The following is a 59,918-nucleotide window of genomic DNA, read 5'->3' on the forward strand; positions in this document are numbered from 1 at the left end:
ATTTGTGAAAACATGCATTCTGTTTGCAGTAAGGCACTAAAATAAAACTGAAATCAACTCTATGTCCTCTATACAAAGCCTTTCATTTGGGGAAAATCCAACATCACTGAGTACCATTTTCATATTTTCAAGCATGGTGGTGGCTGCATCATGTTATAGGTATGCTTGTCATCAGCAAGGACTGAGGAGTTTTTTGGGGGTGAGGGGGGATAAATGGAAACGGAATAGAGCTAAGCACAGGCAAAATCCTAGAGGAAAATCTGGTTAAATGATCAACAACCAACTTAACAGAGCTTGAAGAATTGTTAAAAGAATAATGTGCAAATATTGTACAATCCGGAGGTACAAATCTCTTAGAGACTTACCCAGAAAGACTCACAGCTGTAATCTCTGCCAAAGGTGAAATTTACATGCATTGCCTCAGGGGTGTGAATACTTCTGTAAATTAAACATTTTTGTATTTCATTTTCAATACATTTACAAAAAGTTCTAAAAACATGTTTTCACTTTGTCAATACGGGGTATTGAGTATAGATGGGTGATAAATCAAATCCATTTAATGCATCACTTTGTCAATACGGGGTATTGAGTATAGATGGGTGATAAATCAAATCCATTTAATGCATCACTTTGTCAATACGGGGTATTGAGTATAGATGGGTGATAAATCAAATCCATTTAATCCATTTTGAATTCAGGCTGTATCACGACAAAATGTGAAATAAGTCAAGTGGTATGAATACTTTCTGAAGGCTCTGTACATGGGGATGCTTATTCTACCTCTGGGTCATTACTGTACCTTTTCAAAGATATCTCTTTTCTCACCGTGTCCGTTCATGTACTCAGCCAGTGGGTGGGAGGTGGAAAGTAGTGGGATCTTTTCTAGAGAAGGGAAATGTAGTTACATCTGAGTTACCCGAGGACCAGGCTGGCGGAGTGATAAAAGACACAGGCAATACATTTACCAATTAGCCGATATGTTGCATCAGAGCAATAGTGGGCCAACCTTCTTTTCCTCAGCAGTAAGGATCTGTCATTAGATGTTCCATTTAGGGGTCATACTGGACATTGATATTCTCTCTCTCTCAGGCCTCCCGGGTGGCGCAGTGGTTAAGGGCGCTGTACTGCAGCGCCAGCTGTGCCACCAGAGTCCCTGGGTTCGCGCCCAGGCTCTGTCGTAACCGGCCGCGACCGGGAGGTCCGTGGGGCGACGCACAATTGGCCTAGCGTCGTCCGGGTTAGGGAGGGTTTGGCCGGGGGAAATCCTTGTCTCATCGCGCACCAGCGACTCACAGTGCGCGCTAACCAGGTCACCAGGTGCACGGTGTTTCCTCCGACACATTGGCTGGCTTCCGGGTTGGATGCAGTGCGGCTTGGTTGGGTTGTGTATCGGAGGACGCATGACCTTCAACCTTCGTTTCTCCTGAGCCCGTACGGGAGTTGTAGCGATGAGAGAAGATGGTAGCTACTAACAATTGGATACCACGAAATTAAAAATAAATAAATTCTCTCTCAATTCAATTCAAGAGGCTTTATGGGCATGGGAAACATATGGGCAATGGAAAAATAAAAGTGAAATAATCAATAAAAAGTGAACAGTAAAAATTACATTCACACAAGTTCCAAAAGAATAAAGACATTTAAAATGTCATATTATGTCTATATACAGTGTTGTAACATGTGCACATCTCTCTCTCGTTAGAAGTCGGAGGGGTCGCAGGGTCAGCCGGGTATTACAGCTGGTTAATGAACCAGTAAAACAGGCTTCATGTATCATTATGAAATCATCTTCTCTGCCTCAATGACTCCAAGTTCAGCCTGTCTGAGCTCAGGTTTAGATGTCAAGTGTAGAGAGGAGGACACTATCTTTAGCGCACATGTCTGAATAAATGTCGACGCTGAACCTGATTGGATAGGAAAATGATAGGAAGGTTCATAATATCACAGCTTTTCTCTCCTTCACCAGGTCGACCCTCCAACCTCTGTCCTCTCTCTCCCACCCTCTCTTTCTCTTCCTAACTCACTGATGGGATCATCACAATCAATATGCATACTCCCTCTTCTCCCTCTGTTGATCTTTCTCTCACTTTCTCCAAGCAGCTCACTCATTTACCCAGCATTCTCTCTCTCTGACAACCTCACAATAGCTGTCTTCTACACTTTCCCCTCTCACTGTTTCTCTCTTTTATCTCTCTCCCCTCATCATAACCTTCATCAATCTCTCCAATCCCTCTTTCATCATCATGCTTATTTTTCATCACCTCGCTCATCAACGCAGCAATATTTCTCTCACAGGGCCAATCTTACTCTAACTTTTCAATGTGCATCTGTGTCTCTATCTCCCCTCTCTCTCTCTCTCTCTCTCCTTTTCTTTCTTTCTACCTCTCTACCTCTCTCCCCCCCCCCCTCTCTCTCTCTCTCTCTCTCTCTCTCTCACACACACACACACACACACATACACACTCTCTTTCTGTCTTTCTCTTCTCTCTCTCTTTCTCTGCTCCCAGTCTGTCAGTCAGTGAAAGAGCTGTCACTGAGATATCCCCCGTCTCCCCTCTCCCCAGGAACAGACAGACAGACAGGCAGGCAGGGACAGCGGTGTCACGCTGAGATAAAGAATCGCCCTGACGTGAGCAGACTCCAAAACGTCCCCCTCAGCCGCCAAACTTTCTCCCCTCTCCCCTATCTCCTTTCCCCTCTCTTCAATCCCCTCGCTCCTCTCCCCTCTCTCATGTCTCCTCTCTCCTCTCTCCCCTCTCTCCTTTCTCCTCTCTCCTCTCTCCCTCTCTCCTCTCCCCTCTCCCCTCTCTCCTCTCTCCTTTCTGTCTCTATCATCTACAACCAAAGAGACAAAGACTAAAGAAAAGGAGAGAGAGATGAGATGAAGAAAGTGGGAGAGATGGAGCTTAGGTCTTACAGTAGATACAGTGTGAGTGATTGTTTTCTAGGTTTAACCTCCTCACATCCTGTCATGATTCCATAACATACCAGACAAGGAGAGAGAGTCACTGGAGGGACAGTGGCATTACAATGCGGAATTTAAATTACACGCTGTCTGCATATTAATGTCATTCAGATTGATTTCTGTAGAGAGCGAGCCCTAGCACTCCAAAAATCTTTGCTTCTAATAAAGACCAATAAGTCGAAAAGTCAATGCCTTTAACCTAGATAAATACTTTTTTTACAACTTGAAATGAGAGCTTTGCCCCCCCCCCCCCCCCCAGTCAGTCGACACTGGCCAGAAATGTACACGTCCTTCAGGTGGTTCATTACAGGAAAGATATCTCTCCCAGACCTCCTCCTGAGAATTGTCCAGTTAAAAGCCTCTAGACGTTTAACTTTCCCTGTCTTTCCACTTCGTACCGGTGGGGGAGGCTGCCTACAGGGCTCCACAGGGCTGAGGCTGATAGACGGGGGGGTGTTACACTTCTTCAGTTGCCTGTGGGCCTGCGGACAGTCATGTTCCACTGCTGAGAACAAGCAGATTGGATATATTATATCTCACAGTTGGAAGACTGGAGGACACGGCACCTCACCATCTCCTGCTGCTCAACTAGAAAGATATAAAAAGGAGAGGAGAGGAGAGGCAGAGAGGAGAGGAGAGGAGAAGGGAGGGGCAGAGAGGAGAGGAGAGGAGAGGAGAGGAGAGGAGAGGAGAAGGGAGGGGCAGAGAGGAGAGGGAAAGGAAGGGAGGAGCAGAGAGGAGAGGGAAAGGAAAGGAGGGGCAGAGAGGAGAGTAGAGGAGAGGAGAGTGGTTGTCGAGAGTGGTTGTCAAGAAGTGGTTGTAGAGACAGTTCCTGTAGAGAGAGTGGTTGTAGAGAGTGGTTGTAGAGAGAATAGCTATAGAGAGATTAGCTGTAGAGAGAATGGTTATAAAGAGAGTGGTTGTAGAGAGTGGTTTTAGAGAGTGGTTGTAGAGAGAGGTTGTAGAGTGGTTGTAGAGAGTGGTTGTAGAGAGGTTGTAGAAAGTGGTTATAGAGAGTTGTTGTATAGAGTGGTTGTAGAGAGTGGTTGTAGAGTGTGGTTGTAGAGTGTGGTTGTAGAGAGTGGTTGTAGAGCGGTTGTAGAGCGGTTGTAGGGAGTGGTTGTAGAGAGTTGTTGTAGAGAGTGGTTGTAGAGAGTGGATGTAGAGTGGTTGTAAAGTGGTTGGAGAGTGGTTGCAGAGGGTGGTTGTGGAGTGGTTGGAGAGTGGTTGTAGAGAGTACTTGTGGAGTGGTTGTAGTGTGGTTGTAGAGTGGTTGTAGAGTGGTTGTAGAGTGGTTGTACAGAGTGGTTGTACAGAGTGGTTGTACAGAGTGGTTGTAGAGCGGTTGTAGAGCGGTTATAGAGAGTGGTTGTAGAGTGGTTGTAGAGAGTGCTTGTAGAGTGGTTGTAGAGAGTTGTTGTAGAGTGGTTGTAGAAAGTCGTTGTAGAGTGGTTGTAGAGAGTGGTTGTAGAGAGGTTGTGGAGAGGTTGTAGAGAGTGGTTGTAGAGAGTTGTTGTAGAGAGGTTGTAGAGAGTGGTTGTAGAGTGGTTGTAGAGGGTGGTTGTAGAGTGGTTACAGAGTGGTTGTAGAGAGTGGTTGTAGAGAGTGGTTGTAGAGTGGTTGTAGAGAGTGGTTGTAGAGAGAGTGGTTGTAAAGTGGTTGTAGAGTGGTTGTAGAGAGTGGTTGTAGAGAGAGTGGTTGTAGAGAGTGGTTGTAAAGTGTGGTTGTAGAGAGTGGTTGTAGAGAGTGGTTGTAGAGAGTGGTTGTAGAGAGTGGTTGTAGAGAGTGGTTGTAGAGAGTGGTTGTAGAGAGTGTGGTTGTAGAGAGTGGTTGTAGAGAGTGGTTGTAGAGAGTGGTTGTAGAGTGGTTGTAGAGAGAGTGGTTGTAGAGAGAGGTTAAAGAAACAAACACAGCTAGAGTAAGATAATATAAAAAAGAGATTCAGATTTTCACACCGACTGTCTGTTGTCATGACGTTGGCCTGGGGGGTAGGTTTATGACAGTCATAAATACATCGTCCCCCCTTTTTCCTCTCTCTACCCTACTGAGGTTACATTTGCAAAACCCTTGTTTAACATAGAGATTCTGGGAACGTCAGAAGGTGGGGGGAAATTATCTATATTCTGGTAATCCGACCAATGGAACATATGCGGTGGTACTTAATGAATATGATGTCAGTTCGGTTGTCATCTGAGACATTCTCATCAATGATAGGATGACATAAACTCTACAGTGGAAAGTCTACACATCAGAGTTATCGGATTCACATGGAATATTGTTGTTCAATTGAAATGTTTGAATATGAAATTATTTGTGATGGGATGAAATGTGATTTTAGCTTCTAAAATGAGAGATTTGGGTTTTCATAAGACAGGGCTGCTTAATCAGAGGCCCACCCCTGTGAAGGGACATGGGCTATAAAACTTTTCAAACACACCCTCCTCTCCCTTCCTATATAAGCCCTTGACGACAATATAACCTCCTGTTCCAATAATGTGAGGACGACGGTCCAATGTCAGAATGGTTCAGATAATAACTACAGAACGAAGCCAACATCAGCATGAGCTTGGATGCGAATGGTATGAACTTTGAACTCTTATTCACTACAGAAGTGATACCTCCTAGCCGTTGAGTTAGCAACAGCAGATGCAACGAGGGTTAGGAAGGAACAGACAGAGTATCCCGTCTATCACTCAATGACGTTACTACAACGTATCCAATTGACAACCAGAGACATTCTTCAAAGGACTCGGTTTGGCAACACGGCCTTCCATCTACTACCAACCTACCGAAGCACAGCTCAGAGTAAATATTTATTGCATTTTCCTTTTCCAAATGGGCGGTAATTTAGAATGCATAAGATACTGTATTTACGATAGCACAGCTTCTCCCTGTGTCCCTCAGTCTTCCCTCTCTTTCACTCAAACCCAGCCCTTTTCCTTTGTGTAACAAGCTGTCATATCTGTTCCGCCCGCTAGGGACGTTTTCCTTTATGACGTAATTTGTAATCAAGTTATGATTTAATTATGTGTATGTGTAATTCTGTGTATGTGTAATTATGTGTGATTAGTTAGGTATTTAGTAAATAAATAAATAAACCCAATTTTGTATTGCAGATTCAAATTGTCAGCCAGGGTTCGTGCAGAAAACCAAGAATTTACAACTTTCAGATGAGACTGAATTAAGACGACGATTGATATTGACTGCTATTGATGTAAAATATTACTAGGTCTTTAAGAGTTTATTCAGAAGATAACAGCTCTATAAATATTATTTTGTGGTGCCCGACTCTCTAGTTAATTACATTTATGTAACGACCTTTGGTGGAAGAAGGTGAGGACCAAGATGTAGCGTGGTATGGGTTCATCATTATTTTAATAAACTGAACACTAAATACAACAAGGAACAAAAGAAACAACCGAAACAGCTCCGTCAGGTGCAAAACACACTAAACAGAAAATAACTACCCACAATCCATAGTGGGAAAACAGGCTGCCTAAGTATGGTTCTCAATCAGAGACAACGACAGACAGCTGTCCCTGATTGAGAACCATACCAGGCCAAAAACAAAGAAATACAAAATCATAGAAAAAAGAACATAGAACGCCCACCCTAGTAACACCCTGGCCTAACCAAAATAGCCAAAAAAATAACCAAAAGCCTCTCTATGGCCAGGGCGTGACAATTTACATGATTAGCTCAATCAGGTGATATTAATTACGGATAAATTATTTTATAAAAAAGCATGTCATATCACTTAATCCGGCATAGCCAAAGACACGACACTGTGATTTATGTGCCATCATCTCCCTGCAGACAACACAAGACTAATCACTCATTACTCATTTATATCTGGGGTTTCTTCATCCCACTTTCATATCTGTATTTAAAATATCCTCTCCTCCCTCTCTCCTGTCATCATCTCCTGTCATCATCTCCTGTGTGTCTGGTGCTTCCTATTCCTCTCTCAGCAGGAAAAGCCTGGCTCTCTCACACACACACACACACACACACACACACGCACGCACACACACACACACACACACACACACACACACACGCACACGCACACACGCACACACGCACACACGCACACACACACAGATACACACACACACATACACACACTCCCACACACACATGCACACACACACTCCCACACACGCGCATACACACTCCCACACACCACATGCACACACACACACACACACACATACACACACACACACACACACACGCAGATATACACAGATATACACAGATACACACACACACGCAGATATACACAGATACACACACACGCAGCACGTCACAGCATGGCACAGCAGGGATCCTGCCACTTAAGTGGCGTACTTGTCGTGTCTCTTCATTCCAAGGGTAAACAGCAGCATTTAGAACAAGTTAAAAGGTTTAGAGACCCTAATTTACAACAGGTGGGAAGAGAATTCATTATTTTTGTGGAATTTGTTATTGTAAAGGAAGGACAACTAGTTTATCTGACTCGGGGATACAGCTCGTTAGTTAGCTAGATGTTTTGTCAGTAAGACACAGATGATGAGATTAATTTACTTTATTGATAAGGCATACACACATCCCAAATGGCACCCTGTTCCTTATTTTAGTGCACTACTTTTGACCTGGGCACATGGGGCCCTATGTGGAGAATAGGGTGCTATTTGGGACACACCCTAGGCATCACTGTAGCACTAGGGGACAATCACCTGTCTGTCTCAACATTGAGTTGCTCACACAGCAGGCTGCTATGTCAAGCCTTACAACACTTGTCAAATGTTTTACTACTTACCATGATGACCTGACTTCTTCAAACGGAACTGAGCTGTGCGTGTGTGTGCATGCGTGTTTTGTGTGTGTGTGTGTCTGTGTGTGTGTGTGTGTGTGTGTGTGTGTTTGTGTGTAGTGTGTGTGTGTGTGTAGTGTGTGTGTGTGTGTAGTGTGTGTGTGTGTGTGTGCATGCGTGTTTTGTGTGTGTGTGTGTGTGTGTGTGTGTGTGTGTGTGTGTGTGTGTGTGTGTGTGTGTGTGTAGTGTGTGTGTGTGTGTAGTGTGTGTGTGTAGTGTTTATCAAAGTGATTTTCACAGCTTTGTTTGGAGCTAGTTCTTGGCATGTTCTCCCTCCTTTCTTCTCCCTCCATCTCTTCATCTCTTCATCCTCTCTATTCCTCCAGCCCCTCCCTCTGGCGTCAGTCACAAAGTCACCCCCAGCCGTAGTGTGGCAGCCAAACAGACCTGGCCATGTTAATTATCTGGCCATAGGACCATGTCCGTAAATCCTCACAATTGACTTACTTGCCTTTTGACAGGAACAGTTCCCTAAAACAATCCTTTTGGCAGGAACAGTTCCCTAAAACAATCATTTTGACAGGAACAGTTCCCTAAAACAATCATTTTGGCTGGAACAGTTCCCTAAAACAATGGGGTTCAGAGGGTAATGGTAGTGTACAGGGCTCAGTGGGTAATGGTAGTGTACAGGACTCAGAGGGTAATGGTAGTGTACAGGGCTCAGATGGTAATGGTAGTGTACAGGACTCAAAGGGTAATGGTAGTGTACAGGGCTCAGAGGGTAGTGGTAGTGTACAGGACTCAGAGGGTAATGGTAGTGTACAGGACTCAGAGGGTAGTGATAGTGTACAGGACTCAGAGGGTAATGGTAGTGTACAGGGCTCAGAGGGTAGTGGTAGTGTACAGGACTCAGAGGGTAATGGTAGTGTACAGGACTCAGAGGGTAATGGTCGTGTACAGGACTCAGAGGGTAATGGTAGTGTACAGGACTCAGAGGGTAATGGTCGTGTACAGGACTCAGAGGGTAATGGTAGTGTACAGGACTCAGAGGGTAGTGGTAGTGTACAGGACTCAGAGGGTAATGGTAGTGTACAGGGCTCAGAGGGTAGTGGTAGTGTACAGGACTCAGAGGGTAATGGTAGTGTACAGGACTCAGAGGGTAATGGTCGTGTACAGGACTCAGAGGGTAATGGTAGTGTACAGGGCTTAGAGGGCAATGTCATATGAGGCCTGCCCAGCTAGATCTGTCCTGGCTGAACTCTTCTGGACCATCAACGCTCCCCAGCCCTAAGCCTCAGCCTCCCTTTGTCATATTGGATCTTATTTACATGGCGACCATGACTGTTTAGTAGCAGGAGACAGAGGCCAGTGTATTCAGTCGTGGCCAAATGTTTTGAGAATGACACAACTATTAATTTTCACAGTCTGCTGCCTCAGTTCATATGAAGGCAATTTGCATATACTCCAGAATGTTATGAAGAGTGATCAGATGAATTGCAACTAATTGCAAAGTCCCTCTTTGCCATGCAAATGAACTGAATCCCCTAAAAAACATTTCCACTGCATTTCAGCCCTGCCACAAAAGGAACAGCTGACATCATGTCAGTGATTCTCTTGTCAACACAGGTGTGAGTGTTGACGAGGACAAGGCTGGAGATCACGCTGTCATGCTGATTGAGTTCGAAATGCAGACTGGAAGCTTCAAAAGGAGGGTGGTGCTTGGAATCATTGTTCTTCCTCTGTCAACCATGGTTACCTGCAAGGAAATACATGCCGTCATCATTGCGTTGCACAAAAAGGGCTTCACAGGCAAGGATATTGCTGCCAGTAAGATTGCACCTAAATCAACCATTTATTGGATCATCAAGAACTTCAAGGAGAGCGGTTCAATTGTTGTGAAGAAGGCTTCAGGGCGCCCAAGAAAGTCCAGTAAGCGCCAGGACCATCTCCTAAAATTAATTCAGCTGCGGGATCGAAGAAACACCAGTACAGAGCTTGCTCAGGAATGGCAGCAGGCAGTTGTGAGTGCATCTGCACGCACAGTGAGGCGAATACTTTTGGAGGATGGCCTGGTTTCAAGAAGGGGAGCAAGAAGCCACTTCTCTCCCGGATAAACATCAGAGACAGACTGATATTCTGCAAAACGTAAAGCGATTGGACTGCTGAGGACTGGGGTAAAGTCATTTTCTCTGATGAATCCCCTTTCTGATTGTTTGGGGCATCCGGAAAAAGCTTGTCCGGAGAAGACAAGGTGAGCGCTACCACCAGTCCTGTGTCATGCCAACAGTAAAGCATCTTGAGACCATTCATGTGTGGAGTTGCTTTTCAGCCAAGGGAGTGGGCTCACTCACACTTTTGCCTAAGAACACAGCCATGAATAAAGAATGGTACCAACATATCCTCCGAGAGCAACTTCTCACAACCATCCAGGGACAGTTTGGTGACAAACAATGCCTCGTGACGAACAATGCCAGCATGATGGAGCACCTTGCCATAAGGCAAAAGTGATTACTAAGTGGCTCGGGGAACAAAAATCTATATTTTGTATCCATGCCCAGGAAACTCCCCAGACCTTAATCCCATTGAGAACTTGCGGTCAATCCTCAAGAGGCGGTGGACAAACAAAACCCCACAAATTCTGCCAAACTCCAAGCATTGACTTTGCAAGAATGGGCTGCCATCAGTGGTCCAGAGGTTAATTGACTGCATCTCAAATCACGTTTTTGGTTACTGTAACCCTAATCACATTTTTGGTTACTGTAATCCTAATCACATTTTTGGTTACTGTAACCCTAATCACGTTTTTGGTTACTGTAACCGTAATCACATTTTTGGTTACTATAACCTTAGTCACATTTTTGGTTACTGTAATCCTAATCACATTTTTTGTTACTGTAACCCTAATCACATTTTTGGTTACTATAACCTTAATTACATTTTTGATTACTGTAACCCTAATCACATTTTTGATTACTGTAACCCTAATCACATTTTTGGTTACTGTAACCCTAATCAAGTTTTTGGTTACTGTAATCCTAATCACATTTTTGGTTACAGTAACCCTAATCACGTTTTTGGTTACTGTAACCCTAATCACGTTTTTGGTTACTGTAACCCTAATCACATTTTTGATTACTGTAACCCTAATCACATTTTTGGTTACTGTAACCCTAATCAAGTTTTTGGTTACTGTAATCCTAATCACATTTTTGGTTACTGTAATCCTAATCACGTTTTTGGTTACTGTAATCCTAATCACGTTTCTGCTCTAACCCTCAGGTGCAACTGATCATTAGCCTATGTTCTTACAGTATGAATCTTCTTTAAGTAGCCTACCCTCTGTTGAAAAGCCAGGTACCCCGGGGAACTTGTGCATAGGATGACTGAAAAGAACACAGGCTATGTTTCGAAATGGCAACCTTTTCCCCTATTGACCCTGGTCAAAAGTAGTGCACTATGTAGGGAGTAGGGTGCCATTTCAGACAGACACAGTCAAATCAAATCACATTTTATTTGTCACATGCGCCGAATACAACAGATGTTGTAGACCTTACAGTGAAATGCTTAATTACAAGCCCTTCAAAAACGCAGTTTTAAGAAAAATAAATGTTAAGTAAAAAATAGATAAGTAAAAAATAACAAATAAAAAATAAACAAATAATTAAAGAGCAGCAGTAAAATATCAGCGAGACTATATAGAGGGGGTACCGGTACAGAGTCAATGTGCGGGGGTACAGGCTGTCACGGATTCCCCCTGTACTTCTGCTCATTCCATGCACCAGCTCCGGAGGACTATGTCACCGACCTCTCGGAGTCACTGAACTGTTTCATTACGCACACCTGGTTCCCATTCCCCCTGATTAGTAATTGTATATACAGTTGAAGTCAGAAGATTACATACACCTTAGCCAAATACATTTAAACTCAGTTTTTCAAAATTCCTGACATTTAATCCCAGCAGAATTTCCCTGTTTTAGGTCAGTGAGGATCACCACTTTATTTTAAGAATGTGAAATGTCAGAATAATATTAGAGAGAATGATTTATTTCAGCTTTTATTTCTTTCATCACATTCCCAGTGGGTCAGAAGTTTACATACACTCAATTAGTATTTGGTAGCGTTGCCTTAAATTGTTTAACTTGGGTCAAACATTTCAGGTAGCCTTCCACAAGCTTCCCACAATAAGTTGCTTGCACACGCTTTTTCAGTTCTGCCCACACATTTTCTTTAGGATTGAGGACAGGGCTTTGTGATGGCCACTCCAATACCTTGACTTTGTTGTCCTTAAGCTATTTTGCCACAACTTAGGAAGTATGCTTGGGGTCATTGTCCATTCGGAAGGCCCATTTGCAACCAAGCTTTAACTTCCTGACTGATGTCTTGAGATGTTGCTTCAATATATCCACATAATTTTCCTTCCCTCATGATGCCATCTATTTTGTAAAGTGCACCAGTCCCTCCTGCAGCAAAGCACCCCCACAACATGATGCTGCCACCCCCGTGCTTCACGGTTGGGATGGTCTTCTTCGGCTTGCAGGCCTCCCCCTTTTTCCTCTAAACATAACGATGGTCATTATGGCCAAACAATTCTATTTTTGTTTCATCAGACCAGAGGACATTTCTCTAAAAAGTGCGATCTTTGTCCCCATGCACAATAACAAACCGTAGTCTGGCTTTTTATTGTCATGCTCGTCTGATGAAGAAGGAGTGGACCAAAGCGCAGCGTGGTACGTGTTCATGATATTTATTGAAATCTGAACACTAGAACACAAATAACAAAATGAGAAACAAACCGTTCTGTAAGGTAACTAAGACAACACAGATAACAACTACCCACAAACCCAGGTGGGAAAAGGCTACCTCGATTTAATCTGTCAACCTCTAGTTGAAACAACAGATGACTTGGTCAACCAGGATTTGTATATCATATATAAGTATGATTCTCAAACAGAGACAACGATAGACAGCTGTCTCTGATTGAGAACCACACCCGGCCAAACACAAAGAAATAGAAAACATAGAAATAAAGAAACTAGAATGCCCACCCTAGTCACACTGTGGCCTAACCAAAATAGAGAATAAAAGGGTGTGACATTTATGGCGGTTTTGGAGCAGTGGCATCTTCCTTGCTGAGCGGCCCTTCAGGTTATGTCGATATAGGACTCATTTTACTGTGGATATAGATACTTTTTTACCTGTTTCCTCCAGCATCTTCACAAGGTCCTTTGCTGTTGTTCTGGGATTGATTTGCACTTTTCGCACCAAAGTACGTTCATCTCTAAGAGACAGAACACATCTCCTTCCTGAGCGGTATGACGGCTAGGTGGTCCCATGGTGTTTATACTTGCGTACTATTGTTTGTACAGATGAACGTGGTACCTTCAGGCATTTGGAAATTGCTCCCAAAGATGAACCCGACTTGTGGAGGTCTACAATTTTGTTTCTGAGGTCTGAGGCTGATATCTGATGATGTCAAGCAAAGAGGCACTGAGTTTGAAGGTAGGCCTAGAAAAACATCCACAGGTACACCCCCAGTTGACTCAAATTATATCAATTAGCCTATCAGAAGCTTCTAAAGTCGTGACATCATTTTCTGGAATTTTCCAAGCTGTTTTAAAGGCAAAGTCAACTTAGTTTATGTAAACGGAATTGTGATACAGTGAATTATAAGTGAAATAATCTGTCTGTAAACAATTGTTGGAAAAATGACTTGTTTCATGCACACAGTAGATGTCCTAACCGACTTACCAGAACTATAGTTTGTTAACAAGACATTTGTGGAGTGGTTGAAAAACAAGTTTTAATGACTCCAACCTAAGTGTATGTAAACTTCTGACTTCAACTGTATGTACCCTCTGTTCACCATTGTTTTGTCTGTTGTTGTTTCGGATTTCGTGCTGCGTGTATTGTGCACTCGTTATTACGGGTCCCGTGTATTGTTGTGCACTTGTTGTTACGGGTCTCGTCCCGTGTATTTATTAGAGCTTTAACTTCGCTTTTTGTTTTGGTTACATCCCTCTGTTTTTGTATATTTGTTTGTTTTGGTTACATCCCTCTGTTTTTGTATATTTGTTTGTTTTGGTTACATCCCTCTGTTTTTGTATATTTGTTTGTTTTGGTTACGTCCCTGTTTTTGTATATTTGTTTGTTTTGGTTACATCCCTCTGTTTTTGTATATTTGTTTGTTTTGGTTACATCCCTCTGTTTTTGTATACTTGTTTGTTTTGGTTACGTCCCTGTTTTTGTATATTTGTTTGTTTTGGTTACATCCCTCTGTTTTTGTATATTTGTTTGTTTTGGTTACATCCCTCTGTTTTTGTATATTTGTTTGTTTTGGTTACATCCCTCTGTTTTTGTATACTTGTTTGTTTTGGTTACATCCCTCTGTTTTTGTATATTTGTTTGTTTTGGTTACGTCCCTGTTTTTGTATATTTGTTTGTTTTGGTTACATCCCTCTGTTTTTGTATATTTGTTTGTTTTGGTTACATCCCTCTGTTTTTGTATATTTGTTTGTTTTGGTTACATCCCTCTGTTTTTGTATATTTGTTTGTTTTGGTTACGTCCCTGTTTTTGTATATTTGTTTGTTTTGGTTACATCCCTCTGTTTTTGTATATTTGTTTGTTTTGGTTACATCCCTCTGTTTTTGTATACTTGTTTGTTTTGGTTACGTCCCTGTTTTTGTATATTTGTTTGTTTTGGTTACATCCCTCTGTTTTTGTATATTTGTTTGTTTTGGTTACGTCCCTGTTTTTGTATATTTGTTTGTTTTGGTTACATCCCTCTGTTTTTGTATATTTGTTTGTTTTGGTTACATCCCTCTGTTTTTGTATATTTGTTTGTTTTGGTTACATCCCTCTGTTTTTGTATATTTGTTTGTTTTGGTTACATCCCTCTGTTTTTGTATATTTGTTTGTTTTGGTTACATCTCTCTGTTTTTGTATACTTGTTTGTTTTGGACTTTGGACTGTGCCTTTCATGGAGTATCAATACCCCCTATTACATATTCCTGCGCCCGTCTCCAATCATTTATACAACGTGACACAGGCTACTCGAGGCAATTGAGGTAATATGTACATGTAGGTAGAGTTAACGAGGTGGGAGGGCACAATGCAAATAGTCTGGGCAGCCATTTGAGCTGTCATCACTAGCTCTCATCACTACAGAGACAGGGTTCATCATAGGGCAGCTTTTATATGCCAGCTACAAAAGAGAACAGGCCTCAGATTAGCTTTTCAATGGCAGGATGAATGGGCTGAATCATAGAAAAGGAAGAGATGTAGAGATGCTGTGTTCTCTTGTGCCCATCTGTTTCCTCTCTCTCTCTCTCTCTCTCTCTATAGAAATAGTACTCTAGCTAGCATAATGAATAAGACAGACATTGATCTATGTAGCTAACGCAAACAGATCGGTTTCTTTTCAACAACGTAATTCAGCATCATGAAGCCCTTTTTTCTCGCTACAATCATTGATGTCATGTCCTTATGTGTAATGACAGCAAAGAACACCTACCGTTTACATTTCTCCCATATGATAACAAGTAATGTTCTTTCTTATTTTAAATAGGAGTAGAAATATATGTTTTTGTAATCCAATCAAGCTTAGCGCTGTTCAATGTTTGTCTCCTGTCCAGCCTGTCCAGAGTTCACATACTGAATTAAATGTAACACACTACTTTACACTACTTCAGACGTCACTTCAGACTGAAATATATTCTTAGTCTAACACTGTCCAATGCAAATTACTGTTCCAACTTCCATGTGTTTTTGCTCTGCTAGCCTGCTTAGTTCCAGTTAGCCATGATGGCTCCAGAGTTTAACAGATGACTGTCCAATCCAAATTACTGTTCCAACTTCCATGTGTTTTTGCTCTGCTAGCCTGCTTAGTTCCAGTCAGCCATGATGGCTCCAGAGTTTAACAGATGACAGTCCAATCCAGTGTTGAATGTGTTTCCAGTCAGCCATGATGGCTCCAGAGTTTAACAGATGACAGTCCAATCCAGTGTTGAATGTGTTTCCAGTCAGCCATGATGGCTCCAGAGTTTAACAGATGACAGTCCAATCCAGTGTTGAATGTGTTTTCCAGTCAGCCATGATGGCTCCAGAGTTTAACAGATGACAGTCCAATCCAGTGTTGAATGTGTTTCCAGTCAGCCATGATGGCTCCAGAGTTTAACAGATGACAGTCCAATCCAGTGTTGAATGTGTTTCCAGTCAGCCATGATGGCTCCAGAGTTTAACAGATGACAGTCCAATCCAGTGTTGAATGTGTTTCCAGTCAGCCATGATGGCTCCAGAGTTTAACAGATGACAGTCCAATCCAGTGTTGAATGTGTTTCCAGTCAGCCATGATGGCTCCAGAGTTTAACAGATGACAGTCCAATCCAGTGTTGAATGTGTTTCCAGTCAGCCATGATGGCTCCAGAGTTTAACAGATGACAGTCCAATCCAGTGTTGAATGTGTTTCCAGTCAGCCATGATGGCTCCAGAGTTTAACAGATGACAGTCCAATCCAGTGTTGAATGTGTTTCCAGTCAGCCATGATGGCTCCACAGGGACCGGTAGCTCATGTTTCTGTTGCCAAACCTAATTAAAAGCCTGATATGATTATTGGAAGAGTCCTGCTGGTCCCACAGATCATATCTGGCTCTGTCTGATTGTATCTTCTCCCTAGGGCCTTGTCTGGCCAGCCAACCAACTACTTGAGCCTCAGATGCTCCCTATTACACGTGGGGTGTGTCCCAAATGGCACCCTATTCCCTACCTAGGGCCCCATGGGGCCAGGTAAAAAAGTAGTGCACTATATAGGGTTCCATTTGGGATGCATACTGGGAGGATAGAGGAGGATAGTAAATGATTGGTCCTTGTTTGATCAGGTGAAAGACAAGCACAATCACTGGGTGTGTTCCAAATCTGTCTTGCCTACTACTTATTAAATATGCATGCTGTGTTCTAATCGTACTATACACTATTTAGAAAGTACTGTTTAGTAAAATCAAATAAATATCAACATACTAGGCATACATCCATACTGAGAATTGATAATCTAATACACAATTGCGTTGATTTGCGCAATTCGTTCATTTTGTTCATTTTTTTAGGTCGTCATCATTATTGCAAAAAATAAGTACAAATACACACGACTTTAAGCTGCATAGTCATTTCACAGAGGTAATAGAGTACCACAGTATGTCATAATACCCATAAAACCTAGCAGTCAAACGGGGAAATGGTTTCAATCGTTTTTTCCAACATTAATGTTTCATTAGGACAAGGTGACTTATCATTTTATTCTCCTGTATTTACCCCCCCAGCCCCCCAAATTTAAATGCCAATTAGCTGCTAACGTGGCTATCATAAAGAGCTATCTATCTAATGTTAGCTAAATGTAGTAATTAATAAATTGACTACATTTCTTTAAATGGAAAATTCTTTGAACTGTCTTGTGCAAGTTTTAAATTGACACAATACCTGTTAGCAAAGGTGTCCGCTAGAGATGACGTTCAGGAGCTAGCAGGGATTTGTAGTTTTGCATGATGTCTACTTTGATGTTAATTAGCATTTGCGAATCTGAGAGTAAATAGAGCCAAATATATTGATAAAAGTCACCTTGTCCAAGAGAGATTTACCTGGTTATCAAAACATCACAACAGGGTAAGGCTACACAAAACACAGCCCTTATTTTAAGTGTTTCTAAAATCCCCTATGGGAAAAATGAATGGTGGAAAAACGATTGGAACCGTTTCCCTGTTTGACCGCTAGGTTTTATGGGTATTATGACACCTCTCTCTGGGGCTCTATGAACTGTCCATTGTTCAGCACAGAAATTGATAAAACAGGACCATGTTTGTTTTTAAAGTGGTTCTGAGTTTATGTCACATTATAATACAGCAAAACACAGCAATAAAAGTCAGGTAAAAGTACACAATAACGACAAAATAAATAATAGAGTTATGAGTGTTTATTTAATATTAATAACTGTTTTTTCAGAAGGAAGCAAAAAAACAGAAACCCATTTAAGCCAATATGGAGAAAACTGGAAATGAAATCCTTGATCTCTTTTAACAAGACAATCGAGAAAGCACCTAGAAAATACACAAAATAATGAACATGTACATTAACTACTTAAACAGAAAATTTACTTTAAGGTTTGCTGAAGAAAGGATAGTGAGTTATTACAAAATATATAATTTACAATCAAACGTACATTCATCAGATATAGTTAACTTTTTACATACAGTTCAGGGATGGCCACAATTGCTCCTGAAGAGCTACACTGCTTTCTTGTTCAACCCCTTTTCTGCCAAACCTGAAATTAACATTCAAGGTCTCCATGAACATCTGATGTCTTGATGAACAGCTGAGTAGTAGAATCAGTTGTTGATATTCTGTTCTCTTGTCAATAGCTATAACCAAGCATGTGTAACCAATGTGAAATGGCTAGCTAGTTAGCGGTGGTGCGCGCTAATAGCGTTTCAATCGGCAACATCACTTGCTCTGAGACTTTGAAGTGGCTTTTGTGGCGTGATGGGCTTTTGTGGCGTGATGGGTAACGATGCTTCGAGGGTGGCTGTTGTTGATGTGTGCCCCTACCTGGTTGAAGGCGAGGAGTGGGACGGAAGCTATACTGTTACAGTAGTCCTGGGCTAAACAACAAAGCCTACATAACCACGAGGCTCGTAAATAACATCTGATACAAACACTGTGACAGATGAGAAACTGCTGAGAAACACATGTAAAAGACAAGTACCAAACTATTTAAAGAATATAAATGTACAAATCTGACATGGGATAGGTTATCAAAATGCTGTACACAGCTGTCCAACTCCAGTAAAATAGCACACATTCCCACATTTACAGTATACATGCCAGTATAAATATGAAAACAGAAGGGAGTACTCACAGATCTGTAACAGAACATACATGCTGTAAGTGCTACTGATAGTGTGCGATGTACTGTGTGCATATGAATAAATGCTCTTCGTTGGCCATGGCAGATCACAGACATTCCTATCTTGCAGGAAATCACACACAGAACGAGCAATATGGCTGGTGGCATTGTCATGCTGGAGTGTCATGTCAGGATGAGCCTGCAGGAAGAGTACCACATGAGGGAGGAGGATGTCTTCCCTGTAACGCACAGCATTGAGATTGACTGCAATGGCAACAAGCTCAGTCTGATGATGCTGTGACACACCGCCCCAGACCATGACTGACCCTCCACCTCCAAATCGATCCCGCTCCAGAGTACAGGCCTCGGTGTAACGCTCATTCCTCATTACTCATTCCATTCTGCTCATTCCTTCGATGATAAATGCAAATCTGACCATCACCCCTGGTGAGACAAAACTGCAACTCGTCAGTGAAGAGCACTTTGTGTCCATAGGTAACATTGTTGCCGATGATGTCTGGTGAGGACCTACCTTACAACAGGCCTACAAGCCCTCAGTCCAGCCTCTCTCAGTCTATTGCGGACAGTCTGAGCACTGATGGAGGGATTGTGCGTTCCTGGTGTAACTCGGGCAGTTGTTGTTGCCATCCTGTTGTGTTCGGATGTACCAATCCTGTGCAGGTGTTGTTACACATGGTCTGCCACCGCGAGGACGATCAGTTGTCCGTCCTGTCTCCCTGTAACGCTGTCTTAGGTGTCTCACAGTACGAACATTGCAATTTATTGCCCTGGCCACATCTGCAGTCCTCATGCCTCCTTGCAGCATGCCTAAGGCACGTTCACGCAGATGAGCAGGGGCCCTGGGAATCTTTCTTTTGGTGTTTTTCAGAGTCAGTAGAAAGGCCTCTTTAGTGTCTTAAGTTTTCATAACTGTGACCTTAATTGCTCACCGTCTGTAAGCTGTTAGTGTCTTAACGACCGTTCCACAGGTGCATGTTCATTAACTGTTTATGGGTCATTGAACAAGCATGGGAAACAGTATCTAAACCCTTTACAATGAAGATCTGTGAAGTTATTGGGATTTTTAACAAATTATTTTTGAAAGACAGCTGAAAAAGGGACGTTTCTTTTTTTGCTGAGTTTATTATAAATTAGCAGCGTGGCAGTTTTCCCAAAGTTCCCAAAGTTTGGTGTATCTAACTGACTATAAAAGCTGAGGATGTTCGCTAGCTTATTTGTTTGTGCTCTGATTACAAACAAGTGTCCAGGTCAGCATTTTACACAGATAACTTCAGCGATACTGTATGAAAACCTTACACAGCAAAATGTGACCCACCACCTTGATTCGGTCTTACGTAACATAAAAGAAAAGACTAGAAAATAGTATATCATACACTGCAGTTGTGGAACAGTGGGAAAGTAACTCTACTTTGAAAGTTGATACACTTTTGAGAAAATGGCTCTTTAATGTTTTGGTACACCTACTGGAGAGCTCTTCTTTGTCTACAGCCATACAGCATCGTTCACACCCTAAGCCTTAGCCCCACCCATTTCTTTAAGGATTCACATGTAAGGCCATGTGCTAAACAGAGTGAGCTAAACAATGAACCTTGATCCCAACCTATACAAACCTATTGTCATAGCTAGCCACAATGCATGAATCTGCAGGTAGCTAAAGCTATGTTATGTTAGCTATCTAGTTAACATTAGGCTATAACTTGCAATGAAAATGGTTTTCTGAAATACAATATTACATGTATTTTGAAAGAGAATGTTCAAAATATCCCCTACGGTAGACAAACCCAGGACCTTCAAATCCCAGGGCGGTGATGCTAACCGTTACGCTATGAACCCTGTTATATATACGTCCGCTTGACACTCTCTTTAAATGGACATTGGTGATGACAGCACGCGTTGGTTCCAAAATGTTTTGTTCATTCACTCAGTACTGACAGAACATTTTTTATCTTGCTAAAAAAAATCATACATACAGATCATACATGTAATGTTAGCCAGCGAGCCGGCCAGCTAACATTAGCTAGCTAGCTAACAGTACATTTTTAACTTGCATGAAAACGACTTTCTGATCAAATTACAAACATATATCTGAAAATGTAGCTAAACTCTTGCACGTATACATGGATGATCGCTTCTCCCTCATTGTCATGGATGCCATGGTTGCCCTTAGTTTAAAGATGTAATCCGGAGACAGGTGTTTTATACAACAGCCTTCTGTGTTCTCTTTTCGACTCCTTCCACATTTGCTATCAAACTCTGCTTCCATCGGGCATTCCACTGATTTCAAAACTCGGTCAACTTCTTCTTCTGTGCTATTTTTTTCCACATCACTGTCATCAGAAGACTCTGCAATGTTTTAACCTAAATGTTTTAACCTAAATCAGGAATTTCCTCATCTGATTCATTCAGAGACAGAGAGAGTCATTATGGCACGATCTTCCTCCAGAAAGTAGTCCATCACAACTTTTTCCCACAGATCTTTGTCGATGGCACTTATTAAATTCAGGCCAGCAATGTTGAGAGCAGTAGCAACACTTTTGCAGTTTTCCATCATATCTTTCAAAAAAACTGCGCTAGAAAAGATTATCTACTGAGCAGGTAAAGTTATAGACTGAAGCATGCTACATAGCAGACCAATGCAAACTCATCTCTCGGCATGTCCAGCCCATCCATTATCTCAGCCAATACGAACGTACTGCCACAACGCGTAATATTTTACCGTGAGCACTATGGCAGAAGTGAACTCCTTCCTCCTCTACTTTTTTGTCTGCATGAGGCTACAATACATTGAGTTTCCTTGGGAAGATATGAAGCGCTGGGGAAGCTGAAGCAACATGTAGGCATGATTGTATTTATGGATTGTTAAAAAAAAGTAAAACAATGTTGTGTATGTTAACTATGATTTTGTTCATGAGTCTGTAATTAAATTTGTATGTTAACTGCTTTTCATTCAATAATGTATGGCTACAAATATTGTATAATTTACAAATGAGTTCATATGGCCAGAATAGTGTATATACTGTATAGTCTACAGAAATTGATTCAGTTATGGCCTAAATGAAATGTGTTCATGTGTGGCAGAATATTGTATTGACTTTAATAAAATACTTTACAATTGGCTTCACAGTTTCCCTGCCAAATAGGCCTAACAGGAAACGGTCATGCCCTGATCCGTTTCAACCGTCCTTGTGCTTGTCTCCACACCCTCCAGGTGTCGCTCATCATCCCCAGTGTATTTATCCCTGTGTTTTCTGTTTCTCTGTGCCAGTTCGTCTTGTTTGCCAAGTCAACCAGCATTTATCTCCTAGCTCCTATTTTCCTAGTCTCTGTTTTTCCTCGTCCTACTGGTTTTGACCATTGCCTGTCCTAACACCAAACCCGCCTGCCTGACCATTCTTCCTGCCCTGACCTCGAGCCTGCCTGACGCATTGTACTGTTTGGACTCGGACCTGGTTACTGAAACCCTGCCTGTCCTGACCTCGAGACTGTCTAATGCCCTGTACTGTTTGGACTCAGTGTATAGTCTAGTGAGTGTGCGTACGGTCAGTGCAAGATAGAGTCAGTGCAGAAATATCGGAGCTAAACCATCTGCCTCCTGTGTCTGCATATGGGTCTTGTCTTGTGCCCTTATAGAAACTTGATGTATCTCGACAACATTGAGTGCATGAGCGGGTCTATGCACTGCGTAGTATCTTCCACAAAAAAAAAACATAAGCTAGCCAGCCAATCATGGGTAGTGGGAAGGTTCCTGCCTTTTTCCATGCCTAAACCAACTAGGCTTGTAATTTAATGATTTGATTCACATTTACAGATGTTCCAGAAGGAATTTTTTATTTAAAACAAGTTTTTACTTTCAAATGACTCTCCTGTGAAGTAGTGACATATGCCTAGCGTCTTAAAACGCGGGAGCAGGAGTAGACGTTACAGTCCAAATTGATCTAAGTCTAATGGTCACTTTATGGACGCTGTAATTCATTTTAATCCGATGTCTAGAATTTGAGCTAGGTTTGGGTAAAAAGATTGTCTGATGACCCTAGTGCTAACAACCCTGTCAAAAATATGGTATAATGATTATTGGTAACGGCTGGACGGATCATGACAACCGGTGGGGAGTGTGTTGTGTACCACCAATCAAGTTGATTTGCACATTTTCATCGACATTGGTGTCATATTGACTTACATATGGTAGGGAGATTTTAATTTAACATTGAGTTTCAACCAATGCATACTATAGTCGCGCCAAACGGCACGATTATAATCATTCCACTCATGTTTGACATATGACAAGAAGTGGCAAGGAGGAATGAAAGCACAAACAGGTCTCGCGCCCAGGCTAACATTCTACATCACTGACCACCTAATGAGGTCAAGCTTTCTTTGTGGAAAGATTTCTCAAGTAGCATGATTAAGTAATTAACAGCTCAGATAGGGCTTCACTACAGACTGCCCTCTTATGCCAGACAGTGTATAATTTACCATCTAAATATGTTTTTAAAGCGGTAGAATTTAGAGTTATGTGCTCATCGAAAATGTATGAATATCTGAGGTGTAACGTAGAATGCAAATCATCCCTAATGTAAACAGTTTAAGGAACGATGTTTGTGTAGAGAAGCTGTCTAGTTGGTTCTTCATTTGCATGTGGAAGCCTTTAGAAGTGGAAATAGTACAGTATCTTAATAAATAAATCAAATAAACAGGCTGGTGATTTTTAAAATTAAATAGCATAGATCACAGATGAGACTACACAAACACACACACACCTTTTCTTGTTCTAGTTTGTTGATGAAGAAAACTCCATATGCAATGGTATGGGCTGCTACTGTACACATCACTTCCTGTTGAACGCGGAATGAGAGAGCTCGGTTTGTTGTTTTGGAAAGTTTTGAAATTCTATTGAAAGGTTTCTTAGTAGCTTTTTTGAGTTTGGATCCCATGATGTGGTCTGTTGTGCTTGTGGCTGTTTGTTGTTGTTTTCAATCTTCCCTGCGACCTGCCCTGTCTGTAACTGCGAGGAGTAACATCGATGTAACCTACATTGCTACCATGACAAGGACCAAAGCCGGCAGGAGTACCGTTGAGGAAAGTGGTGTCTCTCTATCACAGGTGAAGGATCTTTTAAACAAACAAAAAGAGTTTTACAAGCAGTTATTAGAAACAAAAAAATAGCTTCAAGTGTTTTGTCAAAATACTGGTGGAGTTAAAACTAATTTAAAAAATGGATGACCTGACCTTAGAGGTCCAGGACCCGAAGGACAGTTTGCAGTTCTCCCAGGGTCAGCTCCATGAGTTGAAACAGGAGAACGGCAAGATGACAGCAATCTGTAAGTCATTGAGAGAGGACATCAGTTCTGTATGTGAATCCATGATAATAATGATGGAGAAATCAGATTATTTCGAGGGACAATCAAGGCTGAACAACATGGTTGTGGACGGAATTGCAGAATCTCCACAAGACCTGGATGGAGTCTGAGGACAAAGTGAGGGAAATTATCTTGGAGAAACGGAAGATGGACCACAGGAAGATTGAGGTGGAAAGTGCACATAGGCCTAAGCCGATAGTGGCCAAGTTCCTAAGGTTCAATGACAAGGTAGCTGTTCTGGAAAGAGCGAAGAACTTGAGAGAAACGTATATCTTCCTCAACGAGGACTATCCAGAAGCCGTGCGCCAGAATAGGAAAGAACTTATCCCACCCATGAAAGCTACCAGAGTGTGTGGGGACATTGCTTACATCTGCTTTGATAGGCTTATTGTCCACCCTCCCTTCCAAAAGCCTGGAAGGGATGAGAGGGGATGAGAGAGCCAAGCCTATGGGTTCGTAGCTTCAACGTCAACTGATTAATGGAGTGGTGAATGTGTTTTATTCTTTATTGTTTTGTTTGCTGTTTTCTCTGATAAGCTACCGAGGAAAGGGATGAAAACAGCTATTTCTGTACTCACTTAGTTAATAGTTTGATGACACAGCAGTAGATATACAAGGATATAACATCTACAGAAGAGATGTAAATGTTTATGGGGGAGGTATTGCTGTATATATTCAGACCCATATCTCTGTAATGCTTAGAGAATATCTTATGTCATGTGTTGTTGAAGTGTTGTGGTTGCAGGTTTACTTTTGGGGTGTTGCTATAGGTCACCAAGTGCTAACAGTAAGTATCTAAATAACATGTGTGAAATGCTTGTGAGGTCTACTTTCTTGGGGACCTGAATAATGACTGGTTTTCAACAAGCTGTCCGCTCAAGAGGAAGCTTCTTACTGTAACCAGTGCCTGTAATCTGGTTCAGGTTATTAATCAACCTACAAGGGTGTTTAAAAACACTTCAGGAACAAGATCATCCACATGTATCAATCACATTTTTACTAATACTGTCGAACTTTGTTCTGAGGCTGTATCCGTACCCATTGGATGCAGTAATACCAATATAGTGGCTATATCCAGGAAAGCCAAAGTTCCGAAAGCTGCGCCTAAAATAGTGTAAAGAGATTTTGCTTTGACTCTTATGTGGATGATGTTAAAAATATTTGTTGGTCTGATGTGATTAATAAGGAACATCCAGCCGCTGCACTTGATGCATTTATGATGTTGCTTCTTCCAATTATTGATAAACATGCACCTGTTAAGAAACTGACTGTTAGAACTGTTAAGGCTCCATGGATTAATAAGGAATTTAAAAACTGTATGGTTGAATTAAGAAAAAGGAGTGGCTAAAAGGCCCAAATCCAGAACAAATTGAAGAAAGTGTACAGTATTCTATAGGGCCATTAAGGCAACGAACTCCCTTCCATCTCATATTGCTCAAATGTACAGCAAACCTGGTGTATGTCATGTTTCATGTTTTGTGTGAACCCCGGGAAGAGTAGCTGCTGCTTTCGCAACAGTTAATGGGGATCCTAATAAAATACCACATACCGCTACCTCAGTGCTCTGCTCTGTACTGCAACGACACAGCCTCTCGCTGGTCCCATGTGTTCTGCCATTTTAATTAAACTGTTGATTTAAAGCCTCAGCTTAACAGCCCTCGTGCATGCATGCTTTCATTTGTGCCCGTGTGTTGCCTTTCTTATTATGTTTGCATGTCTGAATGACCATTCTTTAATGTCAAATACAAATCAAATCAAATTGTATTTGTCACATGCTTCGTAAACAACAGGTGTAGATTAACAGTGAAATGCTTCCTTATGGGCTCTTCCCAACAATGCAGAGAAATATTTAGAAATAATATAAAATATTTACTAAAGGATGTCACGTTCTGACCTTAGTTCTTTTGTTATGTCTTTGTTTTAGTATGGTCAGGGCGTGAGTTGGGTGGGTTGTCTATGTTCCTTTTTCTATGTGGTGTTTTTGTGTTTGGCCTGGTATGGCTCTCAGAGAGGTGTCGTTAGCTGTCTCTGATTGAGAATCATACTTAGGTAGCCTTTTCCCACCTGTGTGGTGTGGGTGATTATTTTCTGTTCAGTGTTTTTTCTGCACCATACAGGACTGTTCGTTTGTCGTTTTATTTGTTTTTGTTCAGTGTTCATTACGTTATTAAAAATATGAACACTTACCACGCTGCGCATTGGTCCTCACTTTCTTCCACCACAGACGAGCGTTACAAAGGAATAAATACACAATGACTACCGATAACTTCGCTATCTATATACACGTGTATCAGTACAGAGTCGATGTGCAGGGGTATGAGGTAATTGAAGTATATACTGTATGTACATATAGGTAGTGATAAAGTGACTAGGCAACAAGATAGATAATAAACAGTAGCAGCAGTGTATGTGAGTCAAAAGAGTTATTGCAAAAAGGCTCAATGCAGACAGTCTGAGTAGTTTTTGTTAACTAATTAACTAACAATTTAGCAGTTTTATGGCTTGAGGGTAGAAGCTGCTCAGGGTCCTGTTGGTTTCAGATTTGGTGCATCGGTACCGCTTGCTGTGTGGTAGCAAAGAGAACAGTCTACAACTTTTGTATCTGGACTTAGACAATTTTTAGGGCCTCCCTCTGACACTGCCTGGCATAGATGTCCTGGATGGCAAGGAGCTCGGCTCCAATGATGTACTGGACCATACACACTACCATATGTAGCACCTTGCAGTCAGATGCCAAGCAGTTGCCATACCAAACGGTGGATGCAGCCAGTCTCAATGGTGCAGCTGTAATATTTTTGAGGATCTGAGGGCCCATGACAACTCTTTTAAGTCTCCTGATGTGGAAGAGGCTTTGTCGTGCCTTATTCACGACTGTGTTGGTGTGTGTGGACCATGATGATTCCTTAGTGATGTGGACACTGAGGAACATGAAGCTCTCGCCCGCTCCACTACATCCCCGTCATTTCCTGTAGTTCACCATCAGCTCCTTTAACTTGCTGACGTTAAGGGAGAGTTTGAAGCCCTGGCACCACACAGCCAGGTCATTGCCCTCCTCCCTATAGGCTGTCTCATCGTTGTCTGTGATCAGGCCAACCACTGTCGTGTTGTCAACAAACTTAATGATGGTGCTGGAGTTGTGCGCGGATACGCAGTTGTGGGTGAACAGGGAGTACAGGAGGGGACTAAGCATGCACCCTTGAGGGGCCCCCGTGTTGAGGGTCAGCATGGTGGATGTGTTATTGCCTACCGTCACCACCTGGGGGCGGCCCGTCAGGAAGTCCAGGATACAGTTGCAGAGGTGTTGATGTGAGCCATCACCAGCCTTTCAAAGCGTTTCATGGCTACAGATGTGAGTGCTACGGGGTAATAGTTGTTTAGACAGGTTACCTTGGCGTTCTTGGGCACAGGGACTAAAGTGGTCTGCTTGAAACATGTAGGTATTACAGACTGGTTCAGGGAGAGGTTGAAAATGTCAGTGAAGAAACTTGCCAGCTGGTCAGTGCATGCTCTAAGTATGCTTCCTGGTAATCCGGCTTTTGAATGTTAACCTGTTTAAAAGTCTTACTTGTATTCCTGTAATGTCACTTTGCCTGTTTGAAGGCTTTATCAGGTGTGAAGGTAAGACCCAGATGCAGACAACATCGAATTAACAATGGTTTATTAATAATCCAACAGGGGCAGGCAATAGACAGGTCAAGGCAGGCAGGGGTCAGTAAACCAGAGGTGTTTCTGTATTGAGCTCGTCACTGATACTTCCTCTTTTAGTTTTGGATTGTAAGCAGGAAACAGAAGGATAGCATTATGGTCAGATTTGCCAAAGTCATGGCAAGGGAGAGCTTTATATACGTTTCAGTGTGTGGAGTATCTAGAGTTTTATCTTCTCTAGTTGCACAGGTGACTTCCTGCTAAAAATAAGTCAAAACAGATTTCAGGTTCCCTGCATTAAAATCCCTGGCCCCTAGGAGTGCTGCCTCTAGATGTACATTTTATTTTTTGCTTATGGCGCCTATACAGCTGGTTGAGTGTGGTCTTAGTGCCAGTATTGGTTTGTGGTGGTAAATAGACAGCTACAAAAAATATAGTAGTATGGTCTACAGTTTTTCATTAGATATTCTACTCAGGCGAGCAAAAACTTGAGACTTCCTTAACATTAGAGATGTTATCATCTGTGCATCAGCTGTTGTTAATTAAGATACACACCCCTCCCCCTTAAACTTACCGAAGACATTCAGTATTGATGATGCATAGAAAACCAGCTAAATGACTGTTATCCATGTTCTTGTTCAGCTTTGACTCCGGGAAACATAGGATGTTACAGTTCTTCAGGTTCTGTTGATAGGATAGTCTCGAACAGAGCTTTTCCGGTGTGTATTCTAGTGATTGTACATTCACCAATAGAATCGAGGGTAGAGGCGGTTTATTTACTTGACGACATTGTCTCATCAGGATATCCACTCGTTTGCCTCTCTTGCACCGTCCCTTCCTCTCTCAAGTCACGGGGATTAGGGCCTGGTCCGGAATAATCCAGAGCTGCCTACTCATTGGAGTAGAAATGAAAAGTAGAAATGTTCATCCAATTCAAGTTTAGTGATCACTGTTCTGATTTTAGTCATAGGAAATGATGGAGGAAACATTATGTACGAAGACAACGGTAAAGAAAAGCACACACTAAATAGCAGAATTGTTCAGGAGCCTGTACAGCGAGCTCGCTGCAGCGTCATCTCCTCCAAATGGGAGTTTGTCTCAATATCTCAATATCAATGTGTGATAAATCAACCAGACGCCGTATTACCCCAGACGCCAATTTCAGGGCCAGCCGAAAGTTGTTTTCCTTTTATATTAAAAAGGCAATTTCGTGATGAAATACGTGTTCATGCATCAAACAAGCTTTATTGGAATGTATTCGTTATGAAACAAAGTCAATAGCAGGAAAACAGACGTTCAGCTACTAGCAAATTAATGTGTGGTTTTCATTCAGGTAATGCTGCTCAGCATGGTTTGGGATCAATTCCATTTAAATTCCAATGAATTAGTATTTCAGTTTACTTCCTGAAGTGATTGTATTGAAATGGAACTGATCCCAAAGGCTAAAACGCACAAGGTTTTACATTGTCTCAGCTAAATATAGAGCGAGAGAAACACTCCATTTTGATGGGGGACCAGACAAAAGCTGACCCACATGACCTTTTAATTTCCTCCAGCTGAGGGCTGGCCATCAAAGAGATGAGCGAGTGTGTGCGTCAGTGGCGGTTGGTGCTGTTTAAGATTAGCATGGCCTTATTTCTATTACAACATATTGGATGACTGTCATTCAGATTCCATTCACCCAGCTCAATGTAACATTAATTGGTTTAGGCTACTACATGATACTTACATTTTCCCTATACCCATCATGAGGTTGCTACAACCTACGAATGAAAGCTTACAACGAAGGTGCACAGGTCGAGAGAAAAATGTGTGTAATCATGGTGACACAGTGACACATTCAGTACCACTGTGCACACTCTTGCCTGCATCTACAGTAGCTGATCTAGGGTGTAATCATTAGTCCCAACAGTTGCAAACTGTTTATCCCCATTTCGTTACGTTTGTTTCCATTTAAAAAACTTTTTCAACTGAATCGGCAGAATGAATACACTCCTGATCACCAGCACACACAGGTCACTTTCATAGCAGCCACATTCAAACAGCATGATCACTTTGCTCACATCTGCGCTCTTTTGCTCTACCTTTTTCCTTCACTTCAGGACTTCACAACTGTCTGTGAACAGGCGAAAAAACCTTTCCAAGCCAAAGCATACCATGACCGCTAACCGCTACACACAGCCTACATCTTTGTCACCATATTAGCGAATGTCATAGTTAACATAGCTACTAGTACTAACGCGTTAGTAAACCCACTACAATAATGCAGAACAGTGTACAGCAAGCAGTTTAGCAGTTACACTGGCAGGCCCAGGCCCAGGTGGCAATACTTTTATAAAACCAAAAGCTTACTTTAACTTGGAAGAGTTTCAGTGTTGGATAGCCATAGCCAGCTAGCTAACACAGCATCCCTCTCTGCTTGAGCTGGGTGTTTGAGTAGGATACACTACAGTAGGCCGGCCTATCAGTATGAAAATTATCCTCACATTAATATATACAGTACACTACCATTCAAAAGTTTGGGATCACTTAGATATTTCCTTGTTTTTGAAAGAATTGTTTGTTTTTTTGTCCATTAAAATAACATCAAATTGATCATAAATACAGTGTAGACATTGATAATGTTGTAAATTACTTTTGTAGCTGGAAACGGCAGATTATTTATGGAATATCTACATAGGTGTACAGAGGCCCATTATCAGCAGCCGTCACTCCTGTGTTACAATGGCATGTTGTGTTAGCTAATCCAAGTTTATCCATTTAAAAGGCTCATTGATCATTAGAAAACCCTTCTGCAATTATGTTAGCACAGCTGAAAACTGTTGTACTAATTAAAGAAGCAATCAAACTGACCTCCTTTAGACTGTTTGAGTATCTGGAGCATCAGCATATGCGGGTTTGATTACATGCTCAAAATGGCCCAAAACAAAGACCTTTCTTCTGAAACTCGTCAGTCTATTCTTGTTCTGAGAAATGAAGGCTATACCATAAGAGAAATTGCCAAGAAACTGAAGATCTCGTAAAATGATGTGTACTACTCCCTTCACAGAACAGCGCAAATTGGCTCTAACTACAATAGAAAGAGGAGTGGGAGGCCCTTGCACAACTGAGCAAGAGGACAAGTACATTAGAGTGTCTAGTTTGAGAAACAGACGCCTCACAAGTCCTCAACTGGCAGCTTCATTAAATAGTACCCGCAAAACACCAGTCTCAACGTCAACAGTGAAGAGGATACTCCGGGATGCTGGCCTTCTAGGCAGAGTTCCTCTGTCTAGTGTCTGTGTTATTTTGCCCATCTTAATATTTTCTTTTTATTGGCCAGTCTGAGATATGGCTTTTTCTTTGCAACTCTGCCTTGAAGGACAGCATCCTGGAGTCACCTCTTCACTGTTGACATTGAGACTCATGTTTTGCATGTACTATTTAATGAAGCTGACAGTTGAGTACTCGTGAGGCGTCTGTTTCTCACATTAGACACTCTAATGTACTTGTCCTCTTGCTCAGTTGTGCACCGGGGCCTCCCACTTCGCTTTCTATTCTGGTTAGCACCAGTTTGCTCTGTTCTAACATAATTGCAAAAGGTTTTTCTAATGATCAATTAGCCTTTTAAAATGATACACTTGGAGTAGCTTGGTCCTCCTTAATTTCAGAATAAATTAATTTGTACAAAACTGTTCAACCAATGTCTTTCTCTCTCTCTCTTTGAGTCAACTATATACCACATATTATGCACTGCAATACTTGCTAGCTGTAGCTTATGCTTTCAGTACTAGATTCATTCTCTGGTCCTTGGATTGGGTGGACAACATATCAGTTCATGTTGCAAGAGCTCTGATAGGTTGGAGGACGTCCTCTGGAAGTTGTCATAATTACTCTGTAAGTCTACTGAAGGGGGTGGCCATGAGCCTCCTAGGTTTTGTATTGAAGTCAATTTACCCAGAGGAGGACAGAAGCTAGCTGTCCTCCGGCTACACCATGGTGCTAGCCTACAGAGTGCTGTTGAGGCTACTGTAGACATTCATAGGAAAACAGTGTGTTTTAATAAATTATTTGGTGACGTGAATATATTTAGTATAGCTGTAAATAAAGAGGAAAACTTTTTTAATGTTTCGCTATTTTATTTTTCTGAAATTCCCTGAGGAGGACGGTCCTGTCCTTCCTCCACTAAGGAGCGTCTACTGGTGTGCGTGTGTTTGCGTGTCTCAGCCCTTTGACATGTGTGTGTGTGTTAAACATTCCAATGAGGTACAAGATAGAGCGTGTCCCTTTCCCCCTTGTGTGCCACATACTGTATGTTGCTGTCATCCACATACCTCCTCTCCTCACCCACAGCACTCAGCCTCTCTCCTCCTCTCCTCACCTACAGCACTCAGCCTATCTCCTCCTCTCCTCAACCCACAGCCTTGTCCCTCTCCTTCCCTCTGCCTCTCCTCCTCTCCTCTCTCCCACACAAAACCCCCACACTCCTAACCTCCTGTCCTTCTCTCTAACAACACATACTGTAGCTCTTCTCTACTTTCCTCTTCTCCTCTCTCCTCTTCTCTCCTTTCCTCTCCTTTCCTGCTCTCCTCCTCTTCTCTCTTCTACTCCTCCTCTCCTCCTCTTCTCTCATCTCCTTTCCTCTCCTCTCCTTTCCTGTCCTCGTCTTTCCTCTCCTCCTCTCTCCTCTTCTCTCCGCACACATCCTAGTCTCAGTGGCTTGTGGTGATAATCTCTCTGTTCCCAGAAAGCCCTGGCTCTCCGCTGCTTGAGGCTCATCATCCCGTATTATTACACTTTCTCAATAGAAGCCTGTGGTTGCTATGGAAGCCAGCAGTAGCGCTGTTCTAGGCACTGCCTGGAGAGTGTTAGACATAGAAATAGAATACCTAGAATGGATAAGATTTCCATTCTAGTTATTCTGTTGATGGCATTAGCTATATTGGGAGATAAACAGTCTCCACGATTTCTCAAGGATTTCTTTGTGATATTTTGGGGCAAAAATGCACTGACGAGGGAAAAAGTTTGTTGATATGTGGCTTGATTAAACCATATTATGAGGTAAATGTGTGGTGAGTGGTTGACATTGCGAGCCCTCTTATTGTTCTGTGATAAGAGTATGTAATACCATTGCGAGGATTTGACTGTTTTATGCAATAACATTGCGAGGATTTGACTGTTTTGTGCAATAACATTGCGAGGATTTGACTGTTTTATGCAATAACATTGCGAGGATTTGACTGTTTTGTGCAATAACATTGCGAGGATTTGACTGTTTTGTGCAATAACATTGCATTTATTTGTTTGTTATTTGTTTAGTTGGATCCTATTAACTTTTGACAAGTAATTAAACACTGGTACACTGATAGACAAGGACAGTCACACAAATGTATATAGTGTGGTAAAATGTGCAAGCCCTCGCTTAATAAGCAGGGAATTCTTGATTTTGCAACCCCCAAGAGTGACTGAATTAGCCCTAGATACCTCACTTTACAGTTACAGCAGCTGGCAGCCACTCACAGTATCATGCAAAGGTCAAAGAAATCCACTGGCATGAAATATTGAATACCTGAAGAACATTACATGGTGGAAATAGGAGTGTTATTTTTACAGTCTGAATCTAGAGGAGACAGTAACTGTATATTGAGATGGTTTAAGGTAATGAACATGGATGTGTTTGGCAGCTTTGGAGGTATGGGGTTGTATAGGCATGTTTATTGAGTCTACTCTCCTTTCCCTTTATTATAGTTTTTCCAATGCCAGCCCACTAAGCCGGATTAACACAGGAGTATATTTGCAATCCAGCTAAATGTAAATTTCACAGTATATATATATATATATATATATATTTTGTGTGTGTGTGTGTGTGTGTGTGTGTGTGTGTGTGTGTTATCCCTTGTCTTCTGTATGTGGTTCCCTTTCTGACACGAATCCAAGTCATACTACTGCCCCCTGCTGTAACAGTGTGTAATCACAGGAGTTTAGACAGCACAGATTGGGCTAAACTAACCCCTTATTCTCTTCTCTCTTCCCTAGACTCTACGGACTGAAATAGGAGAAACAGTTACTGTGGATTTGTACAGAACTCATCACAGGAACAACTCTTTCTGAGGTCTGTCTGATCAGAAGCGCGTGGAACTCCATTCTCTCCTCCCCAGTAGATTCTCTTTAGAAGCCCCACAGTGAAGGCACAGTGATAACTTTGGACAATTGAAGCAAACGCACGCATTTGCCTCAGGAAATGTCCTGCTGCTGTTGTCCTCTGCCAGTCCATGTTGCTTCCGTGAGGACTCGGCCACTACAAAGTCTACAACTGAAGATATGTGGTTTTGTCATTTTCCTATGGAGCAATAAAGCCCAGCTGCTATGTTCACTCTATTACTGAGGGGATTCCCAGGTTATGGAGTTGTGTTGTGATGTCAGCAGTAGAACAGCAGACTCAATGGAACTGCGCTGAGAGAGGGAATGCACCAGTCTGTATGGCTTAAACAGACCATAATATATCATTGCAATTCTCCCAACCTGAATTGGTCCCATTGCCCTCTCGGTCCTAGAAGTGTTGTCTTTTCCAAACCAATCAATGGAGGACACGTTGCATTATTCTAAGGAGTGGGAGTGCATTCTTCTCAATAATGTAAACAAATCCAAATGTATCTGTTAATCTAGTAGGGATTGGTATGGTATACTTGACTTTTGCCTCTAAAATAACTTCCTGAACAAACTGTAAAGTAGGACTACAACTTTTGTTTTGGAGGACTACAACAGGAAGTTCAATAGAACTATAACCCCCATTACCCACCATGGTGTTGCCGCAGCCAGACAAGCGCCATGTGTGCCTGACCACAATGGTGATCATGACCAGCATGGCCTTTATGGATGCCTACCTAGTAGAGCAGAACCAAGGGCCCAGGAAGGTAAGAGGCCATTTAAAAAAAAAAGCTGTATACTGTGATTCAAAAAAGAATACAACTATTTATCATTCATTTAAAAGTCAAAAAATAGATGTACCAATCGTAGACTGTAGCTTTGAATTACAAAATGTTTTCAACTTGGCCTTTAATCAGTGATTTTACTGTTTTGACATCCTTAGTTTTTTTGCATCTCTTTCATTGCCTTTCAATTGTTTGCTTTTAATTTATTTCAATATATTGTTTTACTGTAAAAACTGTGTTGTGATTTTAATGATAGGTAAATAAAGTACGATGTGTATTTGTAGATCGGGGTGTGCATAATCGTGCTGGTGGGAGACATCTGTTTCCTCATCGTGCTGCGCTACGTGGCGGTTTGGGTCGGGGCCGAGGTGAAAACTGCCAAGCGTGGCTATGCCATGATCCTCTGGTTCCTCTACATCTTCGTCCTGGAGATCAAACTCTACTTCGTCTTCCAGGTAGGCAGACAGGTGGGCCAGAAACCAGAGTGTCACGGGTTCGAATGGGCCGCTGTAATAGGAATTTCCAGCTGAACAAAAAGGAGAGCAGTCATTGATAAAGTCATTCAAAATCAATACGGTTTAATTACAATAATGCAGGGAGACACCTCCAGAACAGATGCATAGAATGTCTCTAACTGGCCTCTTAATATTCTAATCAGACAGCACCAAGTGTACTGTAAACACCAGCCAGAGAGGCTTCAAGGAAGTCCAAACAAAAGGCAGTGATTGTCAGCTGCTACAGAATCACACAGTGTTTCACATAATACAATGATAATCAGTGTCCTCAGTCCTTGTATCTCCAGTCATTCACTATCAACAGATATGAGTTTAATCCATAACATCTAGTCTAGTGACCATCAATCCGAGTGTTACAAACAGAACACTTGGAATCATGTGTAGTACAGAACGGGAAAACACAGAAATATGCTAAACATTGCGTTAAACACTCTAAACTGAATATGAACGTTATTCATTTTAAATATTCCCATTACAGCCGGCAACCGGAGTGTTGCTGGCATCAGTATCCCAGATACCATCTCCTTTCGTTGTGCCCTTGAGCAGGATACTCCAGCCCTAAACTGCTCCAGGGACGCTGCACTGTGGCTAACCGAGGGGTGTGTATGTGTGTATTGGCTGGGTGGCGGGGAGGGGATGCTGCAAACTGATAGTTTCAAGTCGGGATTTGACAGGGCTGGATATTCACAGAAATCCAGAAAAAGACACATTTCAATATCTCTCTGACAATTAACAACAAATAATGTCTTATATCTTCTAGAACTACAAGGCGGACAGGAAGAGCCTGGAGACGGTGGCCCGCAAGGCTCTAACCTTACTCCTCTCTGTGTGCGTCCCGGGGCTGTACCTGGTCCTTGTTGCTCTGGACAGCATGGAGTATGTGAGAACCTTCCGGAAGAAGGAGGACATGCGGGGGAGGCTGTTCTGGGTGGCCCTGGACCTGCTGGATGTTCTGGACATCCAGGCCAACCTGTGGGAGCCCCAGCGGACGGGCCTACCCATCTGGGCTGAGGGACTGATGTTCTTCTACTGCTACATCCTCCTCCTTATCCTGCCCTGTGTCTCCCTGTCTGAGATCAGTGTCCAGGGGGAGCACGTCTCGCCCCAGAAGATGATGCTGTACCCTGTTCTTAGTCTTGTTACCATAAACATAGTGACAATCATGATCCGTGGGGTCAACATGGTGCTGTTCCAGGATAGTAGGGTTTCCACAATCTTCATAGGGAAGAACGTGGTGGCCATAGCCACGAAGGCCTGTACGTTTCTGGAGTATAGGAGGCAGGTGAAGGAGTTCCCTCCACAGGACCCTAGCATGGCAGGTATAGCATTAGAGCTGCAACAAGGGAACTCTGTGGGTCACAACCACGGGCACAACCAGACCTTGCCCAATGCCACCACTAGCCTCCCCGACGAACCCTCACCAACCGAGGTCATAGACACATGACCCTCGCCCATGGATAGTTACATCATTTTCACACTGTAATGCCGAGCGGATCCATACTGTGATGGCTTGGGTATTTTTCTTTCACACTGTGCTTTCCAGCAACTACCAGCGCAGTACAGCTTGGCTTAGCTTGGCTTAGTAGTGTGAAAAGTGTGACAAGTGTCTGACCCTGGGCAAAGCTAGACTGGACTAGACTTCTCAGAGCTCAGCTAGACTGAACTAGACTTCTCAGAGCACAGGATGACCCCCAAAAAGACTGTTTCCGTCCAATGGGGTGGCAGAAAGAAACATCATGTTTCACTGAGTCCGCTCCAGCTCAGGAAAACGGCCCAGCGCCTTGCCAGCCAGCCTACCAGATGAACTGATGAGATCATTCTGATAAAGACTGATGTGTTTTTCTATTCTATTGTGTGTGTTTCTATACTTCTCTATGGTGGACTAGCAGACAGACAGACAGACAGACAGACAGACAGACAGACAGACAGACAGACAGACAGACAGACAGACAGACAGACAGACAGACAGACAGACAGACAGACACATACAGGTGACCTCAGATACAAAGCCCAACTCAGCTGACATGAGCTTATAAATCCACCTGTAACCAGACCTGGGTGCAAATACTATTCGAAATAATTTCAAATACTTTATCTGGACTTGATTGAGCTTTCCTGGCACAATGGAACCAATGGATTAGTAGCAAGACTGCAAACCACACCCATCTGGCACTCCAGGCAGGCTAGAGCAAACAAACGTTTTTTAAAGATTTCCAGTAGTACTTGAACCCAGGTCTCCTGTAAACTCCTTGTACTTTTTGACAAACTGGGATTTTTTGTAATTCCAAAACAATGTTTTTAAGTGATGGTGTAATGCTGTAATTCTCTTTGTTATTTTAAATATATATACAGTACCAGTCAAAAGTTTGGACACACCTACTCATTCAAGGGTTTTTCTTGATTTTTACTATTTTCTACATTGTAGAATAATATTGAAGACATCAAAACTATAGTAGTAACCAAAAAAGTGTTAAACAAATGAAAATATATTTTATATTATAGATCTTCAAAGTAGCCATCCTTTTCCTTGATGACAGCTTTGCACACTCTTGGCATTCTCTAAACCAGCTTCATGAGGAATTATTTTCCAACAGTCTTGAAGAAGTTCCCACATACGCTGAATACTTGTTGGCTGCTTTTCCTTCACTCTGCGGTCCAACTCATCCCAAACCATTGCAATTGGGTTGAGGTCTGGTGATTGTGGAGGCCAGGTCATCTGATGCAGCACTCCATCACTCTAATTTGTCAAATAGCCCTTACACAGCCTGGAGGTGTGTTGGGTCATTGTCCTGTTGAAAAACAAATGATAGTCCCACTAAGCGCAAATCAGATGGGATGGCATATCGCTGCAGAATGCTGTGGTAACCATGCTGATTAAGTGTGCCTTGAATTCTAAATAAATTACTGACAGTGTCAACAGCAAAGCACCCCCACACTATCACACCTCCTCCTCCATGCTTCACGGCGGGAACCACACATACAGAGATCATCTGTTCACCTACCCTGTGTCTCACAAAGACAGTTGGAACAGGTTTGAGCTGGTTGTAACCTAAATGTGGACTCATCAGACCAAAGGACATATTTCCACCAGTCTAATGTCCATTGCACGTGTTGCTTGGCCCAAGCAAGTCTCTTCTTATTATTAGTATCCTTTAGTAGTGGTTTCTTTAATTCAATTCGACAATGAAGGCCTGATTCACGCAGTCTCCTCTGAACAGTTACTTGAACTCTGTGAAACATTTATTTGGGTTGCAATCTAAAGTGCAGTTAACTCTAATGAACTTATCCCCTGCAGCAGAGGTAACTCATGGTCTTCCTTTCCTGTTGCCGTCCTTGTGAGAGCCAGTTTCAGAAACGTTCAAAGTTCTTGATATTTTCTGCATTGACTGAATGTCATGTCTTAAAGTAATGATGCGCTGCCGTTTCTCTTTGCATATTTGAGCTGTTCTTGCTACAATATGGACTTGGTATTTTATCAAGTAGGGCTATCTTCTGTATACCACCCTACCTTGTCACAACACAACTGATTGTCTCAAACGCATTATGAAGGAAATAAATTCCACAAATGAACTTTTAACAAGGCACACCAGTTAATTCAAACGCATTCCAGGTGATTACCTCATGAAGCTTGTTGAGAGAATGCCAAGAGTGTGCAAAGCTGTCGTCAAGGCTACTTTGAGGAATCTCAAATCTCAAATATATTTTGATTTGTTTAACACTTTCTTGGTTACTACATGATTCCATATGTGTTCTTTCATAGTTTTGATGTCTTCACTATTATTCTGCAATGTAGAAAATAGTAAAAATAAAGAAAAGCCCTTGAATGAGAAGGTGTGTCCAAACTTTGACTAGTACTCTCTCTCGCTCTCTCTCTATATATATATATGTACACTGCTCAAAAAAATAAAGGGAACACTTAAACAACACAATGTAACTGCAAGTCAATCACACTTCTGTGAAATCAAACTGTCCACTTAGGAAGCAACACTGATTGACAATAAATTTCACATGCTGTTGTGCAAATGGAATAGACAACAGATGGAAATTATAGGCAATTAGCAAGACACCCCCAATAAAGGAGTGATTCTGCAGGTGGTGACCACAGACCACTTCTCAGTTCCTATGCTTCCTGGCTGATGTTTTGGTCACTTTTGAATGCTGGCGGTGCTTTCACTCTAGTGGTAGCATGAGACGGAGTCTACAACCCACACAAGTGGCTCAGGTAGTGCATTTCATCCAGGATGGCACATCAATGCGAGCTGTGGCAAGAAGGTTTGCTGTGTCTGTCAGCGTAGTGTCCAGAGCATGGAGACGCTACCAGGAGACAGGCCAGTACATGGCAACAGGCCGTAGGATGGCAACAACCCAGCAGCAGGACCGCTACCTCCGTATTTGTGCAAGGAGGAGCAGGAGGAGCACTGCCAGAGCCCTGCAAAATGACCTCCAGCAGGCCACAAATGTGCATGTGTCTGTTCAAACGGTCAGAAACAGACTCCATGAGGGTGGTATGAGGGCCCGACGTCCACAGGTGGGGGTTGTGCTTTACAGCCCATTTGCCAGAGAACACCAAGATTGGCAAATTTGCCACGGGCGCCCTGTGCTCTTCACACATGAAAGCAGGTTCACACTGAGCACGTGACAGACGTGACAGAGTCTGGAGACGCCGTGGAGAATGTTCTGCTGCCTGCAACATCCTCCAGCATGACCGGTTTGGCAGTGGGTCAGCCATGGTGTGGGGTGGCATTTCTTTGGGGGGCCGCACAGCCCTTCATGTGCTCGCCAGAGGTATCCTGACTGCCATTAGGTACCGAGATGAGATCCTCAGACCCCTTGTGAAACCATATGCTGGTGCGGTTGGCCCTGGGTTCCTCTTAATGCAAGACAATGCTAGACCTCATGTGGCTGGAGTGTGTCAGCAGTTCCTGCAAGAGGAAGGCATTGATGCTATGGACTGGCCCGCCCGTTCCCCAGACCTGAATCCAATTGAGCACATCTGGGACATCATGTCTCGCTCCACCAACGCCACGTTGCACCACAGACTGTCCAGGAGTTGGCGGATGCTTTAGTCCAGGTCTGGGAGGAGATCCCTCAGGAGACCATCCGCCACCTCATCAGGAGCATGCCCAGGCGTTGTAGGGAGGTCATACAGGCACGTGGAGGCCACACACACTACTGAGTCTCATTTTGACTTGTTTTAAGGACATTACATCAAAGTTGGATCAGCCTGTAGTGTGGTTTTCCACTTTAATTTTGAGTGTGACTCCAAATCCAGACCTCCATGGGTTGATACATTTGATTTCCATTGATCATTTTTGTGTGATTTTGTTAGCACATTCAACTATGTAAAGAAAAAAGTATTTGATAAGAATATTTCATTCATTCAGATCTAGGATGTGTTATTTTAGTGTTCCCTTTATTTTTTTGAGCAGTGTATGTATATATATATATATATAGAGAGAGAGAGATAGAGAGAGAGAGAGAGAGAGAGAGTACTAGTCAAAAGTTTGGACACACCTTCTCATTCAAGGGTTTTTCTTTATTTTTACTATAATGACACTGTACATATATATATATATATATACAGTGGGGAGAACAAGTATTTGATACACTGCCGATTTTGCAGGTTTTCCTACTTACAAAGCATGTAGAGGTCTGTAATTTTTATCATAGGTACACTTCAACTGTGAGAGATGGAATTTAAAACAAAAATCCAGAAAATCACATTATATGATTTTTAAGTAATTAATTTGCATTTTATTGCATGACATAAGTATTTGATCACCTACCAACCAGTAAGAATTCCGGCTCTCACAGACCTGTTAGTTTTTCTTTAAGAAGCCCTCCTGTTCTCCACTCATTACCTGTATTAACTGCACCTGTTTGAACTCGTTACCTATATAAAAGGCACCTGTCCACACACTCAATCAAACAGACTCCAACCTCTCCACAATGGCCAAGACCAGAGAGCTGTGTAAGGACATCAGGGTTAAAATTGTAGACCTGCACAAGGCTGGGATGGGCTACAGGACAATAGGCAAGCGGCTTGGTGAGAAGGCAACAACTGTTGGCGCAATTATTAGAAAATGGAAGAAGTTCAAGATGACGGTCAATCACCCTCAGTCTGGGGCTCCATTCAAGATCTCACCACGTGGGGCATAAATGATCATGAGGGTGAGGGATCAGCCCAGATCTACACGGCGGGTCAATGGTCAATGACTTGAAGAGAGCTGGGACCACAGTCTCAAAGAAAACCATTAGTAACACACTACGCCTTCATGGATTAAAATCCTGCAGTGCACGCAAGGTCCCCCTGCTCAAGCCAGCGCATGTCCAGGCCCGTCTGAAGTTTGCCAATGACCATCTGGATGATCGAGAGGAGGAATTGGAGAAGGTCATGTGGTCTGATGAGACAAAAATAGAGCGTTTTGGTCTAAACTCTACTCGCCGTGTTTGGAGGAAGAAGAAGGATGAGTACCACCCCAAGAACACCGTCCCAACCGTGAAGCATGGAGGTGGAAACATCATTCTTTGGGGATGCTTTTCTGCAAAGGGGACAGGACGACTGCACCGTATTGAGTGGAGGATGGATGGGGCCATGTATCGTGAGATCTTGGCCAACAACCTCCTTCCCTCAGTAAGAGCATTGAAGATGGGTTGTGGCTGGGTCTTTCAGCATGACAACGACCCAAAACACACAGCCAGGGCAACTAAGGAGTGGCTCCGTAAGACGCATCTCAAGATCATGGAGTGGCCTAGCCAGTCTCCAGACCTGAACCCAATAGAAAATCTTTGGAGGGAGCTGAAAGTCCGTATTGCCCAGCGACAGCCCCGAAACCTGTTGGATCTGGAGAATGTATGTATGGAGGAGTGGGCCAAAATCCCTGCTGCAGTGTGTGCAAACCTGGTCAAGAACTACAGGAAATGTATGATCTCTGTAATTGCAAACAAAGGTTTCTGTACCAAATATTAAGTTCTGCTTTTCTGATGTATCAAATACTTATGTCATGCAATAAAATGCAAATTAATTACTTAAAAATCATACAATATGATTTTCTGGATTTTTGTTTTAGATTCCGTCTCTCACAGTTGAAGTGTACCTATGATAAAAATGACAGACCTCTACATGCTTTGTAAGTAGGAAAACCTGCAAAATCAGCAGTGTATCAAATACTTATTCTCCCCACTATATATATATATATATATATATATATATATATAGACACTGTCAATGAAGCAGCATTCATTTGAGGACTTCTATACTCTGTGAGAGAATTTCAGAGCGAGGATGGTTAGAGGGAAACAAAGAAAGGGAGGGATGGGCGGTGGGGTGGAAGAGAAGCAAGAATTTAGACAGGGAGCGAGTGAGAAACAGAACGATGGGAGGAAGGGAGGGTGAGAGTGGGAGGAAAAGGGCTGGGGAGAGGGGCAGTGTGTGTGTGTTTAATGGAGGGATGGAGGATGGGTAAAGCTGCTTATTAGGTGTAAGCCTCTCAGAAGGGGATCCGATTTCCCTGCTATTGTGAGGCTTTTAAAGTATGAGACCAGACCGTATGAATGGTGTCCATATTAGGACATCCTTAGAGTTACAAGAAAGAGGTGTCAGACGCCAGAGCCCGTATGTATCAAGCATCTCAGAGTAGGAGTGCTGGATCAGGATCAATTTTGCCTTATAAATAATACTGAATAAGATGAGGGACCTGATCCTACTGTAGTTCAGCACTCAGATACTTTGTGAATACTGGCTCTGACTATATTCACTCCGTGTGACTCAGAGGCTGTTCCTAATATGGGCACTGTACATTAGGTGATTTGGAATCCTCTGTTTCCCTGAGCTCAGCACTATATATAGAATGAATAATAAAGAGGGCCCACAGCCCCTATAGTTTCCCAATGTGTCTTTGTGTGTGTGTGTGTGTGTGTGTGTGTGTGTGTGTGTGTGTGTGTGTGTGTGTGTGTGTGTGTGTGTGTGTGTGTGTGTGTGTGTGTATGCTCTCTCTTTGGCAGGAAACATGCATAATATTTAGCGTAAAACACCAAAGACCAAGCTCTCAAACACCATTCAAATGACCATAGCTGTGTTAATCTGAGAGATAATCACACAATGTCTTTGCTTATCATTTTAATGGAGGAAACAGAATACTCTAGTATGTGGACACCTGCTCGTCAAACATCTCATTCCAAAATCATGTGCATTAATATGGAGTTGGTCCCCCTTCGCTGCAATAACAGCCTCCACTCTTCTGGGTAGGCTTTCCACTAGATGTTGGAACATTGCTGAAGGTATTGCTTCTATTCAACCACAAGAGCATTAGTGAGTTCGGGCACTGATGTTGGGCGATTAGGCCTGGCTCACTGTCAGCGTTCCAATTCCAAAGGTGTTCGATGGGGTTGAGGTCAAGGCTCTGTGCAGGCCAGTCAAGTTGTTCCTCACCGATCTCGACAAACCATTTCTGCATGGACCTCGCTTTGTGCACGGGACATTGTCATGCTGAAACAGGAAAGTGCCTTCCCCCAAATAGTTGCCACAAAGTTAGAAGCACAGAATCTTCTAGAATGTCATTGTATGCTGTAGCATTAAAATTACCTGTCACTGGAACTAAGGGCACTAGCCTGAACCATGAAAAACAGCCCCAGACCATTATTCCTCCTCCACCAAACTTTACTGTTGGCACTATGCATTGGGGCAGGTAGCGTTCTCCTGGCATCCGCCAAACCCAGATTCGTCCATTGGACTTTTAGATGGTGAAGCGTGATTCATCACTCCAGAGAACGCGTTTCCAGTGTTCCAGGCTATACATTACCAAGACCCAGGCTATACAGTCCCATGACCCAGGCTATACATTACCAAGACCCAGGCTATACAGTCCCATGACCCAGGCTATACATTACCAAGACCCAGGCTATACAGTCCCATGACCCAGGCTATACATTACCAAGACCCAGGCTATACAGTCCCATGACCCAGGCTATGCATTACCAAGACCCAGGCTATACAGTCCCATGATCCAGGCTATACATTACCAAGACCCAGGCTATACATTACCAAGAACCAGGCTATACAGTCCCATGACCCAGGCTATAAATTACCAATACCCAGGCTATACATTACCAAGACCCAGGCTATACAGTCCCATGACCCAGGCTATACAGTCCCATGACCCAGGCTATACAGTCCCATGACCCAGGCTATACAGTACCAAGACCCAGGCTATACAGTCCCATGACCCAGGCTATACAGTCCCATGACCCAGGCTATACAATACCAAGACCCAGGCGATACAGTCCCATGACCCAGGCTATACAGTACCAGGATCCAGGCTATACAGTCCCATGACCCAGGCTATACAATACCAAGACCCAGGATATACAGTCCCATGACCCAGGCTATACAATACCAAGACCCAGGCTATACAGTCCCATGACCCAGGCTATACAGTACCAAGATCCAGGCTATACAGTACCAAGACCCAGTCTATACATTACCATGCAAAATGCACAATTAGATGCTCAACTCTTACTTAGTTCCTGTAAATGAGTGTTTGGGTGCTTTAGCCCAGGAGTGTGAAAAAGACGACCAGGGCTGGTGATACAGTAGCATGGCCAGGAGAGGGAACAGATTACAGCAAAGGGGGTACCGTATAGGGTACCATATAGTAGAATAGAGAAGCAGTATCAATGGTGGGGAATCAATGGTTTGCAGAAAGCAATTTAGAGTCTGCCGATTGGGTGAGTCTGCCAGGTAGCACCACTGGCTCCGGTGATAAATAATAGTCTCTGCTATTCTGGGTCTACTTATCTATCACAGCAGAGCAGAGAGCTGGCCAGGTCTCTGGTCTCTAGCTGATTCTGATTCTATGGCCACTTCCCCTTGGACCCTAGACAAGAAATGAAATGAACATTGTTGCAGATGCCTACAGAACGGATATCCAAACAGGACAGATGAAGAGACAAGCCTTAATCTTTAACTCTTAGATGTTAAGTCCCTATTTGGGGGACTTTGAGCATTTCTGGACCGGTTCCAACAGACATTTTGGCATACAAAGCGTTCTGTGAATGTCTTGGGGTTCAGTGTTTTATATTGCAAGAAAGTCCCAACCAGGGTTGCTATGTCCACGGTTTTCCTGCAAACTGGGCTACTTTGAAAACAATGTTGCGGTTGTATTGGTCGCGGGATGCAGGTTTCCGGGCTACTTTTAAATTGCCCCGCGGCTGCCATGGCATTTCTCTTCTTTTTTTTCTATCTATTAATTTCACTGTGACCTGCTGCTACTGACTATCAGGCAGTGAGGCCGGCTGTTGCTGGGAGAGTGAGTGGTGGGGAAGGAGGGAGGGGGAAGGCCGGAGGGAGGGGTGTCTGTGTGTGTGTGTGTGTGTGTGTGTGTGTGTGTGTTCAGAGAGCAAGCAGGAGGAGAGCAGCGCCAGCACATGTCATGACGTGCATGTCAAGTGATGTGAGAACAACCCACTGGGCAAAAACTGGTTAACTATTAAATGTGATGACTTCGAATCAATGTGGAAAACTGATTGGATTAAGGGAATTTCGTATTTTTTTCACCAAATGTTTTACCTAAATCTAATGGCAGGGCGATTTTTTTGTTGTTGATTTGACATTGAATTCACGTTAATTGACATCTCAAAAACATTTAAATCAAAACTAGACGTTGAAACGACGCCTGTGCCCAGCGGGAAGGAACTAACAGCACTAGCTAGCTGCTTCTCGCTCACTCCTCTTTTGCTGCAAAACATTTTGGGGGGCTGGTTTTTCAGGCCTTGTGGGCGGGTTATGAGTGGTCATTGTTCTAGAAGTTAAGTTAGACTTGGCAAACCTTGCCCCATCTCTCTGCTCTCCACTCCCACTCTCCCAGCAGGGCTGACTTGCAGTGTCAGGTTTCAGACCCCATATTTGCATAGCTTCTGGCTTCTCCTGACAAAGGAATGATTTCCTGTGTCTGTTATACTCTTAGCCGGATTTAGAGCTCTCAACATGAAAAAAATAGGAAATGGTTTCATAAGAATTGAACTAAGACCACTTTCTCTTGGACACAGGTGGACGAAATCACTTTGTTCTTAAAACTGAAATTGTAACGACTGCACACATTTGAATGGTGTCTCTGCGTCGCTCAGTGGACGTTAAGTGGAAAATTATCTCTTGGCAATTATATGAAATAGTGCCAATATTATACTGTCACTAAGCATGATCGTATTTATTTTACAGTGATAAGAAATGTTAAATCTTATAGTAAGTTGTTTACAGTTTAATTGTCATTACATTTAGAAAGCATTTCAGTCATTTCAAGCCCCTCAGATTTTCTATATTTATATAATATTTGTACTATGTACTTGAGCTAGTGTCCTCAAAAGTGAGTACACCTCAGCAATGTCTTCCCATGTTAACCAGAAAGGTTAGTTCCAGACCTTTGTAAAACTATGAAACACAACCAGTTATTATTTATGGCCATCTCATGGAAAATTATTACATTTGGGTATGTCTATTTAGGCAGAAATTAAAATGTTGCCCTGTCATTCATCTACCACACTTCCCCTGGACAATAAGGAACCAATACAGGAGGTCGGAGTCTAACGCACTGATAATCTCCCTCGATCTGGGGCTCCACGCAAGATCTCACCCCGTGGGGTCAAAATGATCACAAGAACGGTGAGCAAAAATCCCAGAACCACACGGGGGGACCTAGTGAATGACCTGCAGAGAGCTGGGACCAAAGTAACAAAGCCTACCATCAGTAGCACACTACGCCGCCAGGGACTCAAATCCTGCAGTGCCAAACGTGTCCCCCTGATTAAGCCAGTACATGTCCAGGCCCGTCTGAATTTTGCTAGAGAGCATTTGGATGATCCAGAAGAAGATTGGGAGAATGTCATATAGTCAGATGAAACCAAAATATAATTTTTGGTAAAAACTCAACTTGTCGTGTTTGGAGGACAAAGAATGCTGAGTTGCATCCAAAGAACACCATACCTACTGTGAAGCATGGGGGTGGAAACATCATGCTTTGGGGCTGTTTTTCTGCAAAGGGACCAGGACGACTGATCCGTGTAAAGGAAAGAATTAATGGGGCCATGTATCGTGAGATTTTGAGTGAAAACGTCCTTCCATCAGCAAGGGCATTGAAGATGAAACGTGGCTGGGTCTTTCAGCATGACAATGATCCCCAACACACCGCCCGGGCAAGGAAGGAGTGGCTTCATAAGAAGCATTTCAAGGTCCTAGCCAGTCTCCATATCTCAACCCCATAGAAAATCTTTGGAGGGAGTTGAAAGTCTGTGTTGCCCAGCAACAGCCCCAAAACATCACTGCTCTAGAGGAGATCTGCATGGAGGAATGGGCCAAAATACCAGCAACAGTGTGTGAAAACGTACAGAAAACGTTTGACCTCTGTCATTGACAACAAAGGGTATAAAACAAAGTATTGAGATAAACTTTTGTTATTGACCAAATACTTATTTTCCACCATAATTTGCAAATAAATTCATAAAACATCCTACAATGTGATTTTCTGGATTTTTTTTCTCATTTTGTCTGTCATAGTTGAAGTGTACCTATGATGAAAATTACAGGCCTCTCTCATCTTTTTAAGTGGGAGAACTTGCACAATTTATGGCTGACTAAATACTTTTTTGCCCCACTGTATATGTAAAACATGAAAATAAACTTATATATATATATATACACTGCTCAAAAAAATAAAGGGAACACCAAAATAACACATCCTAGATCTGAATTAATTTTAGTGTTCCCTTTATTTTTTTGAGCAGTGTATGTATATATATATTCTTATTAAATACTTTTTTCTTTACATAGTTGAATGTGCTGACACCAAAATCACACACAAATGATCAATGGAAATCAAATGTATCAACCCATGGATGTCTGGATTTGGAGTGACACTCAAAATTAAAGTGGAAAACCACACTACAGGCTGATCCAACTTAGATGTAATGTCCTTAAAACAAGTCAAAATGAGGCTCAGTAGTGTGTGTGGCCTCCACGTGCCTGTATGACCTCCCTACAATGCCTGGGCATGCTCCTGATGAGGTGGCGGACGGTCTCCTGAGGGATCTCCTCCCAGACCTGGACTAAAGCATCCGCCAACTCCTGGACAGTCTGTGGTGCAACGTGGCGTTGGTGGATGGAGCGAGACATGATGTCCCAGATGTGCTCAATTGGATTCAGGTCTAGGGAACGGGCAGGCCAGTCCATAGCATCAATGCCTTCCACTTGCAGGAACTGCTGAAACACTCCAGTCACATGAGGTCTAGCATTGTCTTGCATTAGGAGGAACCCAGGGCCAACCACACCAGCATATGGTCTCACAAGGGGTCTGAGGATCTCATCTCGGTACCTAATGGCAGTCAGGCTACTTCTGGCGAGCACATGGAGGGCTGTGCGGCCCCCCCAAAAAATGCCACCCCACACCATGACTGACCCACCGCCAAACCGGTCATGCTGGAGGATGTTGCAGGCAGCAGAACATTCTCCACAGCGTCTCCAGACTGTCACGTCTGTCACATGTGCTCAGTGTGAGCCTGCTTTCATCTGTGAAGAGCACAGGGCGCCAGTGGCGAATTTGCCAATCTTGGTGTTCTCTGGCAAATGCCAAACGTCCTGCACGGTGTTGGGCTGTAAGCACAACCCCCACCTGTGGACGTCGGGCCCTCATACCACCCTCATGGAGTCTGTTTCTGACCGTTTGAGCAGACATGCGCATTTGTGGCCTGCTGGAGGTCATTTTGCAGGGCTCTGGCAGTGCTCCTCCTTGCAGAAAGGCGGAGGTAGCGGTCCTGCTGCTGGGTTGTTGCCCTCCTACGGCCTCCTCCACATCTCCTGATGTACTGGCCTGTCTCCTGGTAGCGCCTCCATGCTCTGGACACTATGCTGACAGACACAGCAAACCTTCTTGCCACATCTCGCATTGATGTGCCATCCTGGATGAGCTGCACTACCTGAGCCACTTGTGTGGGTTTGTAGACTCCATCTCATGCTACCACTAGAGTGAAAGCACCGCCAGCATTCAAAAGTGACCAAAACATCAGCCAGGAAGCATAGGAACTGAGAAGTGGTCTGTGCTACCACCTGCAGAACCACTCCTTTATTGGGGGTGTCTTGCTAAATGCCTGTAATTTCCACCTGTTGTCTATTCCATTTGCACAACAGCATGTGAAATTTATTGTCAATCAGTGTTGCTTCCTAAGTGGACAGTTTGATTTCACAGAAGTGTGATTGACTTGCATTTACATTGTGTTGTTTAAGTGTTCCCTTTATTTTTTTGAGCGGTATATATATATATATATATATATATATATATATAGAGAGAGAGAGAGAGAGAGAGAGAGAGAGAGAGAGAGAGAGAGAGAGAGAGAGAGAGAGAGAGAGAGAGAGAGAGACTCGTAAATCACAGGTCTGCCGCATCACCAGATTAATGGTCCACTCACCAGAAGTAATGGGGTCAGGCTGGTGTATTTAGCTTCGACCCCCATTTATTTTCTCATCATAAGTTTATTAAAATGTTAAATTTTAAACACATCATGACTTGGGTGTTAGGGAATAGATCACCATCTGCAGTCCAAGTTCTTAGCACGCACACACATGGAAACACACACACACACAGACACATACACACACAGGCACACACACACACTCTGAAACGCACACAGATGCACACACACACGCACACACACACACACACACACGCACTCACACGCACTCACACACACACGTATGTACAAAATGCAGGCCAGGATTCAATGTGAGGGGCGTTGTAGAGTCCTGTCGACATTGCACCTTTTAAAGTCAATGTTCCTGCGCAGATGACGGCTCATTCGGAAGTGACCTTCAGATCAAGCACCCTGCATCCCGCCTCAGGTTGAATCCCGGTTGCAGTCCCTACGAGAAGTAAATTACAACTGCTTTTCAATTAACCCTAACCCTGCTGTATATTACACCAAACTCATTCCAGTGTGCCTTGTGTCTGCAGGTTTCCGCTCCTCCCTTGTAGTTGATTAATGAATTAAGGTCACTAATTCGTAAAGAATCTTCCCTCACCCGGTTGTCTAGGTCTTAATTGAAAGGAAAAACCAAAAACCGGCAGACACTAGGCCCTCCATGGAATGAGTTTGACACCCCTGTATTACACCTTCCACCAGAATGAGGAAACCATCAGTTAAGTTCATCAGCTAAAACAGAAAAGTGAATTTACGTATGACAAAAAGATGAAACATAAACACAATGGAACCATGGAGGAACAATAACAATATGAATACAGTGATCAATCATTTGTTTTATTTTAGGCTCATTAACAACATATGAACAGTCCCATGGTAGACCCCACAGCTGTACAACGATGGCGCCGTCGCCATGGAAGTATCTCAAAGTATTCATTACTTCAATTAAGAATTAAACTGGATCAAAATATTTACATAAACATATGCATGTATATCCTGTGTCGACTGATGCTCCATATTCAGAGTTTATTCTTCATCAAACATCACACAAAGATCTGATAAATATATCTAATTTATTTATAAAGTCCTTCTTACATCAGCTGATGTCACAAAGTGCTGTACAGAAACCCAGCCTAAAACCCCAAACAGCAAGCAATGCAGGTGTAGAAGAACGTTGGCTAGGGAAAACTCCTTAGAAAGGCCTAAACCTAGGAAAAAACCTAGAGAGGAACCAGGCTCTGAGGGCTGGCCAGTCCTCTTCTGGCTGTGCCGGGTGGAGATTATAACAGAACATGGCCAAGATTAATATAAATATCTTTATTGACTTTTCAATTCGGAAAGAACATGTCATTATTTCAATCAGTGTACAATATTAAATACTTTATTTAAATCAGGGTACGTTATGTATAGGGTTTGCAGTCATATTACTACTGGGAGTTGACAACCAACAGTTTCTACATATAGGAGTTAAGCCACTTCTTTCTCTAAATGGCGGTTAGCAGCTAACTCATCTCCCTGAAAGCTGCATCATCTGCCACCACAATGTTCCTCTTCTCCTCATTGTTAGATCCCTGCAGAGACCAGTCACCCAGCCAGCCCTTGGCCATGTCCTCGTCCATCTGTGATGGGCCCACCATTGGGAGCCACTGCTCCCCCAGGAGCTCTGCCTTGCTCTTGGCCGCACCAAAGTCTGGGGCTGACATCTGCATGCTCCAATCACGGAGCGAGATGGAGGGCCAGAGACCCTCCCAATCCTCCCTCTTGTCTCCTGGATCGCCTGGAGAGGTGCCTCTGGAAGCAGACAAAATAACAGGAATGATAGAACTCACTTCCATATAGGAACAATGGATGTCACTGGGAACGATAGAACCATTTCTATAGATATAAGTTCAATTTAGGAACAATTGTGTTCACTACAATAGAAAGATTGATGTCACTATCATGGTGTCGTATTCTCAAATTGCAACAGTAAAAGGGTTGATTTTGGGGACAAGGGGGATAAACAGAATGTACAATCTGGGTTCATTTCAAAATTGTTTACTTGTTCCCCATGACCACTTTCGACCGTCTCACCTCGCCTCCTTTTCAAAATGGCAGAGAAGACAAGTCCCGTCCTCAATCCCTCTCTCCTGCTTACCTCTGACATTTTGAGAAGGAGACATAGAGAAGATGAAAGATACAGGACGGGAAGAATGAGGAAACACTTGAGATTCACTCTGTCTTCTGTCTTAGAGGGAGAAAGGACAAGTAATTGGGATACTGAGTCTTACATGTGTATGGGTCGGCGGCGTGGCTGAGGATAGCTGGAGGACACCAGTTATGGCACTTAGGGTCAGCAGCAAGAGGGCATGAGGCAGCAGGAGGAGCCAAGGCAGCCATACCTTAAACCCACTCTATGAGCCCGCCAGGCAACACAGCCAGCCAATAGGAAGAAAATACATTAGTGTTTTATTCTCGTGATACAGTACATTCATATTCACTCACTATTTAATCTTGGTTAACCCAGAACTAAAGTCTTGCGTAATTGGTCAGATTGACTTGATTAAGTTCTGGGTCCATATGTGTTAAGAGAAGACATAGAACGAGGATCGGAACCAGAACGAAGAGCTTCAAGTCTATGGTCCAAATGTACCCTCCTCTTCTGAAATTCAAAGGATGCTGACACCTTGAGAAATCGTGATTTGTCCAAATAGCCAGTGAGGGGAAACCCAAGCACCAGACCTAATTCTGCTTGTTATCTTGCGCATCCTGTTGTGTCAGATCGACGGTACCATTTGTGCTTACTAGTCAGTCCACGAGAGATTACTTGCTCATTGAAATATTACTTTTACATTTATACTCAGTGAAAAAATGAAGGTCACTTTAAACTCTTCACTGGATATAAAAGCAGTACCTTCTCCTATACCAATTGTCTAGCATATCATACAAACACCCTATCAGTACGCTAGATATTCTCACTGAATTATACAGCAATGTGTTAATGCATTGACACTCGCATCACACAGTCCAGAAATCAGTATGCACTGTGATTAAATACGTTTGTATTGTAACCTTGTATTGTCCTGTATAATGAAACCAATGCTAAATTGCTGTCAATATTATTTATACTCGGCCAACTCTAACTTTATTTTCTCCTGCCTAAAAACATAAGCAATCTCACAGACACCAGAGAGCAGTGTAAATTCAACATACTAAATCTAATACAATAAATCAACAATACACAGAAAAGCAAGACAAAAGTAACATTAAATACAAAACATTAAATTAGAGTATTACAAAATAATTCTCAAAGTAATTTCATGAATGTTTCTCTTACACTGGTGAATGACCGGCGCCTTGTCTCCAGTGTGTTGTGGTCAGGAACCCAGTGTGTTGTGGTCAGGAACCCAGTGTGTTGTGGTCAGGAACCCAGTGTGTTGTGGTCAGGAACCCAGTGTGTTGTGGTCAGGAACCCAGTGTGTTGTGGTCAGGAACCCAGTGTGTTGTGGTCAGGAACCCAGTGTGTTGTGGTCAGGAACCCAGTGTGTTGTGGTCAGGAACCAAAGTCTTCAGCTTTCTCTGACTTCAGGCTGGTTAGTTCCTCTGCCATACAGAGTGTTTAGAAATGTTGGCTTGTTTTTCCAGTGAGTCTCCTGCTCCTGGCTTCACCTCTTATCACAGGTACACCGATCCGAGCGAGTCTCTTACTGTGTGGTGGAGAGTTTAAGTACTCTCAGGTGTGTGAGAAATGGGGCACGTACAGCTCACGATAAAAGGAGTCAGAGTTTGCCTGCTCTTATATACCCTTGGGGAAGGGATGCTTCTGATGGATGGTAGGGTAGAGTAGAGTAGGGAAAGATGGTATTTGATAAAAGCCCACATTTCGTTGTCTTTTTTTTTAAGCTACCTGAAACATCACTAATGACACCTTGGATGGATGGATTGTTTGGTGTGATTCTTAATATAGACAGGAGGATAGAGAGAGCGAGAGAGCGAGAGAGACTAGCTTGGACATCACAGAGCATAATGATGTCTTGAGGAATGAAAGAAAACATATTTGAAGATAGATACATGTGCCCAGCCCCTGAGAAATCCAAAATGTGTTATAATCTAGCAACACACTCCATTATGTTAATTCCATGACCCCGGAAGTCTTCACAAACTTTCCTGAACCCAGGGTGGAAAATCAGGGCAACAATAATAGGGACTAAGGGCTTGACTCAAAGGGAGCATTGAATGTGCAGTACAGAATACAAGAGTGGTGTTTCTTGCATTCATTCTGTTAGCTGCCTACACACACCGTGGAATACAGGGACGCAGCAAGAAGAGATGTATTGCTCTCGTTAAAATGGAAGAATCCCTTTTACATACCTGTCAAATACAGATAAATCACTCTCCGAACACACACACACGCACACACAGACATCTTAGCAAAGATGCAGAGAGAGCACCCGTTCCAACATGGAAGTGGGTGTTAATACAGAGAATACGCTCTAGAGTACAACGACGTGTCTTCTGTGACAACTATGACCTACTATTCCACTTCACTTTGTAAGTGGTTTATTTATCTATGGGTCAAACAAATAAAATACTTGAGTCTAAAAAAATGCTGTGTGCACAATGTACCAAGCTCGATCCATGCCGGTGTTTCAACATCTATACCCATACCGGTGTCTCAACATCTATATCCATACTGGTGTTTCAACATCTATACCCATACCGGTGTTTCAACATCTATATCCATACCGGTGTCTCAACATCTATACCCATACCGGTGTCTCAACATCTATATCCATACCGGTGTCTCAACATCTATATCCATACCGGTGTCTCAACATCTATATCCATACCGGTGTCTCAACATCTATATCCATACCGGTGTCTCAACATCTATATCCATACCGGTGTCTCAACATCTATACCCATACCGGTGTCTCAACATCTATACCCATACCGGTGTCTCAACATCTATACCCATAACCGGTGTCTCAACATCTATACCCATACCGGTGTTTCAACATCTATACCCACACCGGTGTCTCAACATCTATACCCATACCGGTGTCTCAACATCTATACCCATACCGGTGTTTCAACATCTATACCTATACCGGTGTTTCAACATCTATATCCATACCGGTGTTTCAACATCTATATCCATACCGGTGTCTCAACATCTATATCCATACCGGTGTTTCAACATCTATACCCATACCGGTGTCTCAACATCTATATCCATGCCGGTGTTTCAACATCTATATCCATACCGGTGTTTCAACATCTATACCCATACCGGTGTCTCAACATCTATACCCATGCCGGTGTTTCAACATCTATACCCATGCCGGTGTCTCAACATCTATATCCATACCGGTGTCTCAACATCTATATCCATACCGGTGTCTCAACATCTATACCCATACCGGTGTCTCAACATCTATACCCATACCGGTGTCTCAACATCTATACCCATACCGGTGTCTCAACATCTATATCCATACCGGTGTCTCAACATCTATATCCATACCGGTGTCTCAACATCTATATTCATACCGGTGTCTCAACATCTATACCCATGCCGGTGTTTCAACATCTATATCCATACCGGTGTTTCAACACCTAAATCCATACCGGTGTCAACATCTATACCCTGTGGCAGACCCAGGGGTTTGGTCAAGACGTTTATCAATATCAGACACGGACAGAGAAGGATTAGCTCAGTTTAAAGGGTGTTTATTTAAATAATAGATCAAAAAGAAAATGATAGGTATCCCCCACGAGACCCTCTCCGGGATGCCGTCGGGTACAAAACTGAACGCCCTCTTCTTACCTCTGCAACCGTCAACCATACCACAGGAGTCCTTTCTTCCCCCATTCCTCCTGTGTGCTGCCCTTCTGGCATCTTTATGGGCCTTGCACAGCTGGTGAGCAATCCGCCCTTGATTACTCACCAGCTCCCAATCAGCCCCAATTAGTCCTGGCTGGAGAGCCCGACGAGACCTGGCACATCCAGCAGATGGAGCCATCGCATCATGATGCATACTCCATCTGTTACCAGGCCTCAACGAGTCCCCCCCTGGTGGCTGATCTAATGTACGCCACAACCTATACCAGTGTTTCAACATCTATACATATACCGGTGTTTCAACATCACTGAACTCCTTACTCCTACAAGCAGAATAGGTCTGATTGTTGGCCAAGATCTGAACATTCTCATCTTTGCGACATAGACATTTGCAAATCAAATCAAATCAAATGTATTTATATAGCCCTTCGTACATCAGCTGATATCTCAAAGTAGTGTACAGAAACCCAGCCTAAAACCCCAAACAGCAAGCAATGCAGGTGTTGAAGCATGTTGGTGAGGAAAAACTCCCTAGAAAAGGCCAGAACCTAGGAAGAAACCTAGAGAGGAACCAGGCTATGAGGGGTGGCCAGTCCTCTTCTGGCTGTGCCGGGTGGAGATTATAACAGAACATGGTCAAAATGTTCAAATGTTCATAAATGACCAGCATGGTCAAATAATAGGTCTGGGACACGTCCGGTACACAGGCCAGGATTCCATAGCCGCAGGCAGAACAGTTGAAACTGGAGCAGCAGCACGGCCAGGTGGACTGGGGACAGCAAGGAGTCATCATGCCAGGTAGTTCTGAGGCATGGTCCTAGGGCTCAGGTCTTCCGAGAGAGAGAAAGAAAGAGAGAAGGAGAGAATTAGAGAGAGCATACTTAAATTCACACAGGACACCGGATAAGACAGAAGTACTCCAGATATAACAAACTGACCCTAGCCCCCCAACACATAAACTACTACTACATAAATACTGGAGGCTGAGACAGGAGGGGAGACACTGTGGCCCCATCCGATGATACCCCCGGACAGGGCCAAACAGGAAGGATATAACCCCACCCACTTTGCCAAAGCACAGCTCCCACACCACTAGAGGGATATCTTCAACCACCAACCTACCATCCTGAGACAAAGCCAAGTATAGCCCACAAAGATCTCCACCATGGCACAACCCAAGGGGGGGGTGCCAACCCAGACAGGAAGATCACATCAGTGACTCAACCCACTCAAGTGACGCACCCCTCCTAGAGACGGCATGAAAGAGCACCAGTAAGCCAGTGACTCAGCCCCTGTAATAGGGTTAGAGGCAGAGAATCCCAGTGGAAAGAGGGGAACCGGCCAGGCAGAGACAGCAAGGGGGATTCGTTGCTCCAGAGCCATTCCGTTCACCTTCACACTCCTGGGCCAGACTACACTCAATCATATGACCCACTGAAGATATGAGTCTTCGGTAAAGACTTAAAGGTTGAGACCGAGTTTGCGTCTCTGACATGGGTAGGCAGACCATTCCATAAAAATGGAGCTCTATAGGAGAAAGCCCTGCCGCCAGCTGTTTGCTTAGAAATTCTAGGGACAATTAGGAGTCCTGCGTCTTGTGACCGTAGCGTACGTGTAGGTATGTACAGCAGGACCAAATCAGAGAGATAGGTAGGAGCAAGCCCATGTAAAGCTTTGTAGGTTAGGAAGGTTAGGGAGGCTAGCACTGGAGTAATATGATCAAATTTGGGGGTTCTAGTCAGGATCCTAGCAGCCGTATTTAGCACTAACTGAAGTTTATTAAGTGCTTTATTCGGGTAGCCGGAAAGTAGAGCATTGCAGTAGTCTAATCTAGAAGTAAATTAAGCATGGATACATTTTTCTGCATCATTTTTGGACAGAAAGTTTCTGATTTTTGCAATATTACGTATATGGAAAAAATCTTGATATGTTCGTCAAAAGAGAGATCAGGGTCCAGAGTAACGCTGAGGTCCTTCACAGCTTTATTTGAGACGACTGTACAACCATCAAGATTAATTGTCAGATTCAACAGAAGATTTCTTTGTTTCTTGGGACCTAGATCAAGCATCTCTGTTTTGTCCGAGTTTAAAAGTAGAAAGTTTGCAGCCATCCACTTCCTTATGTCTGAAACACAGGCTTCTAGCGAGGGCAATTTTGGGGCTTCACCATGTTTCATTGAAATGTACAGCTGTGTGTCATCCGCATAGCAGTGAACATTATGTTTTCGAATGACATCCCCAAGAGGTAAAATATATAGTGAAAACAATAGTGGTCCTAAAACGGAACCTTGAGGAACACCAAAATGTACAGTTGATTTGTCAGAGGACAAACCATTCACTGAGACAAACTGATATCTTTCTGACAGATAAGATCTAAACCAGGCCAGAACTTGTCCGTGTAGACCAATTTGGGTTTTCAATCTCTCCAAAAGAATGTGGTGATCGATGGTATCGAAAGTAGCACTAAGGTCTAAGAGCACGAGGACAGATGCAGAGCCTCGGTCTGATGCCATTAAAAGGTGATGATGGGGTCTAAAACCAGACTGAAGCATCGTATACATTGTTTGTTTGTCTTCAGGAAGGCAGTGAGTTGCTGCGCAACAGCCATTTCTAAACATTTTGAGAGGAATGGAAGATTCAATATAGGCCGATAGTTTTTTATATTTTCTGGGTCAAGGTTTGTCTTTTTCAAGAGATGCTTTATTACTGCCACTTTTAGTGAGTTTGGTACACATCCGGTGGATAGAGAGCAGTTTATTATGTTCAACATAGGAGGGCCAAGCACAGGAAGCAGCTCTTTCAGTAGTTTAGTTGGAATAAGGTCCAGTATGCAGCTTGAAGGTTTAGAGGCCTTGAGTGTCTCTCTTGATCCTAGGTCCTGGCAGAGTTGTGCAGACTCAGGTCAACTGAGCTTTGAAGGAATACACAGATTTAAAGAGGAGTCCGTAATTTGCTTTAAAAAATCATGATATTTTCCTCAAAGAAGTTCATGAATTTATTACTGCTGAAATGAAAGCCATCCTCTCTTGGGGAATGCAGCTTTTTAGTTAGCTTTGCACACACCTTGTCTCGTTACCCAGGTGGAACTTCATTAGGTAGTCATTTAAAAATAATGGCCGGCAGGGGAAAGGAGATGTTTGTCAGAAAAATAAACTTAGACCTCCTTACCTCCCATTTATTATAGACTGATAGAACGGAAGGAAGGAGAGAGGGAAATAAAGACAAAGAAGGGAAATGGGGAGAGATGGGAAAAGAAAGAGAAAGGGGAGAAAGATGGAGACAGAAAGAGATCGCGACACCCTCTAATGATACTCATATTTTTATTTTATTTTACCTTTATTTAACCAGGCAAGTCAGTTAAGAACAAATTCTTATTTTCAATGACGGCCTGGGAACAGTGGGTTCCCTGTTCAGGGGCAGAACGACAGATTTGTACCTTGTCAGCTCGGGGGTTTGAACTCGCAACCTTCCGGTTACTAGTCCAACGCTCTAACCACTAGGCTACCCTGCCGCCCCATGTATGCTATACTGCTCACCCTCTAATGATACTCATATGGTCTACTGCTCACCCTCTAATAATACTCATATGCTCTACTGCTCACCCTCTACTGATACTCATATGGTCTACAGCTCACCCTTTACTGATACTCATATGGTTTACAGCTCACCCTCTAATGATATTCATATGCTCTACTGTTCACCCTCTAATGATACTCATATGGTCTACAGCTCACCCTCTAATGATACTCATATGGTCTACAGCTCACCCTCCAATGATACTCATATGGTCTACAGCTCACCCTCTAATGATTTTATTTTTATTTATTTATTTCACCTTTATTTAACCAGGTAGGCTAGTTGAGAACAAGTTCTCATTTGCAACTGCGACCTGGCCAAGATAAAGCATAGCAGTATGAGCAGACAACACAGAGTTACACATGGAGTAAACAATTAACAAGTCAATAACACAGTAGAAAACAAAGGGGGAGTCTATATACAATGTGTGCAAAAGGCATGAGGAGGTAGGCGAATAATTACAATTTTGCAGATTAACACTGGAGTGATAAATGATCAGATGGTCATGTACAGGTAGAGATATTGGTGTGCAAAAGAGCAGAAAAGTAAATAAATAAAAACAGTATGGGGATGAGGTAGGTGAAAATGGGTGGGCTATTTACCAATAGACTATGTACAGCTGCAGCGATCGATTAGCTGCTCAGATAGCTGATGTTTGAAGTTGGCGAGGGAGATAAAAGTCTCCAACTTCAGCGATTTTTGCAATTCGTTCCAGTCACAGGCAGCAGAGTACTGGAACGAAAGGCGGCCAAATGAGGTGTTGGCTTTAGGGATGATCAGTGAGATACACCTGCTGGAGCGCGTGCTACGGATGGGTGTTGCCATCGTGACCAGTGAGCTGAGATAAGGCGGAGCTTTACCTAGCATGGACTTGTAGATGACCTGGAGCCAGTGGGTCTGGCGACGAATATGTAGCGAGGGCCAGCCGACTAGAGCATACAAGTCGCAGTGGTGGGTG

General features: G+C 43.0%; 1 protein-coding gene across 1 annotated transcript; it reads left to right on the forward strand.

Annotated features, from left to right (window-relative positions):
* The first annotated feature begins 34,364 nt into the window (after positions 1 to 34,364).
* Positions 34,365 to 37,612, forward strand: LOC110505822 (transmembrane protein 121). The gene is made up of 3 exons (XM_021585277.3): positions 34,365 to 34,568; positions 34,871 to 35,041; positions 35,862 to 37,612. The coding sequence occupies exons 1-3, from the start codon at positions 34,455 to 34,457 to the stop codon at positions 36,543 to 36,545; spliced, it is 969 nt and encodes a 322-aa protein (XP_021440952.1). The 5' UTR covers positions 34,365 to 34,454; the 3' UTR covers positions 36,546 to 37,612.
* The last annotated feature ends 22,306 nt before the right edge of the window (positions 37,613 to 59,918 follow it).

This window comes from Oncorhynchus mykiss, chromosome 25, assembly GCF_057628025.1.
Source record: "Oncorhynchus mykiss isolate SJ-2025 chromosome 25, ASM5762802v1, whole genome shotgun sequence".
NCBI classification, from domain to species: domain Eukaryota; kingdom Metazoa; phylum Chordata; class Actinopteri; order Salmoniformes; family Salmonidae; genus Oncorhynchus; species Oncorhynchus mykiss.

Coding starts and splice junctions, on each gene's coding strand:
- LOC110505822 (XM_021585277.3), top strand. CDS start 34,455: ATGGTGTTGCCGCAGCCAGACAAGCGCCATGTGTGCCTGACCACAATG. Junction 34,569..34,870: donor AGAACCAAGGGCCCAGGAAG/GTAAGAGGCCAT, acceptor GTGTATTTGTAG/ATCGGGGTGTGCATAATCGT. Junction 35,042..35,861: donor AACTCTACTTCGTCTTCCAG/GTAGGCAGACAG, acceptor TATATCTTCTAG/AACTACAAGGCGGACAGGAA.